Genomic DNA, 72089 nt, shown 5'->3' on the forward strand with positions numbered 1-72089 from the left:
TTTTGAATCGACCACATTTTAAAAAACGATTAATCGAAAAATCTATTTTTTTTTTACCCAGCCCTATTATTGATGATGTCATCAAGGCCACTTAAGTTTCGACCAATGAGAGATTTGTTTCATAAAGCTAGTAGCCCTTAACATTTGACTATGAAATGTAATTCTTGATGGATAAAATAAAGCCCCCCCCTTCCATTTTGTTTGACATCTTGTCACTTTGTGGAAATAATATGGATTATGAATTTTATTTCATGTTGACTTGAAGTGCATCTCTCTCTATCTCTCTCCTTCTCCTTCTTTCTATAGTTCGGAGCCTTCAAATACTCACCGGAAACTCCCTGCAGTCCCAAGAGAAAGCTTACACACTCACACACGCACCTTAACTATATTTGCTTTATTAAACTTTTAATTTAATCTATTATAAACCTTTAAACGCATAAAAAAGAGACTAATGGGGCATTTTCTTGCTTTTCTCTTCCTGTCTGGCACTAGTGCATTCTCTTTTTGTTTGATTGACAGGATCTTGGCTCAGTTGGGTGGTGATTCAGTCTGGACCCTTGAGGGGCCCCACAGCTGCAGAGGCTCATGGGAAGGGGTCTGATTGGCTGCCCATCAGGAACCCTTCTATGGCCTTTGTTTTCAGAACCAGTATAACCCAAGTTTTAAACCAGCCTCACATTTAGTGGCCAAATCCAGGTTTCTCAAACCGTTACAGAAATCATTTACTCACCCTTGTGTCACTTTAAACCAGAGAATCCCTTTCCTCTGTTGATGTTGGGCAGAATATCCAGGCTGCCCTTTTATTATCAATGTATTGGCCCAAAAATGACAGCCTTAGCCCTTATTGTTTTAAATGGAGTAGCAAAATATTTTATTTAGCATTCCAGTCATGCAGGTTTGTAACGACATGACGGTTAAGATAACCGATAACAGAGTTGTCATATTTTGTGAATTGTTCCTTTTAAAGCCATATGTGGCATTAACTTGGCTCAAACTTTCTGCTTTCAAAGCCCAAAATACCCGACTGCAGTGTGAGGGTTGAGGGTCCAGTCAAAATCCTTTCAACATGTTTCCAGGGTTAATCTATGAGTGTGTGTCCTCCACTTTAACTTTTTGCACTGTTTTTTATGAGTTTTCTGGTTTTATACTCTCCGTATCTCTTTCTAGCTCTGTTCTGTTTCTGCGGTGGCCTGTGTGTATTGTGTGAGAGTGACTCAGTCTTTGGCTGCTCATTTGTGGATCATTTCAGAAAGCGGCTCCCACCCATAGTGCAGCTGTGTGTGTTTAATGGTTGGAGTTCTGCTCAGCATTAATGCTAAATATGTTGGTCAGTCTTTGTGCAGTCCTTGGTACACGTGTTCACATTTTGGTTCGGCATACATGTCAGGGAAATAATGCCAGGACAGAGATAAGCTGCTGTTGAAAACTACATGATTTAAGTTGTCCTATACATGCGGTGTACTTTATATTAAGGGCTTCAAAGTAACTCATACGCACAAGTGGCTTGCCCTCCTGTCAGATGTGTTTGCTGCTTAATGCATTTGAACGTTTTTTTTTTAGTGCATATCTTGCATCTTATGTATCTATATCTCTACATGTTAGAAAGTCAAGCTAGTATTTCCGTTTTGCATAAAGGATCATCCTGACACTAAGTGAAGAACCAGACGCATACACTAATAACAGATGGTTTGCAATATTCTGAGTAAAATATACATTTTGTCTAAATATGGAAGCACTTGAGATCTCTTTTCTAATATACAACAGCAGAATTAAGAGTGTGTTGCAGCAGCATTGTTTTTACATTTATAGACCGAGACATAATCTGTTCAATAAATTGCTGTTAAAATATAAAAACAAGCAATTTGAAAATTTTCGAACATACCAAACATAAGCCTCAAAATTGAGGAACATACTGAATCACTAATTTGTGTGTATCGTTACACCCCTAGTTACACCATACTATGTTGTTCCTAAATGCTTTTGAGCAGTTTAGGTTGTTACTGACACTTACTAGTCCAAGTCTCTCTGTAAACCTCACTAATAAAGCTGTGCAGCAGGACAAACGCGGTATCTAACCAGCGATCAGTTCAGGACATTTTCCCAGCATTCGTTTCTGTCTGAATGCTTTTACTGTGCCGTTGGACCATTAAACTCTCAGTAGTTTCACAGATGAACCTTTCCATTCGGCCTGTCCTGTCCGTGTTGGGCTGTGCTAGTCTCAACAACACACGCTGCTAGTGAGAGATCTCTCTACCCTACATCATCTTCATGAGCAAACACTGTGACCCTGCGTTCAGCCGCCCGAGTCTCTGCAGAAACTCATGTTCTCTGGTTTATTTTGTTGCTTTTAAAATAAAAAAAAATGGTAGAAATGTAGCGGTTTCTTGTCTCCTAAATAGTGGCCTCAGGAGGACCGTAGATCCCCGACAATCCACTGCAAACTCTCATTCAGATCTGACTTCATTCTAGTATGGAAAAGCATAGGTGGATCCGATCAGTTACCACTGAACAAAATTCCAGTGATTCAACTTTTTCTTTTCTCATTGAATATTCAGTTTCACTCACAGAATTAAAATTTGATTGTGAATGCTGTTTATTTTAAGTGTCTGTCTTCAACTGTCTTTCTGTTTCTGCCTTTTTTAGGAATCGATTTTAAGATCAAACAGTTGAATTGCAAGGAAAGAAGATAAAGCTACAGATATGGTAAGTGCTGGATGTGTGTTTGCGTGAGTTCATATTTATAAAATGCATTATACAAAATGGTGCTTTGCGATTTATAACCATGTTTTTGTGTAAAATCAGTTTAGGTTTAAATATAAGTTATATAAAAATTTAATTATATTTGAATGAATATATTAAAAACGGAAAATGATATAACAAACATATAACATATACGTGTACTTTCAAGGAAAAACAACACTATAACTTAAAAAAAAAAGGAGTTTACTGTAGTATTACATAAGTCACAAATCTGACAATATAATTTTAACTTCAATGTAAACGGTTTAAATACCACAAATTCTTTGCACAACCCAAACATTACCCATGAGTTACTCCCCCTCAAGCCATCCTAGGTGTATATGACTTTCTTCTTTCAGACAAAAACAATCACAGTTCTATTTAAAAATGTCCTGGCTTTTCCAAGCTTTATAATGGCACTGAATGGTGGTCAAGATTTTGAAGCAAAATAAAGTGCATATTGTTATTTGTACATTTGTGATATTTCGATAATTTCTATATGCTATATAGCCCTCGTTTATATGCAGGATACAAAATTACCACTTGTCACACGCCAAAAGCCTGTAAATGGCTGTAGTTAGAAAATAAAACAAGGTATTGACAGGTAACCTGGAAAGTAACACCTCATGTAATGACAGTGTTGTTCCTCATAGTTTCATTTGTTTAGCTTGTGGCCAGGAGTGTGTTACCATTCCGGAGTAATGAAAATAAAAAAAAGACGTTTTTTTGGCTTTGTCTCAGTGATACATTTATTTTTTTAAGACACAGTTTACTGCAAATATTAAACAGAAAATCGACCAGATAGTTACACTCTCATTGGGAGAAAAATGTCTTCAATGAAATTACATTTGCATGTAGGAAATTGTGGCATTTGGCTCCATTTTTTATTTGAATCCATCTGAATGAATTATGTTTTACAGGTTTGGTGGATTTTCATGGAATTATGGATCAAGTTATTCATGTTTATCACCCCAAAACAGTTTTTTTTTTTTTTTTTTCCATTTTGGATACTTTCTGTGAAATTGGCTTGTAGCCTATTGAAACGCAATTGATTGTCCAACAGTAAAGCAGAAGGCAACAGTCAGCTGTGGTCACCAGCTATTGCCAATCGAAGTGAAATTGGATCCATTGGGTCCCTGAGCGTCTGGGCTGCTGTAGTGTCTGATTGTGGTTGTTGATGTGTTTGTGCAGGGATACAGCGGGACAGGAACGGTTTCACACCATCACTACCTCTTACTACAGAGGGGCCATGGGAATCATGCTCGTATATGACATCACCAACGCCAAGAGCTTCGAAAACATCAGCAAATGGCTCAGAAATATTGATGAGGTCAGTCTCCACACAACCGTACTGTAACCCTCAGACAACAGCCATTCAGGAAGGGATAGTTGCCTGCAAAAATGAAAATTCTGCCATGTACTCAACAAGATTTTCCAAACCTTTGTTTGTTCTTTTGTTGAACGTTACAGAAGATATTTTGAAGAATGTGTGTAACGAAACTATTGCTGGTTCCCATTGACTTCCAAAAATATGGAAAATAAATAAATAAATACTGTAGAAGTCAATGGGAACCAAAAACTGTTTGTTTACCACCATTCTTCAAAATATCATCTTTTGTGTTCAACAGAAGAAAGAAAGTCATACAAGTTTGGAACAACACGAGGGCAAGGAAATGATGACACAATTTAAATTTTTGGGTGACCTATCCCTTTAATAGGATTGTGCAAGTCTGAACAGAAAATGTTGTGATTGTAGATCAGTTAAACTGGAAAAGTAGTTTTGCCCTAAGACCCGGATTTTACACTTGACATTCACAATAGTTAACAAAGGTGTGCTGAAAATTAAACTTCAAAATGTATATCACTATGAAAATGCAGTGTTATTTTATTATCATTGATAATACTGTTAAGATTTAGATTCAATTTTTTATACATTCGGTTCTCATTTTAATTTATTTTGTGTGTAAGCAAAAGTTGAAATGTTGCCTTGGCTACCGTGTGGAATATTAAAAAGACATAATTTATTTAAAATCTCTCATTTTAAAATATTTGCATGACTTGAAATGAATATTTAATTGAAAAAAAATATAAAAAACCTTGTAAACATGTAAAATGATTGTGACATGGGCTGAATAGGGAATGTTGGCCAGTAATTGACTGCCCAGAACACATTCTGCTCTAGTGAAACCAAATTGCATGAAGTTTTTTTTATGCATAGTTTTTTTTCATGGTTTTTGAGACACATTAATTTCTACCTAAATACAGAGTTTCTTTGAACAAGCATCTTTTGACGTCAATGAAGAAACAATATGGGAAGTGTTTTCTCTTCCCTTTTAAAAAAATATTAAGCCCATTTATTTTAGTTGCCGTACTATGCATGATCATATGGTTCGTTTTTTTTTTTTTTTTTTTTTTATTATTGTTGTTATAAATAGAACAGACATTTTTGAGTTAAGAACCGCTGGTGTCTGACTTTTGAAGTTCCAGTCCTGCAAAAACACCAACTTACAGACACATAGTCATGGAGTGAAACTGCTGACTGTTAGATTTTCAGTCTGATGAGTTATACAGGATTTCCCAACAATCAGCAATTTCAAGAGAACTTGTATAACATGAGAATCCAGGAGGGATGTGGTTGTGTGTTTGGTGGCATGACTGATGCAAACTCAGTTCTTCAGTACTGTTTCTTCTGTGACCTCTGGAGCCACTTTAAGCGAACTATCAGTCTGGACATCAGGATTTAGTGAGAATGCATCATCTCAAAAGTGTGTATGTTTGTTGCAGCACGCTAACGAGGATGTGGAGAGGATGCTGCTAGGCAACAAGTGTGACATGGAGGACAAACGTATCGTACCAAAAGCCAAGGGGGAACAGGTGAGAGACTGGATGAGTTAAAATTCAGGCTGGGTTGAAAATATGCATTTTATTTACAGATGTAATGATGCATTGTGAGCCGGTAACCAAGAAAACGTGGTATCACTGCTGTTCCATAAGCGCCACCTGCTGTCAGGGAGTGAATTTGCATCTCATTCTGCCCATCTGCTGCTTTTGTTTCATGCAGTTATGTTTTATGTAGTATAGTTTCACAAAACTGAAAGTCTCAGAGCGTTATATTTTTGGTATAAAATTTCTAATTATATTTCATTTCTAATTTATATCTAATTTAGATAAAAGAAAACTGCTCATGCTGTGTATGCGCAGCGTCTTTGTTTATATTGTGATTCAGATGAAGTGGTTGCCTCTAATTTTAAATGGAAAAAGCTCAAGCAAATCTGTTTATATGAAGAGATTTCTTTTTATTTGTATTTATTTGATTTGAGATCTGTTTAAAAATTTCAGTTTAGTTTTGTTGTTTAACACATTTAAATATCACAAAAAATGTGCAGCATTTTATACAAGTAATAATAAAAAGATCCCTTTTCATTTATAATTTGTCTTAAATCTAATTTTGTTTAAAAAAAAAACATGACAAAAATTGTATTGTGAAATCAGTATCGTGAATCGTATCACATTGATTGAAAACTGCGCTATCTGCAATTTAAATGTTTGTTTTTTTAAAATTACATTAATGTACCCACTGACATGATTTATTGTAGTTTACAGCATTAGTTGAGACATTTTCTCCTTGGGGAAAAAAAATAACATACTACCCCTGATTGCATACATATCTAAATTAATCGATACTGAATCGAGATCAAGATTGAATCAAATCACAAGCTTGTGAATCAAAATTGAATCGAATCATGACATTTATCTTAATACCCAGGCCTAGTCAGGATGGGCATTTTGTCCACTAGTTAAGACTTTGGTTGACTATTTTTTTTTTTCAGTATACTATGAGTCAATTCATTTGTTGAATATTTGTCAGATGCCCAATTGAATCACCTTGCTTAGTGTTAATTTAGCTCTAAGAATTTGTGTAATCATATCCCCAAATCCCAAATGTGTTCATACATATTAGTTCAGGCTTGTAAACAATGAATGAAAACTGTTCTTGTGCCAATCCTCAGATTGCGAGAGAACACGGGATTCGCTTCTTCGAGACAAGTGCAAAAGCCAACATCAACATCGAGAAGGCGTTCCTCACGTTAGCAGAAGACATTCTCAAAAAGGTGAGGTCGGGAATGACTGAAGCAAAAATATCACGATGCAAAAGAGCATCAATTTTGTGCCATTTGACTCATAAATACAGTCACAGCAGCTGATCTCTCTTGTATATTCAGTGCTAGGTTCGTTGCTTTTGGTGTTTACTTTTCTGTATAATATTAATCCTTTTCTAATAGTGGCACAGAGCAGAAATTAGTCTGTATAGCTTTTTTTTCTGATTCATAATGAAACAAAACAAGTCAAGTCTAAGTCTAGAGGTGTGTGATACTGACAAAATATTATGTCTCGATACGGGATTTTAATTCATTCAAACAATTTGTTCAAAACGGCTGATTCATTTAGAAATTAATCAAGTGAATCTTTTCATAAGGGATATGTTGTGCGCACAAGAGGCTCCGGCACGATCACAGCAAGAGAAATAAATTATTTTGGTCATAAGAAAACAAACAGGATGTACTTTCGGCCATCTTGGTTTTCTAAAACTTGTGTGGTGTGGCCATAAAACGTTTTGTTTTGGTAATTTTGTTAATTATATAACTGAAACGCATTTCATGTTTCATGGCATTTTAGTATGACATTTAGATTTATTTAAATCTAATTTAACATTCTAATTTTGTCGGCTAGGAAATGAACATCGTAATGTTTAGGAATCAGCACAGTCAGTGGAGCAGGGTCTCCATGGGTCCTTAAAGTTTTACATTTAGTTATTCAATTTTAGGCCATAAAAAGTCTTAAATGGTACAGGAAAGTATTAATTATGAATTCAAGCAGTCTTAAATGTGATGATTAAACTTAAAAAGGCTATTAATTTAATTAAATGAAGCTGCTTTGTGAACTGCAATTATCGAAGAACAGCTATATTTCTGCCGTTCTGAAAGCTGGCAAAGAATGAATGTACATTTTCAGTAAGCCCTTCTGCTGGTTTTGTTCAGACCAATGCAAAGATTTACCCATATATTAGATACATTTATGTTATTAAATTAATGTAATATATTTGATTGATACTTATTGTTTAAATTAATGGAATCATTGATACTGTTTACGCACCCCTTTTCTTAAAAATGGTTTACTTTTTTTCATTTTTTTTTTTTATAGTTTTGTGAAAACCTGTATCTGATCTGTAAATCATGCTTCTTACAGTCATTTTCTGGTTTAATAAGATACCATAGATAAAGCCCTACTCTGCTTATATTGTATTAATTTCATTTGTGCAGGTCTTAAAAAGTCTACCTCTGGAAGTGGTTGAAAGTGGACAAACTCAAAACGTTTTAGACTCCTCTAAGACCTTACTTAGCGTTGTCCACTTGTGATCAGATCGATGAAAACACATCTTAATAATGCCAGGTGTAAACAGGGCCTAAGCGTTCCCAACTAAGCTAGCCAAAGGCCACAGTGGCAAGGAACCAAAACTCTATCAGTGACAGAAATGGCAAAAATAAAAAAAATAAACTTGGAAGTAAGCAGACTCAGTCCCGGAGGCCGGTTCTCCTCTGGCCAGACGAAACATGGTGACTCAACCAGTGGTGAGAGTTTGGGCCCGGAAACCAACCAAACCAAAGCAGGCTATCAAAACAATCTTAGCTTCACGCCAAATACTCAAAGTTTGATGTTTGCAAAAGCAAAATCTTTTATTAAATCTTTTTTTTTTTTTTTTTTTTTTTTTTTACACAGACGCCCGTAAAAGAGCCCAACAGTGAAAACGTGGACATCAGCACTGGAGGCGGAGTCACAGGATGGAAGACCAAGTGCTGCAGTTGAACATACACACACAGTTACTCACACACTTTACACAAACACACACACATCGTCTGTTCTTCTATACCCCCCCCCTCTCTCTCTCTTTCTTTCTCATTCACTCATCCCTCGTTTCTGTCTAACACTCTTCCATTTTCTCCTCACAGGTTTCTTTGTAAAACACGTCTCTAATGTTTCTTAAAATCACGGCTGCTTGCTGACATCATTTTTATTTCTGAAAAAAAAAATATAATAATACAAATGTAAAAAGGAAGTCATTTCATGTTTCTTCTTATTTTAAAATTAAAGAAAGAAAGACATGAATTAAAGAAAAAGTGCGTTCACCACTACATAAAGACCATCAGTGGACCTGGAGACGCTGTCGGAGCGTTCAGTACGACATCCTAAACAAGACTTTTGTCCAGTGTTTTGGGTTAGTGTTGTGTGTTAGTGTGAGAAATCTTCTCTAACTGGGTTTTTTGTTCTTTAATTTGATTTCTTTCATCCGGTGCCTTAATGTAGAGCCTTAGAGCCCATCCCATCCAAACAACATTTAAACATCACTTTTCTGTAACAGTTACACAAACACACACACGCACACACACACTGGTCCTCTCCTCTCTGCTTGACCCACTAACTCAACCCAGCACATCTGAGTGGAACCATCCGGTCTCAACCTGTTTGCTCAGAAGAGAATGGCATCATATGTATTTTTGTTTAGTTTTTTTTATTATTATTTTTAAATGTAGTCGTTTTTTTATTTTTCCGAATGTTTTATGAATCTCCTCTGTATGTTTTGTTTTGTTTTCCCTCACTCAGTTACTCATTCTCTCCTGCATGCTGGTTTCTTTGGGGGTTTTGGGGTCTTTTGTAAGTTTTGCCATGTTTGTAATTGACAGGAAGTATCTCTTCTGGTCCAGATACGTGTCAGGGAGGGGAGTGTTCTCTTTGGAAATTCAAACGATTTTGCAGATCCATTAAAAATAAGCTTGTTTAAGTTACATGTTGGTCCCGTTTATTCAAGCATGGAGAGTTTGCAATGTTGAGTTTTCAGGGTTTCTGTGAGTTATAAAAAACATCTTAATTCACTCTTCCTCAAATAAAGGTCTTAAATAGGACCAAACATTGATTAAATTCATAGTGATGGTATTAAATGTTGCATGCATTTCAAGAAAGCAATATTTTCCTCAGCCAGTTGCCCCCCCCCCCCCCATTCAAATATCTAAAGATCCTTAAATCGATATACATTAACTTGAGATGCAAAATGAATAAGCCTTGTTTTCTGAGAAACTGAACAAAATAAAGTGAGTTTATGCTTACAGCAAAACTCAAAAAACAAAACTTACTATTTAATGTAATTTTGCTTCTCAAATAAATCTATCTTGATTTAAAACTTGGTCTTAAAAAGTTTTAAATATACTTTTACATAACCTGCAGAAATCCTGTTTTTTTTTTATTTTTATTTGATCGATACCTTTTGAGAAGTATTTCAAAATATTTTCATTTAAATGTATTCCCTCCAGTCTGATAATCTTCAATTGTGATGGTGCACACAGTTTTTGGAATCGAAATCTTTCAGAATGAAATGTTTTCGTAATGTGATGAAGAAAAAAAAAAAGCATTTATTGCTGTTTAAGTTCTGATCATAAGATTTCTGAAACTTGGGGTTTTAAATTAGACTGGATTACTCGTAGTTGATCAAAATTCTGTCGTGAATATTATGATTACTGTAGTGTGAATCTGTACAGTGTATTCCTGTCTCCTCCTGGTGGCAGAATCACACGTCTCCAAAACTGTAATATTTGAAAAAATAGTTATTTTTCCCCGAGGTCCATGACTCTAAAAAACATCGACAGATCAATCACTATTAATCTATTACTTTACTTAAAATTATACTTTTATATTTTATATAAAAACTTAAGGTACGTGTGTAAACAGCAGTTAATAGCTGTTTAAAATACATGGCCTATAATATATAAAAGTAACACATGCAGTTGTAATTAAGATGACTGACAGGTAATGGAAGTTTTTTCCCCCTTCAATTATGCTTAACTACAATAGTTTTAATTTCTAAATTATCTTTGCCACTGATTTCTTTCTTAGATTAAAAAAAAGTCCAGTTACAAACGAAAGGACAAGTTATTATCCAAACAAGTTGATCCAAAGGTGCGCGAAACCCATTGAAAATAGGAGTTTTCTTAATTTGATTTATTTTCAAACATGTATAAAACAACTTTTAAAAGATAAACTCTTTCCTGTAGGCTGTTTTACATTGCACTTATTTGCATTCTCCTTCATTTCTGTATCATATTTCCGGTTCCGGTCGCATGTGTTGAGGTGCGCGCGGATTGTGCAATGTCAATTTAAATAAATTATTGGTTAACTCATGCAGAAAATGAATAAATCCCACTGCGAAAGACAAAATTATATGCATTATACATATTTACGTTCATACAATATATTAAGTATTTGAATGCACATGAAAGCAACGAAATATGAATAGCATAATTACTTGTGGTATATCAATTAACTGTAGCCTATACATTTCAGCTTGTAATGGACCACACGATGGCAGCACAGAAAAGAAGATCGTCATGTTTATCCAGATTTTGGGAACTGAAGATGGGAGCTGCTTCGGATCTGAAATGGAGCAGAAAGTGGGTTTCTATTCAGATGTGTAGAGTGAGTAGAGCTGACAGCAGCCTTCAGCATCAGCTAGAATTCAATTTACATTGAGTAACAACGCTGGATTTATGACAGCTGAAATATTCAGATGATACTGAGCAAAGTCAAGCTTCATAAATAGTTTCATGAAAGCTTTGAGAGGAGAGACAGGGCAATAATAAAACATTGAAAGAAACTAAATCCCTTTATTGTCTGGAATAAAGATATCATCATAAATGAAGATGTTATCTTCTGAAACGGAATATATGACATATGAAGATACATTTAGAGGCCATAAAAACATTCGATAGAGTTGGCATATAAAGTAACATTAGCTCAGCAATTTTTAATTGAATTACTGAAAATAAATGTAGCTAATTATTTCAAAACAATTAAAGCGTTCGAAAAAATTACGTTACAAATAAAAATTAATATTTCGTTTAAAACGTGTATGTATTGTAACATGCCTCAGTAGCTACGTCATAATTGGAACCTTTGCCGCAAAATTCAAACAGTAAAACAATTATGACGAACAGAGCCATTCAAACCTAAAAAAAAGTCAACGGTAACGTACAGGAATTCTAAAAATAAGGAATTCTGATTTTTTAATCAATAAATTGTATACATAGAAAAGCCGACATAAATGTGACAATTTTCGCCAACATGACATTTATGAAAAATACTCTTGTCCTGAGAATGCAGTTAAACATTTTAATTAAAACCCGACCCATTGAATAGGTGTAGTTTTGTGTTCACAAAACAAAAATACATAAATAATACAATTAAATAATAAATAAAACAATATGACTGCATTGGAATTTTAGAGGGCAAAATTCACAAAAATGAGTACAGTGTAAAAGGTCACAGTAGTAGACTATACAAACATACAAATAGCCTAATAATAATAATAATGTTAATATAGGTTATAAAATGATGGGTGAAGTCAGCTAAAATGGGCTTTCAGGTCAAATGGGCAAAATAAGGTTGTAGCATAATATCTCTTTAAATATTTATAGTCAGTCACAATAACTGATCTTAATTGCATTGTTGCTTGTTGACATGTTACAATAATTTTGATTAGCCTGAGTTTCTTAAGGCGGGCTTGTCAGAGAAATTGTGAAGTAAATGAGCCTGACATGAATTTCATTCATCACCAATAAGGGTACTAAAGCAATCATACATTACCAACAAGGCAAAGGTTTATGAACAATGTTTTGGCATGCTCTTTCATATAGAACAGTTTAATTTTAAAAAGTGTGGCTGGTTATGCTAAAATGGGCTGTATACACACATACACATTTGAACACAGAAATTGAGAGTGGTTTATTGTCCAAGATATGCATTTAAAATCTAGTCTTAAAAAAATACAAACACAAAAATTATCAGTCAAAAAATTTTGAACAGGGAGATTTTAATTTTTTTAAATATTGAAATATTTTTGCTATTTCAAATAACTGTTTTCTATTTAAATATAATTTAAAATGTATTTTATTTCCTATGATCAAAGCTACATTTCTAATATTCTGATTTGCTAAATAAACTTTTTTTATTTAGTTGAGTTTTTTTTTTTTCAGGATTCTTTGATGAATGGAAAGATCCAAAAATCAGTATTTATATTAAAAAAGCTTTTGTAACATTATAGACTCCACCATCCATTTTAAATAGTTAACATATTTAAATAATTTCACTGTTTGGCCATGGCACAATAAAGACAATAGTGTCAATTTACTGTTAAAAAATAAAATGACCTCTGTTGTTCTTTTTTATGTTGGCCCATTTTACCTGAATTTTGTTTTATAGCTCAAGAAGGTGCACTGATACTCTAACTCTCATATTTTGAAAACATTATCTAAAAATATATAAATATTTAAGAAACAAAATATCAGCCACAATACAGCAGAACATTGACTGTCAAGAGAGCAAAAAATATATTTCTGAATATATTTCTGTATCCTCGAATTTAGATCTAGTTTAGATTTTTTAACACAATACAACATTCATATTGGTTGGCTTTTACGAAATGTTTAATAAAAACGATTAAAACTTCTGTAATTAATTATGTATAATTAACAGCATGTAGCCTATTTTTGCATTTCAAAACTGCTGCAATACGTGATTATAACCAGAAGATGGAGCAATACGTTTTCCTCCACATTTCCATCCTGCAAATGCAATAATGACTGCCGTTATATATTCACTTAAATTACTGTGAACTCTAAAGAAACTGTTTTGAGTATATATTTTCACATATGACACATTACAAAAAAAAGTTACAAATCAAAAACATCTGTGATAAATATTTAAGTGAAACAAGCCTATTAAACACACAGTAGCCTATATTATATGGATCAAGAACGCTACTGGAGTAAATCTAGCAATAAATACTATTTGTTTTATTTCTGAAACAACCGTAAAGTTTCATGTGAAATCTGCGCATGGCAACTAGCAGCCGTGGCGTGCTCTCTATGGAGGATGCGGCGAGCTGAGATGCTCAACGGAACCGTGAGGACTCCGCCGTCACGCGCCGCCGGCGCACACTTCAGCCTGCGGATATCAACACAGCTGCGAAATAAACACACACACACGCCCCGGTAATGGCGGATGAACGGTAAGATTGCGCATGTCGGCATGTGATGAAACTGCAAGACTCTAACATCAGTATCAGATCCGATGCCTTTACATTCACATTCACAAACAATCAAATTTAATTCTTATTTTCTGAATCTTGAATTTATAGTAGAGTGTTAGGCTACTGAAACTCTAAGTGATCGTATCAGGCCAGAAGAGAACCCCATGGAAGGCCTAACGGCCACTTTCAGAATTATTATTATTATTTTTTTTTTTTATATATAAATAAATATAAAAACCAATGTAGTGTCAAAGCACTGGCTTCTTTCTACCAATGCCACCTTCACATTTACAAACTTTAATTTTGAACTTCCCATTTGACCATGTCGTTTACCTACCCTTCGTTTTAGTATGCAAAATTATACAAGCCCTAATTCTGCTTTTGAAGGCGTATCAATTATACGTCAGCATCTCAATTATACGTCAGCATCATCACCTGTAGATGAAGCCCATCGGCTTCCTGCTGCAGAACCACGTCACACACTGACGTCATTGCGCTGTTTGAACGCCAGAGGGCGCTGCTGGACGGAGAGTCTGAGCACTGTAACCTTGACAAAGCAGACCGAACCACAATATGATATGTTTTTATTTGGCCTTACAAGATGAAGATACGCCAGCTAGTCATTTTGATTTAATTAGGCTACACTTAAAATAAACATTTCCAACGACCTTTAATTTGTTATGTTCCTTGTGGGGATTTTTTCTTGAATTTAAGGCATGTTCACACAAAATGGCTGCCAATCGGAGCCCGCCGTTCAATCATGTGTATTAGAATATAAATATTATTAAAAATCTTCACTGAAAAAGCACACGCGAAGCATTAATGGTGGTTTATTTGAATAATACATAGGCCTACATGCCGGTTATTTGACTTGACCAGTTTAAACAAATCGAACTATTTAACTCTTAATGTTCTAATTATTTCATTTGTTTACAAGTAACATTGAATGATGCATTGACGTAGACATTCATTTTTGCTTTTCTGTAAACGTTTACAGAAAAGTTAGCCACTTTTAAAATCCTGTAGCTACTATTAAAAGATGACCACACTCTCCTTTCCTTTTAATCCCCCCAACAGGTAGCCTAGCTATTTGACGGGATATTTTGACGTTGATGAACTTCTTACAAAGATTGTCAGATGTTTTCTAAAAAGTTTCGTTTTTATTATCCACATCAGTCTGGATTTGAAACTATATCTTCACATCATATAACAGGTATAGAAGTTCATCTATTTTTTTCCCTTTCTTTTTTTCTAGCCAACTGTTGAACTGCTGAAAAGCATCACTTTATTAAAACACCCGTAAATAATAATTAGCCTATTTAAATATTTCCCTCAGTGTGTCTAAAATCAAAGCGCGTGCTTGCGCGCTCGTTCCCGCGTTCATTATTCGAGGTTTGGATTAAAGGAGACATTTAAACTCTTCTTACATTTCACTGGCGTTATGAAATATTTATAGCCTACTGGAAAATTCTTCCATTCTGCACAAATGAACGCACCACGAGCAGCACAAACAAAACTAAAACAAACGAGTCTGAAACCTACCAAATAGGCTACGTTTTTTTTTTTTTTTTTTTGTCAAGATGTTCTTCAAAAATATCCTAATCATATTTTGACTCCTTCACAGGCTCATACACGGAGCAAATAGCTACTCCATGGCATGCACTCCATCTCGGGTGAGTCTGAATTGTGAATTATGAATTGTGTCTGAAATAAATATATGAACATAAAAGCTAACAATAATATCCTCTCGAAACCGTCACAGTAACATGATCATAGCTGGAATATGAGTTAAACGGGCGAAAATACGTCGTCAGGTCCTTTTTACAGGAAAGAAAGACGGAGAGGAAAATAATCTTGAATGCTTCTTCATACTTCCGTCTGACGTCATGGTTTAATTGTGACGTAATAAAGGAGCGTTCATGCGGAATCAGCCGCAGACATGATTAACCCACATCTTACTATTTTATAAGGAATGTGTTGCAAGCTGTTAAAATGTTAAGAGTGCTTATAAAATATTTGTAATGTATTCATTGTTACCTGTTGAGTATTAGCTCTTTTGCAGTGAAAATAACATGAAGACAATTCAGCATCTCATTCATCTATGTTTTTTTATCATAATTAATACACATTTATTAATAAATACAAGCTTTCAGCTTAGTTCAAGCGGTCATTTTAATGTACAGAAATTGAGCAAACAAAATATTAACTTTTAGCTTAAGAAAATGAAAAGCGTAAAAAACACTGTGGCTGATAATAACCTGAAATCTAATAAAGTTTTTAATAAAAACGAAAAATATATGTACAACATATCCAGTGTAAAGACTGGCTAAAGAAACAACTGTTCATCTCGCTGTCTCAAAACTTTTTGTTTGACAAAATGCGCCAAAATCACGACAAAGACTTATATTTAGACTATGCTTGAGATGTGATAATTAAGAAACTTAATTGGAATCATTTCTCCTCTATTCTCTATTTTAACTTTTCAGATCATCATTAGTAAGCTGCACATAAAAGTGATTTCAAAAGTATGTGACTGGGTCAAAACTTTTTATTATTATTATTATTATTTTTTTTTATTATAATTCGATTATCGTGTCTGTTTAGAATAGAATAAGTCCTTACCTTATAATGAAAGCATAAATGTAATGGTCTTTATCAGAAAGATTGATGCATCAGCAGCCTTCACATGAAAAACTGAGAAGGATGCATTTAAAAAAAAAACTCCTCCCGCATACTTGGATATTTACTTCGGATTAATTTTGAATAAAAAAAAACCGATCGGGTTTGTGTTGGCTTCGGATGATAATTTCGGAGAAATGGAGGAAACGACGGAATGCAGCATTAAACCAGAAGAAATGAGAAGAGCTGAAGAAACTCTATTGTTAAACTCTATTGACAACCATGCGTTTCCTCGGGGGTCGGCTGGTGGGGGTGGGTGAGGTGAAGGTATGCTCAATACATCCAAACAGACCCTCCAATCTGTTGGTTTTGTAAGCACAAAGCATCTCTGTAAGCCTTCTGCTGTAAAATCACTTTATTGATGAATTAAACTGGGGTCTTGCCTCCTAGCAACGTTGAGAAATTGATTTCTATTGGATTAGTTTAATTTAAGATTAAACGAATATTTTCCTATTCACTTTGGAGGGAAAGTCTAAATCATTGGCCAATCTCAACAGCCAAGGGAGTGTTTTCAGTCTGTGTTTTAAAGTGAAATGCACTTAAATGAACATGTTAATTGGTGAACTGTTTTGCATTTCAATTGCACCTACTTGCATTGTCCTGATTTAAAAGATCATTTCACTTGTGGAAAACATTTCTCTGGTGTTGGATTATGAGTTTGGGTTTGAAGAATTATTGTCTAAACTTTCTTTGACAGTTTGGATTTTCTTTAAAAAGAATTCAGGAGATCATTCAAACGTTACATGTTGAAAGTTTAACTCTTGCTTAGTGGTTTATGAACATTTCAGGATTTAAACAGCTGAACTGAACACGTGCAATTTAAATGCAGACCAATATTTACTGTTTAATCTCCTTTAATCATAAATTTACATATAATTTTTATTACAGAAATCAAGGACTTAATCAAATTAAGCAAACGCGTTCATGACTGTTATAGGTAGCCTATTTGATATGTCTATGTGGATTTTATATGAAAGTTTTTTGTGTTATTCAATCCAGCATTAAAGTCAACAGGTCAAAATCAATTAGCTAACAGTTTTATGTAATGTCCATCAGAAATAAAAATGTCAAGTTTTAATAACCTGCTGATGATTCAAGCTTCGCTTTTTCTTCTGTTTTATTTTCTAAACTCAACAGTCACAAGCGAATTTTTCCCCCATTAATCATTATTCTTCAGTAGCCTATTGTTGATTTAAATAATTTTTCTAAAGTTATTAGGATAATTTTTGCGTTTCCGGTAGACATAAAACACAGAGTAACTTCTTTATTTACATGTCTGTCCTGGAACGTCCTTGCTTGCGAACTTTAACGGGATCATACGGGGACATTTAGGGTGTGTCCGTGTCCTCGTGGGACGTGTTTCTCGGAGCTCGCGGGGCCGTTTTATGAATGGTGGATGTGAAACCTTCGTGCAGGAAATGAGAAACTCCATAACATCTGACACCGGTGACCAGATCCGTGACCTGCGCCGTAATGGCACGACCACCATCCATCTCTTCCACACACCAGCAAACACACACAGCATCTCCGACAGCAGAACTGGTGCAGGGGGGTGGGGGGATTGGGGGCAGGGGTGAATTCCGGAGGGTGGTCTGCGGATGGGTGGGTGGGGGTGGGTTAAAAAATGGGCGGAGCATATAAGCAATGGGGGTAGTTTTCGATTCATTCCTCCAATGTGTTTTTCCTCTGGCTCAAAGACAGAAAAACATCCTCTTGCCAAGGCGTCAGGTTTGATCACGAGGTTTTCAGAAACGTTTACTGAACGAATTTCTTGTAGAAACGAAAACATTACGTTGTTATTACAGGATACAATTATTTCAGATGTCAGTTGCAGCTTATTTCCCTCTTCTTTTTTTTTCATTTCAACTTTTTGGTTTAATGCACATTTGAATACATTTTTTTGTGAACAGATCACTCAGATACAATTCAAAAGAATACAATAAGCACTGAAACAGAACGAGTTTGTGGAAGTAAGACTGAATTTCATCCGTTCCATTTTTACATTTTCAGAACATTCCATTACATGTTGGGTTCAAAGCAATGCTTGTTTGTTTACCATGTTTTATCACTTTATATAAGCTACTGAAAAAAGTGGGGTTATTTGCTAATTGAATCAACAGATCATGTAGTTTGAAGGCAAAATATATTTATACTGTTATAATACACTTATCTGATGTTTGTTCTGTCTAGACGTGCACTGATGTAAATATCCTCATCTATATATTTTCAAGTGCGCGAAGCTCATGTAACCCAGAAAATTCTCATTGACGTTTGTGCAGCAAACAACACATGCAACAATTTTTTTTCATGAATTTTAAAAAGATACCAAATGGATGCAGAATAAACATTTACCTCTTTTTGGTTAAAGACATAAAGATATAACTTTAAAACAAATTAATATAATAAAAAGGCAAACGATTTTTAGTCTACAGTTTAATGGAACAGATACACTTATAGAAAAACCAATACCCTCTGTATAAAGAAATCAATTCTGGAAAACTTTTGTGTTGGATTTCGCTACAACAAGCGAGAACATTAAAAATGAAGTTTTGTAGACAATGAAGTATAATGACTTTGGTCAACAGCGGTTGTAATTTGGTTACATAACGCATCATTAAATTGTTACACCTATAGCCTAGTAAATGAAAAAAAAAACTAAAATACTGGACTTTTAATTGCCCCTCGAATGACTTCCAGAACACTCACAAAACATGTTAACGCGTTAAAAAACTGAACCTGTTCAAACGGAGATGCTTTTACGTGACGCAGCAGTAGAGCTCGAAGTCCAGCCCGGTTCTGAGTCCGTACCCTCTCCCGGGCTCACGGAGGAGTCACGTGTGCAGTGCTGAGAGCGAGCGAATGAGAAACGGAGAGCGAGAGAGAGAGAGAAAGAGCGAATGTGCGAGGGAGGGAAAGAGAGAGGGGATAGATGTTAAAACAGACATGAGAAAATATCCAAAAAGGAGACGCACGCCGTACCATGCGCGCTAAATTTGTGCCCGTTGGAAATCGGGATGTCGGATCGACGGTGACGCGCATCACCCCATTTCACGGAGGAAACGATTTCGCTGGAACTTTGGAACGGAGGGTCCGCGGGGAAACATGGCCGAAGGTTACAATGCTTTTTTATTTTTTTTATTTTAACATCACATTCAGATGGAAACTCGTGTTGTCCGCCGTGCTTTGTTTACGTTGTCTGTACGTGTGATGAAGAGCCGTTTGAACCAGCGGTAGTGTGGGGGGGGTGGGAGGGTAACGTGTGCACACCTGCCCCACGCCAGGCCGTATACATAGCCTACGGTAAACGAGATGTAGTCTATTACGATTACAAGAAGTTACATAGTAGGCCTACCTATAGCTACTAACTACCCCTTAGTTGAGCAATCGCAATGCACTGCGCCTTCCCGTAGCTCTACTTCTCATTGAGTTTCTCCAGTTTTCCAGAAAGGTGGGGGGTAGACAAGGATGTAAGTGTATATATACAAGGTTAAGGGACCAAAATTTAAAAGTCTAAGAGTCTATCATTGGAAACCCATATAGCTACTGATTGATTATAAAGAAAAGGGGAGTCTAGTGGTGGTTAAGGCCCTGATTGTAGACACATTGTTGCATTGAACGCATGTTGTTGAGTAGTAATGGGAGATTTCCATCAGAAACGTTGCCCACGCAGACCCACGGTCATTTGTGTCACCGAGATCAAAGTATAAGGTACATCTCATGAACGAGCACAACACATCATGGGCTTTTCTCCCTTGACCGCACAGGGCCGCGCAGAGGTGGCGGGTCGGACCCCGTCAGGACTCCGCCGCAGATTCTGTCAGGCTCCGGTTACTGCAAGTGGTTTAATGTCCGCATGGGGTTTGGATTTATATCGATGACCAGCAGCGAGGGGAAGCCAGTGGACCCTCCACTAGACGTGTTCGTCCACCAAGTAAGTCCAACAATGCATGTGCTGGGTTTCAGCCGTTCAGCTCCTCTGAATCTTTTCCACGTTATCTGTCGCATCTCATTGACATCAGCAGATGTGTTCAGAGGTTAACATGCGCTTGTGTTTTCATCCCAACACTTTAAGAACGCCAAAAACATATCTTTACTCTCCATTGATATCATCTCATGAACGCAGTATTAGTATTAAACACGGATGCAGTTCTTACAAGAACACGAAAAGACTTCATTAGGAAGAGGAAAGCTAGATTAGCCTATGACATTGGCGTTTATTCGCCCTATGCTCACAGGAACATGTCTGATAAACCTGCCAAAATGTCGGAAAATGTGTCAGACGGAGCACGCGATGCCCAGATCGCGTTCACAACCAGACTTTTGAAGAACGGCGAGCGATTTCGGTGTGAACCGTTGTACTGAACATCATGTGCTCTCGTGTTTACATGGGTGTAGTTCAGCCCCCCTTTCACAAGATTTCGTCTTCTCTTGGACATTCAGAGCTTAATCAATGCAGACACATGTTCTAAACCGGAAATTATCTCCTTTCATCATTCTCCAGGCTTTGCACAGCAACTTAAAACATCATACGCAGATTTTCAGAACAAAAGCAGAGGTTTCTTCTGAATTCTGTTAGCACTCGAGCTCACCTCACTGTTGTTTGCTGTCGTTTCGCTGCTTTGTTACATTGTGTTCTTGTTATCTGTTGGTGAATGATATTGTCAAGCAGTGTTGTCTACTGCTGCATGTTAATGAGATGTTAAAATGATTCCTGACTTAACATTTCCATTGTTACAAAACACATCTGCATAATCATTTAATTCAGTATAACGCAACAGCTGTAGTTTGCAAAGGATACACATGGTGATTATTTTTATCTATCTATCTATCTATCTATCTATCTATCTATCTATCTATCTATCTATCTATCTATCTATCTATCTATCTATCTGTCATATCTTTTAAATAATTTGATACGTAAATGTCTTACGTTACTGATCATAGTGCATTACTTTTTTTGAATTCAACAATGCTTTAATCTTTTATTGTGTTTAACTGAATAACAATTGCTCAACAGTTTTCAAGTAAAAAAATATGTATTCATCTTGTGATTGGTGTTTTAAAGGATATATTAGACATGGCTTTTGTTTAAAAGATAGAATTTTGTTGCATTATAGTTTCAGATTTTTGAATTAGCACAGTTAAGGAATTTGATAAGCAAAATAAAAATATGCATTCTAAATGTATACAGAATTATTTAAAAATGATTTGAAACATGAAGTTTTACATTGTTATCTGCAAGATTTTCATATTTCATTTAAATTTCAGAATGTGGTTGTTGGTGGGTTTTTTCTTTTTTTGTGCATGAGCTTAAACATGAACCTCTTGTGCTAGTATCCCCTAAACCTGAGTGCATTCTGGGAAATGCAGTTCTCAAAAAAGACAAACAGCAGCCAGAGATACAGTCAGAATGCCACGGAGTTAAATGGTGTATTTATAGCAATTGTAAAATATATATAAAATAATGAATGCAAAAGGTTAGAATTGAGCAGGTTGAAATAGTTGCATATTCAGGTTAAACATTCTGTCTTTATGTTAAATATTGATATGAAATCTGTGTATATAAGTTAAGCATGGAACATTTCCTACCATGCATTGGAGTAGTTACTGAAAGAACGTCTTGTACTACTGATAAAACAGTTCTTCTGATAAGCATGAAGTAAACAATTGCATGCATTTGGAAAACGAAGCCTGCTTTTTCCTCATAGCTCAAGCATGGGAAAGTGCATTGATTAGAGTCATGTTTGTCATCTGAATGATCTGTTTGGTTTATTTTTGTATGCAGTCAATCCTGTGTTTCCTTTTACTGTATATGAAAACCCTGAAACCAGAAAACACACTCCGGCTCCTGACACATATATCAATATCTGGATGATATTTAAATTTGCTCTGTTTTTTACTTGTACATTTACTTTTGTAGATTATCTTGTCAGTACAGTGTTGCATGAGCAAAATATCATATTTTTTACTCATCTAAGCAAGCAAATTATTAGCTAATAATATCAAAATGCTTATGATATGTTTGTCTGTCCGGAGTTAGCCAGAGTATTCACTTATGGCAGCATTAATTTGCTTAATTATTTGCATGTTTTGAACCCTGGAGTTAATTTTAGCATTATGCAGAAGCAGATCATGATGTTGAGGCTGGCTTGTGTGTGTCTGTGTGTGTTAGACAGACTAATGACACCAGCAGCTGTAATGTCTCTAATAAAGATTTGCGTTTGGTTGCTATGCAAAGGTTTATTTGGGTTCTTTGTGTCAGAATGCTGCACGTACATGTGCCTTCATGCTACATTTAAAATGAAAAAGCTTTTATGCTGCGAAGGGTGTGTGTTTGTGTTGTTTAGGATGTGCAGCCGTTGTGCAGTGTGTGTGTGATAAGCAGAGTGTGTACAGCTGATTATTCTGTCTGTGTGTGTGTCTAAACCTGATATTATGTATAGAAACAGAATGTTTCATTTGGCAGTTGGTCAAAAAGCGCCACATTTTTTACAAAAAAGAATGAACTGTGTGGTTTAGCACAATACATGTATGCATTTGTCAGACGCTTTTATCCAGATTGTTATTGTTTTTTTTACCAGCTCATACAACCATGGAAATTGAACCTATGACCTTGGTGTAGCTATGCTTTGCTGTTTGCGTAACGTCTGCCTAAAAAAAAATTGCTGTCTTGATGAGAAATTTTCAGCCAAAATGGTTCTTCATATAGGCTATATATATAGTGAAAGAGAGTTTATTTTTTTACTTTTTTTTATAACTTTTGAATGTAACTTTTCATACTTTATATATATATCATTGATCTGTCGGCAAAATTTAACTAAGTAAAAATAAATTTTATAGCTATGATATTGTAATTGTAAAATTAGTTATGAAATAAAAAATCGTATAAATGAATCCGCATTACCTATGTAATCAGCATTATTTTATTAGTATTCATTTAAAAATCTCTTGTTGACTTAAAAGCTGATTGAAATATTTTATTTAATCAGATGTCTTATTTGGAAATAATTATAACTGTTTCTATATTGAATTTAGTTTTTTTTTTCATGACAGCCAAAACTATTAGTATCATATCAAGGAAGTAATATGAGATAACATAGGTTATTATTGTTTTTCAACTGGCACCAGTTCCAACTCTACAATGTTAAATTTAATCTTTAAAGTTTGTTATATATTAAATTTGATGATTCCGTCATCATTAAAATGCAAATAATAGTTGCATATTCCTTGTTGCATCTGAAATTGGGTGTTATACTCTCTAAAGGTGTAACAATGAATAGTATTATAACTGTGGTTAGAGTTATCACAAAATGCATTATAAGGTGCTTTGCAATGTATAATTATTGCATTAAAATACTTTTATAATGCATTAAATATAAAGGCTTTAAGTGTCACCGTTGTTACATTACCCTCCTTAATACAACCAGTACATCAATACAGTATCCTGTAGAAGCAGTACCAGTGTTTCTGACAAATCCATGAGCCTTTTGTGTCAATCCAGGACAGGAAAGTGTGTGAATAAGAAGAAAAGAGAATGCATTTGTGTGTGTTTTTGTTTGTATGTGTAAAGAGGTTTTTAGTGCATGTGTGTGTGTGTGTGTGTGTGGTGGGGGGTTGGGGTCCTCTAACATTCTTTAAAAGAGGAATTTCTTTAAAGACAAAAAAGGGAAAGGAGGCGTGGCTTCGGCCGGCCCTCACACTCCGAATCAACGCACTGCAGTGTGTGTTTCATTAGGAGCTTTGTGTTTGATTTTCCCGAATGCTGCACCTCCTGCAGTGTGTGTGTGTGTGTGTGAGTCTAACTGCACGAATGCATGTTGTTTATGTATAATGCGTGTCGCTGTGTCTCGATCATTTATGGTGTTTATGCACTATTAAAAATGATGGTTCAATAAAGAACCTTAAACATCCATGAAACCTTTCCATTGCACAAAAATATTCTTTAAAAATAAATAAACGGGTTTAAAATAAATGTTAGATAAAAATGATTAAATTTAAAAACCTGCTGAAAGGTTCTTTGGAGTTTTTTTAAATTTGAATTAGGTGTAATTTTTTTAACAGTGTTTTTGTATTGCTGTTTGTGGAAGCTTTATTTATCAATCTCCAGAAGTGAGCTAAATCTGATAAAGCTTCTGCTGTCATTTCCCTCAACGAGAAATATTTAACAAATACTGTTTTTGAGATATAACTTGTTTTAATTGTATTATATTGATTTTGAAATAAAATAACTTGATTACACTGGGCTGCAATACAAACTTGTATTATACCTCAAGAGGTTCTGATTGTAAAAGTAGCAAGACTCTTAAAAAAGTAAAGCTTCCAATTAGGGGTTTTCACAGCAATGCATAGAATAACCATTTTGGTTTCCCAAAAGAGCCTTTCAGTGAACAGTTCTTAAAAGAACCATTTTGTCTTAGTGTGAAAAACATTTTTCCACTTTAAAGAACCTTTGGAGTGAAGGAAAGGTTCCATGGATGTTCAAGGTTCTTCATGGAGCCAGTATAAAACCTTTATTTTGGAGACTGTATGACTTAAAATGATATGAATTAACTGACAGGTTGAAGTTTTTAAATATGTAATTCAAACTTCTTTAAATCAAGCAAGCTGACATGAATTTCACATGTATATTATATATCTGCATGTAAAATCTTTGATCTAAGACTTATTATAATTTAGGTTTACAATCACAGATTTATCAGACCTGATGGATGCATACATTTATAAACATTTGTGCTCTGTAACATAAAAAGTGAGTACGGATGTGTTGTCATTTAAGGAAGTGTTATCCTTCTTCATTTACACAATAACAACAGTTACAGATCGTGTACATGAGTGTGTCAGTTGAAGTTAATTTTGTAAGTATCGTTTATATTCTTGTTAGTATCATACTGTAATTTCATCAGTGTAGACAAAATGTTTAGTGTGATACAAACCACCTAGTCAAATCCCTACTTAATACTTTTTTCATTTTGCTGGTTTTGTAAGTTAAAGGGATTTTACAAAAGCCTAACATGAAATTTTGTTTTAAATATTTTGATTAGAGAGGAAAAAAAATGTAGGAGCACTTGGTAATTTAGGTTTTTGTTGCAATGTTTTTCATTTTTATTATTTTAGAAGTGCATAACGCACCACAAAAATATCTGCTCAAACTAAGGTTTATTTAAAAATCAGTGTACTCACAATTTCATCTAATAATATTGCATTTGTATGCATTTGTTTTTATTTTCTATTTCCTGTTGTGATAGTAATTGTGACAAAACAGAAACATTATTTTATCTTTAAAATGAGGTTATACTGTGTTTAATATATTATCTAGTATATTATTAATTAATTTTCCATTTATTTTGAAATTAATTCATTAATTTTCAGTTTTCTCTTTCATTGTCTTTAATATTTTTCTCGCTCTCTTTACCTTGTTTTGTACACTTTCATTGTTCAGTTGATTTCTCATCTCAACCGCAAGCTGCAGGTCACATGACTTCCTCCTTCTGCTCTGCCCATATTTGGAGTGTGTGTGTGGGCGGAGCCAGCTGTGTATCTGACACAAACAAACGCTCACTTTCCAAGAGTTCACTCATAGTTTTTTGTAGTACTGACATCTAATGACTGTAATAATTGGTTTGTTTAAGTTTTATATAGATTTTATTTCTTATTGTTAACACTTCAGAATAGGGAACATGTATAAGAGTTTTCCTCAAATAAACTCCTAATCTGCTGCTTATTAATAGTTTGTAAGGTAGTTGTTAGATTTAGGTTAAGGGATCTAGAACATGGTCATTCAGAAAAAGGCATTAGTATGTGCCTATAAGAACAAAACAAAAACAGCCAATGTGCTAGTAATAGTTAATAGTGAGAATTTTACCTTATTTTGTATTTTTTATTTAATACAATTTTTAATAATCTAATTTTGAGACTTTTATTAATACTGGGCTCTCACTGGTTGAATTGGTTCTTGAATGCAATAAAAAAAGGGTTCTGTATTGGGTACTGTCTTATTTCGTTAGTTTAATTTTAGAACTTGATTTCTATTTGCTTCTATTTCTATATTTTTTTTAATACGCAAACTTTCAGTGAAAATAGTTAAGCTATATTGTTGTGTTTTATTATAATGAATAAACACAAAAAGTAACAAATCCTGACAAACAAACAGACGTAAACTGTAGTTCTGATTCCGTTTTTATTTATTTCCTGTGCATATGTTTTATTTTTAGATTCATCATAATCCAAACAGACACAAACATAAATATCTAAATTGTCTTTTTGAAATTAAATTGTTTCTATTATTTTCCCTATAGATTTTCATTCTGTAGATTCACACGCCTTTTTAAACAATAAAATCATCCTCAAAGGCATTTTTAAAATGTGAAAATAAATATAGTTCTATTAGATGAAACTCGACCATGTGCACTTTATATACACACACACACACACACACACACACACACACACTCAGAGCTCATATCCGGCTGCTATCAAGAGTGTGTGTGGAGTGATGTAGTGTGTGTCAGCAGATCAAATACTGCTTGTGCGTCTTGTAGTCAGTGCAGAAGTGTGTTGTTAATTTAACGCAGGGAAACGGGATGCCTGTGTGTGTTTGAAGGGGGTTGGGCAGAGGTCAGAGGTCACTGTGAAGGATGGAAACATGTGGAGGAGGGGTGATGTGCGATACGTCCGGCCCTTTGGTGGCGCTCTCCTTATTTCTTGCTCCTGCTTTCTGTCTTCCGTCTCTTGTGTTTCTGCTTTTTTTTCTGCAATGAGCAGAACAATGTGACACACATCTTCTCCTGTGCTCATGCATTAGATTTCTTAATTGTGCTTTATTGGATGAATTCAGACATCAGAAACGTGTATGCTGCTGCCTCATCTTCCTGTTTGCAGTGCTTCTCTCTGAACTTTGACCTGCAAATATAAGCACACACTAGAAATCAAAAAGAGATTTGCACTCAGAAATTACTAGTAAATCTCACAATTAATTACGAACAACCAAGAAACACATTGAATTACACATGCAGTTATAAAGTAGAAAGACTAAAGACTGTTTTCTAATCAATTCATTAATTCTAAATGTTATTTGATATTTATTATTTTAAACGTCAAATGCATTGAATATCCTAAAATCTTTATTTATCAATTTCAGTTTAATCACATTTCAGAACAGAGCACTGGTTAGCCTTTATTAAAGAAAAATTTTAAAACATTTATTTACTATTTACTCAAATATTTATGAATGGAAAGTGTATACAGTTTTTTTTACAGATCCTGATAGAAATAGAGTAAAAATATAGATAGAAAGAAAAAAGTTAGAAAGAAAGAAAAGGGATAGAAAAAATGAATGAACGAAAGAAAGAAAAAAGATAGGAGAAATAAAGAAAAGATGAACAATCACTAGCACTGGATTAAAACCTGACAAATTTTTATTCTATGATTTGATAATGTTAATATTTAATTGCATTAATAGGCAAAATAATATATAACTGTATTAATAGGCAATTAATACAAAACAAAATATTAAAGGTAATTTATATTAATATTAATGACTGATTCACATATTTTTGCTTCATTTCTACTAACAGGTAGAAATATTTGTTTATCCAAAATAATAATCCAAATAAATTAAATTAATTATTTTCTTTAATTTATTTGTGTGTGTGTGTGTTTACCAACATCTAATTCCATTAACAGTTTTTTGCTGTTTAGATTGATATTTCAATAGAAAATATCTAATATATGTGCGTGGGAAGGTTTTCGCATAAATGTACTTCTCTCTTATGCTGTGGATTTTTTTATTTCTCCACATCGTAAATGTTAAATCAGAATGATTTGTGCCTTTATGTTAATTAAGAGCAATTGAATGCATTAATTTTCCACACGGCTGAACTGAACAGGACAAAAACGAATCGGTGAGAGCTGATTTACAGAAACAAATGTAGACCTGAAGACACTGTGTGTTTACTGGAAGGTCACTCATCAGTCCAGATGTGAATTCAGTGCTGAAATCTAGACATTCATCTTTTCAAAAAGTCAAATTTAACCGAGATGTGAACTTGAGCTTGTCCGTTTTCTGTCTGATGTGGTGGTGTTGATCTATTGACTTTCCATAAACGTTAAAGTAAATGATGAGAATGCACGTCAGCTGCGCTTTACCTCTTGCATTTGATTCGTGCATTATCTTACTGCTGTTTTAATTACTTGAATAATTGAAATGTAAATCAGATGATCATCTAGTTGACAATACCATATAGAGAGTTTTCTGTAGCTGCAAGAATAAGCAACTTTTTATTAGTATCCATCGGAAAGCTCACAGTGTAAAATTGATTTATAAAATCACAAGTAAATATAACAGATACATATTCAGTATTTGCTGTGTTTTTTGGCGTAATCGTATTCCAGATCTTATCTGTGATCTGTGTGTTTTGTTGTAGTATATGTGAACAATAAATTAATCACAGTAAATCAGCTCTAATGTGTGATGAAACCATTAGAAAAAATGCTCAATTTCAAATGAACAGATTTGTGGTTATTTAATACAATTTCAGACTTCATTGCTTTTGTAATTTCTGATCTTTTGTCAAGAGTCAGTGCTTTGCAATCTTCTGAATTGAAGGATGGATTTAAATCGAGTACTAAACACACTGGTCACATTATGTTAACTGTGAATAATAGATTGGATGAATTGCTTCTGATGGTCTTTATTCTGCAGAATGATTCAATAGAAATGAACAGCGGTGGATTAAAGTCTTTTCTGGCGTTGTGCTTTGTGTAGAGGATTTTTGAATTCATTTTCACTGATTAAAAACCATGATTCACACTATGATTTACTGTAAAAGACTACTTATTTTAGTCATTATTTTTATGTATTTGCACAGAGCATCTTTGTATGACAGATGATTATGATATTAATCATGTAGAAACTGTAACAAATATCAGTCATCATGTGCTTATTTCGATTTTGAATTGTCTTTTATTAAAGTATCTACATTTGCACTATTAACTTTTACATGTAATAAAATCGAATTCAATGTTAAACTAGAAGATGAATTAGATTTTGTCATGGGGCAGATATTGAATGGTGTTATTTGGTTTATTCTTTGCTATTTTTAGGATTTTCACATTCTTCTTTAAATAGAAGAAATAGTTTTTAAAATTGTGCATTTTATGCAAGAAACTTGATTAAATGTGCTTTCAAATATTACTTTATTAATGCAAATGTGTGGAGATCAGTAGTTCAAATCAAACTTTGTATAGCTTTTCTTTTATAGTACTTAAATCCTTCTCTTGAACCATATAAATATCTTGCTCTCTGTTATGGATTATTATATGACATGAAAATAAAATAATTTAATTTTTTATATTAAAATTGTTGGCTCCTAACTAGGAATCAAATTTATTAAATTCTGGCAGGTGGCAGTTTTTCTTCAAATATTCAAATAAATAAAAAATCAGGCATCAAAATGAGTTTTTGATTTCATTTCATTTTCAATTGTACATTTTATGCCGGATCAAATGTGTTTTTTAACAATGCTTTTGGGGTGAAATTGACAGAATACAAATTGTTGTTATTTCTAGTAAATCTTTCTCTTAAACATCTATGATATCTTTCTCTTCCTGATCAACAGGAAATGTTCAAGATTTGATGGATATTTCTGTAGATATGATCAATCTGTTTGATATATATATAAATATTTTAGAATTATTCGAATGTTTTTGTTTTTTGCTGTCAGGCAGCAGTTATAAACTAATATTTGTTCAGATTAAACAAAATAATTAAACAAAAATAAATTTACTTTATTTGCTTTTTGCTTATTCCTTAATATTCTGAGATTGGTTTAGTGCCTCAATCATCCGCTTTACTACAAATATTTAAATAAGCAAAATCAGTTTTCTCAAAATCAGTTTTTTAAGTTCAGTAATGATGTTCATAAAACTGTGCATTTAATGTAAGAAAAGTGATTGAATGTGTTTTTAAACCTTGCTTTTGTAATGCACATTTAATGTGATTTTGACAGATTGCTAGCTCTTGTTTTTTCTAGTAGAAAATCTCTCTTTTTAACATCTTTTATATCATTCTCTCCCTGATTTTATAATATGCCATGAAATGTTCAATAGTCTGTGTTGATGTGACTGGTGTGTTTGATATTTATAAATATTTAGATGTTTATAGATGATATAAGTGCATGTGTATCTGTATTAAAGAGTGTGTGTGTGTGTGTGTGTTCAGAGTAAGCTGGTGATGGAGGGCTTCAGGAGTTTACGGGAGGGCGAGCAGGTTGAATTCACCTTCAAGAGGTCGAGTAAAGGTCTGGAGTCTCTCAGGGTCACGGGGCCCGGCGGGGGCTCATGCTCGGGCAGTGACCGACGCCCCAAAGGGAAGGCCCCGCCCCTCAAACGCAAACCAAAGGGAGACCGGTGAGTGTGCTGAGCATGATGGGATATGTAGTTTAACATGTTTAGTTGCCATTTGTGTCATGAAACTGGGTTTATTCTGCATTCATGTAATAATAATAAACTGTAGATTAACTATAAATGGTATCTTCTCGGATGAATGTTTTTAGGTTTTATTGTTTATTATTCATAGATTGTCTTTAGCAACTGCTGCCGTTTTTTTAACATCTTTAGTAGGTTAAAAATACTTTTCAGAAGTCAAAATAAAAGTCTACTTTTATTATTTATAATAATATCTGTATTGCTAAACTACTAGTGTTGTTTAGTAGCAGTGATTAATAATTAAAATAATTAATTAGTAAAAGATGATTTAAAGTCTTGATTACCATAATCAAAACCTACATTTTTCTTGTTTTCGATTTGTAAATGTATAAACATTTTAAGAGAAGAGATCTATGATATAGAAAAGACTTACGGTAAACAAATTACTGTCTGTTAAGGTTTCATTTCTTAACCACATTACATGAACTTTAATAATGTTAAAACATTTTATGATCTAACGTTTAAACGCTTTTAAACTTGCACCGTGTGAACTAACTTGAAAATTTTTATCAACTAATATTAACTAAGGTTAATAAAAAGCTGTAAAACATATTTCTAATTATGAATTGATGTCAGAGAATGCATTAACTAATAATGTCTTAACAAAAAGTCTTAACAAAATTAATTGATACTCTATTTTATATATTTTAAACGTTTTCTAATTCAAAATATACCTAAATTGCATGATAATAATAATAAATTGATATATGCATTAGAGCAAGGGAATTATATAACTACATACTGCATTTACTTTAAAATATATTTCTTTATATAAAATAATTGATTTATTTATGATTAATTTGATAGTGCACAATTTTTAAGCAGACTGGATTATTTATCTTAAATCTTGTATTTCTGTCTTACACAAGCATTTTCGCCAAATGCTTTCTGTTCATGACTCGCATTGATTGTGAGTCTGTCTTCTGCTTCCTGTTGCCATGGTGATCAGAGCAAAAAGAAAAAAAGCTTCCAAACTGAATAAGTCTTTTCAGTCTGTTGTGTTATTGCTATTTATAAGTATGTATATGTGTGTGGGTGAGCCGTTTATCATATAGTCTGTCACTATAGATGAGCTTACAAAAAACTAGACATCAGATGATGGAAGTTTTATTGAAGACGACTGTCAAAACTGAACTGATGATTAAAAATGCATTAAAGAAGATTTCTTTAAACTAATTAATCTGGTGCATTAGGACATGGTTCATGAAATTGGCTCAGAACGGGACCCTGCTAAATGCATTGCATCAATTTATTAATACTAATTGACTAAATGATTTTAAACATGGTAACTAATCAATGACAGTGTACATTTAACTAAAAAAAACTAATAGTTTTACGTCATTTTATCAGTTATTTTTACCTGTATTTTGAGTGAATACTGATGATTTGTAGCTAGGAATTCAAGATCATGTAATAATCATCTTAAATAGATGATCTTAATTAATCTTTTGTTTAGATTAATAGTTCATTATATTGAATAATTAAGTTTAACATTACTCTTTTTTTTTGTATGGAGCCTAGATGCCATAAGAAAAATAATGCTGTCATTACGTGGTGTAAATTTAACTAAAAAGGCTTTCAGCTGATTTTATGTCATTGTTTTCATTTGAAGTACATCTTGCCTGTTTTTCAGATTTAAAGTTGGACATTCAAGATCATGTAATAATCATCCTAAAAACAATCATTACTTTAATCTCTAGTTTAGATTTATAATTTGGTTTTTATGAAATTCATGTAGTAATATTGAAATAATGCAATACTACAAAAATTCAAATAAAATCTTTTATTTTTAAGATTGCAACATTATATTTTCCTTGAATATTAGCTATTTATGTTTTTAGATGTGAATGTATGATGAGATTAAATTGGTAAATCAACATAATGATACAATATTTTTGTCAGTCACAAACTCTCGGGGTTTGTTTACTTCTTGTCTGCAGTTCAGCTGATGTCAGCTCAGTTTTGTGAAGTTTGTCAGTCTAGTATCAGCTCATAGAGTACAGCTGTGATGCTGTAGTTGATCCACGCCGCCACCTACAGGCGGAAAACAGCCAGTGCACACACAGACGAACACAAGTCCGCTTTAAACTAATATTTGTTTTTAGTTTTTTTTGTGTGGTTATTGTATGTTGGTTTCAAGCACCTGTTTAAAACCCTTCTAAATTAAAAGCTAACACTTTATTTTAAGATGACTTAGTTACACTTTACATGTACTATAGTAATAACAGTAGATTATGCATTAAAATTACAATCAATTATACACTTTAGTATATGTAATTAAAATTACTCAGTACTTATTTAATTACACTGTAAAAACATCACCTTCAAGCAGACTGTAACCTATTAAAATAATTAAAACCCTTGTAATTCTTTAATAATTGCACTTTCCATGGAGCAGACCTGACTCACATTTCACTGCTGGTTATATATTCTCTATATAATCATGTATGTGACAAATAAAAATCTTCAATCTCTTGAAATGCAAATTGTCCCGTGACTTACCTGTAATGAATATTTACTCACATATATTTTAATACAGTTATGTTGTGATGATTTACTTAAGATAAACCTTCCAGTAACTATTTTTTCCCCCAAAATTAATATTCAAAGAATATTAAAAGAACTCTCATATAAGAGGCATGTAACAGCTTTGTAAGAAATAATTTCCCTGTCAGCATTCAGATGTAATTTGCTATTATTATTATTATTATACAAAAATAGTGTATATGACGGCAGAATCCATCTTTCAGAATCAAGTATTCCTGAGAACAGTGTAATAATATACCCCCCCCCCCCTCTCACACACACACTCACTCACTCACACACACACACACACACACACACACACACACACACACATTAGTGGCTCTGAGAGATCTGATTCTCTATATTTAGAGCTGTAATGTTATTTCCTATTCTCTCGTTTCCATGCACCGGAATATCCTTGGCAACCGAAGGCTCCATGGTAACAAACATGGTTCCTGATAACAACTAGACAATTCCTCATGATCACAGCCACTCAGTTTCCTCAGATCTAACACAAGAGCTGGAAACCATCTGCTTGCATCTCATTTGTTTTTGTTGTGGCTATGAATGTGTTTTCGTTACATTTTAATGTAGGAATTACTGGGCCTATTAATGACTCCCATATGATTATTAAGACTATGCTTATTAAATATTGTAGCTATGACAACAAATAAAATGGTAATTGTTGAATGTTTGTATGAGGGATGTTTGTTATTGGAGGAAGTCTTGTCCTGTACTGCCTCTAGTGAACGACACTGGGTTTGAGTCTCAGAGAAACACGTCCAGAACACATCTCATCCAAAAATGGAGAGAGACAGAGAGAAAATAAATAAATAAATAAATAAATAAATCTATATATATATAAGCATTTTAGGAACAATATGGTTTTCTTTGCATATTATTTTCATAACAATTAAACATATTTTCCTCCATAAATTAGCATAATAAAAAGCATTATTAAAAGTACAAACATGATGCAAATATACTTTATTTTTTAAATGCATATATTATTAATTTATTTGCATTCTGAATCTGGCAAATCGTATGTATCTTAAGGGTCTTAAAAATAGGTTCCATTTTCTTTGTGCAAAATATAATGTCTGGTCTCAATCTCCTATAACATCATACTCAATCCATGCTTAAAAATAACTTTGGTCGAAAGTTGGGAATAAATAATGTATCTTTAAATGTTTTTGAAGCCTCTTATGCTCACAAAAAATTTAAAGAACATTTTTAATGTTACAAAAGATTTCAATTTCAGATGAATGCACAAATGACTTCAGCATAGATAATAATCATAAATGATTCTTGAGCAGTAATTCATCATAATTGAATGATTTCTGAAGATCATGTGACACTGACTGAAGACTGGAGTAATGATGATGAAAATACAGCTGCACATCACATAAATAAATTAAATTTTAAAATATATTCAAATAGAAATCAGCTATTTTAAATTGTAATACTATTTCACAATTTGGATGTTTCTGCTGTATTTTGATCAAATAAATACAGCCTTCGTGAGCAGAAGAGATTTCTTTCATTATTCCAAAGTTTTGAATAGTAGTGTGAGTGATCAAACTGATCAGCTGCACCAGAAGACAAGCAAGATAAGTCCTGTTTTATTTGATTTGTACAGTTTAGGAGTATCATTTCTATAATGCTTTGATATAACCAAGCATTTTCATGCTTCTGTAGGTGTTATAACTGTGGAGGTCTGGACCACCACGCTAAAGAGTGTGGCCTTCCACCCCAGCCAAAGAAGTGTCACTACTGTCAGAGTGTCACACACATGGTGGCCCAGTGTCCCCACAAGAGGGCGCTGTCCCCCTCCACGTCTCAGGACCCCCAGCGCCCCTCCACCTCCGCTCAGTCCCAGGAAGAGGGGAGCCGGTCGGCCTCGTCCTCCTCTCCGGAGGAAGCATCTCAACAGGGGAGTCACTCCCAGCGCTGGAGGAAAAGCCGGGACTGAAAGCGACCGAAAGATTCCTCATCCAGACGACGCTCAGACCCGAAATCATCTACCTCACAGAGGAGACCCTCCCTCCCTCCCTCTCTCCCTTCCTGTGCAGCTATGGTATCAGCCGATGGGGTCGTGTATGTACATGCGTGTTCTCACGGAGCAATCACAACAAACTCTGCGACTGGCGTGTGTGTGTGTGTGTGTGTCTGTCAATGAGCGAGTGTGTTAGAAGAACTAAAAATCACAAGGCAAAATAGATTACATATAGAAGAAAAACACTCACGAGTGTTTTAGATACTCGAGCATGAAGTCAACAGAGGTTGCAGTTTTCAAACCATTTTACTTCCTTGATAGTCAAATGGGCTATTCCTTGAGTAAAAATGTTTGCCGTGTGCTGCATAAGTGACGCCAGTGAACTCGCTTCAGAGGAAAAGCAACTTCACATGATACATGTGTGATGAGAATTCACCCGAAAATGAAACCTTGCTGATAAAAATTTACTCCAAGATTTTAGATGAGTTTTCTCTTCATCGGAACAGATTTGGAGAGATGTAGCATTACATTAGTTTCTCAGCAATGGATGCTCTGTAGTGAATGGGTGCCGTCAGAATGAGAGTCCAAACAGCTGATAAAAACTTTACATTACAATTTCTCCAAATCCGTTCAGATGAAGAACCAAACTCGACTTCATCTTGGAGAGCCTGAGGGTTAGTAAAATGTAAGATTTCTTTCTTCTTACTTTAAGATCGGAAACATGCATTAGGAAGTAAATATGATCAATTTTGATTTCATGTTGACTTTAAACCAGATTCAGACATAATGACAAAGAAAATAGCTCTGAATCAAGGCCCTCGGGGCATGGGACAGATGTATTTTGGCTGGGGGGGGTTATAGTCACGCTCACTACATCCTAACAATAACATCATTATGGGGTACTGAGGATATTTGAATCCGTTTCGGTGTGTGTAAGTGTTTTTCTGATCAGGTGCTGTTAGCCAGAGTTTGAGATTAGACTGTAACAAGTGAAGACTAAAAAGTACATTAACTTCAGCCAGAGAGGACTAACTAACTGATTTAAATGTGTTGCCATTGTTTAGCTATACTGTAAAGCTGTTTTTGCTTTATCACAGACTGTTCCACAGCTCGCAGTGATAATTTAAGGCATTAATATATGGTGAAATATTCTAAGTGTTAGTGTAATTTATATAGAGCACATAGGCAGATGAAGTTGATTGTTTCTTGCTCTTGCATCTCATCCAGCTTCACTGAAAGCGATCAGCTTGTGAAGGACATGGTGCTGCGTTCAACATGGTCGGAATTACAGTAATCATAAAGCTTATTTTCACTACAGAATGAAAAAAAAAAACTTTTAATCTCATCAGTTCTGTCTTATTTTCTAAGAAATGTGGAAAAGGACAGAACTATGAGATAAATAGTTGCTAACACTTTCATTTTGCTATTCCGTGGCAGAAATAAGCTTTCATAATGATGAGATTCTGCCTACAGAAAAGTTGTTCAAGTGTGTCATACTCTGAATTACAAAAGATTCATAAAAGCCTTATTTTCTCTCACTTCCCCTTGTGACATCATGTAATAAGACCAGTGGCCTTAAAGGGATACTCCAACCCTAAATGTAAATGTTGTCATTAATCACTTCCCTCATGTCGTTCCAAACCCATACAACCTTTGTTCGTCTACAGAACACAATTTAAGATATTTTGGATGAAAACCGGGAGGCTTATGACTCCCATTGACTGCCAAGTAAATTACACTGTCAAGGTCCAGAAAAGTATGAAAGTCATCGTCAGAATAGTACTTCTTCCATCAGTGGTTCAAAAATAACGTTATGAAGCGACGACAACACTTTTTTTGTATTCAAAGAAAACAAAAATAACTCTTCTCCTCTGTCTCTCCACATCGTCATTGCACCATTTTGGAGAATATCTGCTGAATGCAAGCAAATCTAAAGTGTAAATGCACATAGAAAACGTATAATTGTGTCGCGGCTGACACAAAAGAGCGTAAGCAGCTTGCGTTCAGCAGATATCTCCAAAATGCTGCAACGGTGAAGCGGATACAGTTACATTTTTGAGTATGAAGAGATTTTTATTGCTCTTTATTACGCATTTATTGACTAGTAGGATTTCCCTCTTGTCACTTTGGCATTACTGTAATTCTGATATAATGGCAAGATTTAGCCATTGATTGATAGGAAGATTCGATCGAAAAGCTGTTTATCCCTTGGTCTGAGTAATATTCTGTTTGTCAATGATGGTTGTTGGGCGTTGAAGAATATTTACTAAAATGGTTTATCCTGTTCTTGTCTTTCTGAAGCTGACCATTTAAACCTCATCCGAGTTTTGTGGCCATGCTAATTAACTCCTAAACTAGGTTCTGTACTAAATTTTTGTGTCACAGGGTCCATTAAAAAAATCACATTGCTTGCTTTTTTTATTCATTCAGCTAATGAATGTAGATGAACTGAAGCCTTAGAGAGATCTGATCATGTAAAGCTGCTGGCGGAGATCTGCTACAATCATCCACTGAACAGTGAAAAACTGAACTAAAGTGCACTTGTAAGCAGTGTTTACCCAGAATGCCATGCTGTGGAGGTTTGCTGTTTAATGTCTCAATGTTGTTGAAAGCTCTAGTGAAGTGACTGCCAGCAATAATGTCAGACCCTTTTCAATCCAAGAAGAGATCTTCAGTAACACAGAAGGGTTTATGGAGCATTTCATCTCGTTGTCGTCTCTAATTTCGTCCTGATCTGGAGGAAATGGGAGGGTGAATCTCATGAAATATGCTAGAGTCATATTTTATCTTAAAAGAAAGAAATTATGATTAAAAAAAATGTTTTTATCCTAGCCCATTTTATCATTTTAAGACATTATTTTCTTTGTAATTAAGCCCTTCCCCTCACTTTAATGTAAAAAAAAAAAAAAAAAAAAAATCTAATTCTCATTACTGTAATATGATTAAATTTAATTGTTAAATAATACTGCTCAATAATAAATACCATTAAATATGAAATATTTAATTTCTAAAGTTTTAATACTTCATGGTAGTGTAACTGATTTAAAAAAAAACATTTTTTTGCAGTATTTTTATATTTTGCAGTAAAATATAACTACAGCCATGAGAATATTGACTATTATTATTATTAGTATTATTTAATCAGAGAAGTGACCATTTTTGGAGTGAAAATATGCTTTTTTCTTTCTTTCGTCTCTATAGGATAAAATATGTCATGTGTATGTTTCTGTGAGATTCATTTCATTCTGTAGATTTGAATCTTTGAATAGTCTTAATTTTCTGTATCTCCATAACATGAGCAGATCAGTGTGTGTGTGTGTGTGTGTGTGTGTGTGCGCGCTCTCAGGCAGAGGTTTCAGAAAAGAGATGGGAGTGCTGTCTCACATCATGACTTGAACCAGCGCTCATCCTCCACTCGAGGTCTCTAAAGACAAGACGACTTCTGTCTAACCGTAGTGAATGTGTAAAAGATTCGAAGCGAGCTTACACGACTGCTCTGACGATCGTGCGATGGTTTTTCTATCCTGTGTGTTGACAAATCAAGCGGCGTGTCACGCATGTGCTGTGGTTTTATTGGAGGACGTGAACTAATCGTATGTTTTGGTATAGACCTTTATACCAAAGACTGGCTGTGTCTGAAGGCATTAGACGTGCGGCGGCGTAATGCATGAATGTGTGAGTGTGTGTGCATCATATTTAATCAAGTGCACAGAAAAACAAGAAACTGACCAAATGACAGGCACCGATAGCACAGACTCCGATCCCAAACCTCGTACAGATTTATACAGTGTATTTTTGTACATTTCTACCCACAATTCTTCTCAGGATGAACTTCTCTCAGGGAACGAACCAAATAAGCATATTTGATGTTATTCTGTAGGGAAGTGTTGACCATTAACTGAATCTATCGACTGTTGCTCATCAAACCCACCGACTCTTGTTCTGGCACATTAGATCTACCTCCTTCAGTTTCACACAGTCATGCTTTTCCGTTCAAGACTGATGTTTTTAACCGAGCATCAGTTTGTTTTATTAGTCTGAGAAAGTAATCATTTGCTTTGTGTTTACACAGAAGTCTACCTCATTTTCTCTCTCTTCATCTCCAGTTCAACTGGTCTGGGGTCAGTCTGAGCTGCATCTTAACACTTCTGCTGAAAATAGGACACCTCGTGTTATAGTTTATGCTCCTTTCTCTCTCTTCTTTAGAGTAACTCAACTAGTTTTTGAATGTGTAACGGTTCAGCATAAATCTAACACCGACTCGCCCAGCACAACCAACTCAAAATGTTCTCCGTGACAGCTCAGTGCAAAGATTGTTTAGCATCGTGTGCCTTTATTTTTATTGTTATGGCTAGACTTTTAATGGGGCATTAGTTGCTATAATATCATTCCGGGTGTTACTTCAGTACTACAGAAGAACTTTAATACATTGGCAGCAGTATTAAATATATATATGATGTTATAACTACTGATTTAATGCTGTTTGATTGAGAGATTTGCAGTCGCAAATGCATCAAGAATGATATGCTTCTGCCATAAAGATTGAAGTGATTTATTGTTTGAAATCAGATCAGTATGCGGTTTATTTTGCATGACTTTTAGCACTGAATGTATGAAACTGACCAAAGCCCGGGACTAATGAACATAACAACTGTTGCAAAGTCTTGATTGTTATTGTAATGCCTAATGAATCACTGCAGTCTTAATAATCAATCAAATCTGTTTTTCTTTTGACACATACCTCTGTTGCCATGCGGCTGCTGAACTTTGAAGAGGTTTGTTTCTGGGAGTTGAAGAGCTGGTGTGTTTTATGCCCTGTGTATTTAAACGTTGACATGCTGTAAATCAGAGGACGGCTCGTGGCGTCTTTGGTATATTAATCTCATTTTAACAGTCTGTCGAGATGTATTCAGAGCGGCGGTCATTTCTGTTTTTAACTTCATTAAAGCACTGATTGCCTCTTATGATATTATTTGAAGAGCATATCATTCATTGTAACCACATTTATATGCATTTTGCCTTTTTTTTGTCTGTGAATTTAGGACTTTTGAGTATGTTTAATTGTCTTACTTGATTGATATTAAACCTGTTATATCAACATTAAATATGTTGCATAAAAGTTCTCAAATGATGTTGTCATTTCAGAGGAAAAGTGTGGGGAAATTGTTGGGTTGGTTGGTATTTTTATTTTGTGTGTGTGGTTTACAATATTGGGCCACAACTCTTACAAAATAAAAAATGTTGTCAACTAATTTGAACATAAAAAACAGTTTACCAGGCTTGCAAGGTCGAGTTAAATTGAATATGAGCTTGACTAAACCGTGTAAAATTCAAGATTTGTGTGATATTTCTAACGCTATTTTCTGGCAATAAACATGTTGGAAAGTTCAAGTTTAAGAAGGCAGAAAGGGGTAAATAAATGAAGCTGTCTCTCTGCAGATTATATGTTTGCAACGAGTAAAGCCTATAAAATTATTTATTTCAATTTTGTGCTTAAAAATACATATTTATATTGCTAAAGCATTTAAAGCATAGCTTCTTACAATGTTAAATTGTGCAAAATAAGTCAAATAAAGTCAATAACATTCTTATAATTTTAAATAACCATTTCTATTTGAATATATTTTAAACCGTAATTTATTCCTGTGATGCAAAGCTGATTTTCAACAGCCATTTGCTCAAGTCTTCAGAAACACTTGATGCATTTATCTTTGCAAGATTCCTTCATGAACAGAAAATTCTTATTGATACAGAAATATTTTGCAACATATTAAATGTCTTTACCATCACTTTTGTTCACTTTAGTGCATCCATATTGAATAAAAGTACACATTTTTTTGAAAAAAATCTCACTGACCGCAAACCTTTGAACAGTAGTCTGTTTATATTTTTAATTAATTTTAAATAATGCATGCTTCTTTTTACAACAAAATGTTTAATGGGATATTAAATTATTAATAGAGATTTTTAGGTGCACATTTTAGAGTCATTTTTATATTCAGTTGATTATGGACTTACTTTAATCTTTCAGAAGAGGACGCTGTGCAGTCAGCCCACCTCCAAACTCACAGTCAACTTCTGCAGTGGGTTTTACTGGACTAAAGAAGAACGAGGGGATAAACTAAGTATATTAAGATCTTCTGAGACCTAGAGAAAAACCATTACTAACATACACTATAAACACAAGCAACACATTCGACACCAGACTTACAATGATGATCAGTCATGTCCGCAGCTCACACAGAAACTTCCCATTTGACCACAATGATCTCACTTTAACCACACACACACACACACACAGACAGAGAGCGAGCAAATTAATGGAAACTGATAGGACTGCACAAGTTAAAAACGACCCCAAGTAAACAAACAACTGCAGCAGAAGAAACAGAATTATCCAGAGAAAGACCGAGCGAGAGAGAGAGAGAGAGAGAGATGGATGGCTAACTGAAGGGGCCAGCAGCAAACACGCAAAAAATGATTAATACGGGCAGAAATAATTGCATTTCATTAAGATTGATGAGACACCATTTAACCTCTTCTCTCTCTCTCTCTCTCTCGGTGTCTCTCTCTCCCTCCAGCGTTCATCCTCCACCACTCTGAGCTCCTCTCTATAGCGACGACAGACAGTGATGGAGCGGCTGTTATCCTAACAGCCAATCAGAAGCTCTGTCACACACACATTACTAGGATTATTTCTCTTGGCCAATGAGCTGTCAGAATTCAATCACCGCTGAATGACAGAGAGCTGGACAATTATAATAATCAACAGTGGGGAAGATATTTATTTGATCCCCTGCTGATTTTGCCCACTTAAAAAGAAATGAAGGGTCTGTAATTTTTACGGTGGGTTTATTTTAATGGATAGAAACAGAATACCAGCCAAAAAAAAAATCCAGAAAAAAACATTATATAAAGGTTAATATAAAGTGAAATAAGTATTTGACTGTCAAGGCCACTCCATGATCTTAATGTGCTTCTTCTTGAGCCACTCCTCTGTTGTCCTGGGGGTATATTTCGGGTCATTGTCCTGCTGGAAGACCCATCCACGATCCTTCTTAGTGTTCTGGCTGAGGGAAGGAGGTTCTCAGTCCATTTGCCTCTAAATGCAGAGAAGTCGTCCTGTACCCTTAGCAGAAAAACAGTCCTAAAGCACAATGTTTCCACCTTAGTGCTTGACGGTAGGGATGGTGTTCTTGGGGTTATTAAGATCATTAACAAGCTCCTCCCGTGTAGGTCTGGGCTGATCTCTCACCTTTCTCATCATCATCTTTACCCCATGAGGTGAGATCTTGCACAGAGCTCCTGACTGAGGCCGGTTCATGGCTGTTTTGTGTTTTGTATCACAGTTGTCTCCTCCTCACCAAGCTTCTTGCTGACGGTCTTGTTGCTCATTCAAGCCTCGTCTCTGAATCCTTAGACAGATCTTTGGTCTCGTCTGTGGTGGTGGGAGAGGTTGGAATGGAAGATACAGATTGTGTGCACAGGTGTCTTATACACCTAACAAACTGACATAAGGAGGAACTTCTTAAAGTGACAGGACTAATCTGTGTTCATGGACACGTAACCAGTCTGTGGCAGCCAGAATTCTTGCTGGTTTGGTAGGGGATCAAATACTTATTTTACTGAAATGCAAATCAATTTCTAAACTTTATATAATTTGTTTCTTTTCCATGATTTTTTGGCTGGTATTCTCTCTTTATCCATTAAAACAAACAAATCAATTTAACTACCATAAAAATTACAGTCAAACTTACCAAATCAGCAGTGGATCAAATCAATATTTTCATACATGATGCATGTTATCACGATTCACAGTTGAAATAACCCTCAGGAAGTTAATACTTCAATGATTTAACAAGACATTCGCATGTTCACAGTTCTTTGATGATGGTTCATGGTCACATAGAGATGCAGGTAAACAAATGAAATTTTCACATTTTAAGTGCTTTATTTAGATTTTTTTATGATTGAATTAGTTATTAGCTTTTTATCAACTCAATTAAACCCATTTTTTTTCATTAACCCCAGTTTGGGAAACCCTGGTGTAAAGCAATGTTAATGTATTTAATAAAGTGTTGATATAAAAGAATGAAATATATTTTCTTTTATATCATTATTGTACATTTAATGGTTAGCTTACCTACCAAGTTAGGTAAAAAGTAATCTAAAATGTAGTCAGAATACATTACCTAAAATGAGTAACATAGATGATGATACAAACTATTTTCATCATCTAATCTGTAATCAGTAACAGACTTCAAATGATAAGAAATCTACCCAGCAATGGTTGCATGCGACTTAAAACTTCTAGTTTAAATAAAGATTTATCACATTTCAATACTCACTTACAGGGGTCAGATAGTTGTTTTTTTTTTTTAAGGATGCATTAAATGTATCAAAAATGACAGTAAAGACATTTATAATTTTACAAAGATTTCTGTTTCAATGAAATGATGTTTTTTTAGACTGTATTCATCATCTGACACTGAAGACTGGAGTAATGTTGCTGAAAATTCAGCTTTGATACACAGAAATAAATTGAATTTCAAAACATTTTCAAATAGATTTTTTTTTTAAACTGGAATAATATTTCACAATATTACATTTCTGTATTTTTGATAAATATAGCCTAGGTAAGCAGAAGTGACATTACAACATTAAAAATCGTACTGACCCCAAACACACACACACACACACACACACACACACAGACACACACACACACACACACACACTTACACACACACATATATGTGTGTGTGTAATGGAGGCCAGCGAGTATTGCTGTGCAGGTAAACCTCACTTCCCGATGTGTATGGGATGTTTCCACTTTTCACAAAAACAATCGTGTGTGTGTGTGTGTGTATAAGAACCAGAGAGATAGAAATCAGAGATATCTGAGTAAATTTGTTCACCTTCACTACTCCTGTGGAAATCAAACACACACACACACACACACACACACACACACTCACAAAGACTTTATAGCAGATTAAAAAGGAAGAGCTGTGTGGAAACACAACATGGCCAAGGTTATTAAAAAAGGATGTAGCAAAGCAAGATGGCGAGAGCATGGCCCGGGGCATTATGGGAGATAAATGGTTGACCCGGGCGGTGTCAGGCCTGGATTGATGCTACTATCAGCAGTGTGTTCTCCCAACGATTTCACTCTCGCTGATAGAGTGTGTTATCTAGTTACTAGCATGAGGGCTTCGGCCTGCGGGCAAACACAAGGTCAATCTCCGAGGACAATCTTTGTTGAACTAAATGAGAAAAAGAGCAGATCCCAAAAAAAGAGAAAAGAGGAGAAGGAGGGAGAGGAATCAAAAGGCAGCTGTGAGGTCTACGTGATAAGATAAGCCAAATTACTCTCTTTAGCAGGACGCGCCGCGGGCGGCAGAGCGACACAACTGCAGGGAGAGTTAAGCAGAGCACAGCTCACCTGAGAAACACTCTTCACCTGGAAACACACACACACACACACACACTGATGTTTATTCACACAGACCATTAATGTACGTTCTCCTGAAATGCACATGAAAGATGTCTGCATGAAGGAAAATCATTCACACTGATAGTCATCCTAATAAAATGGAGAAGTTGTCAGAAAAAAAAATGTAATACTTTATTATGGCCATATACAACATGGATCCTGATTTACTTCTAGTATATGGAGGAGGCAGCTTGAATATTTCACTTAAAAAAAAAACTTCATACAGGTTTGGATTGATGTGAGGGAGTAAATGATGACGGAATTACATTTTTGGAAGAAATATTCCTTAAATCTAAATCTAAATGTCTAAAATGCATTTATTCATAATTTTTTTTTACATATATATAAGCAGTGTTATCTAACATTGATATACTATTACAGGTTTTGTTAATATTATGAATTCAATTTTTTTTCAACAAGTTTTTCACAAGTGCTTTTTTACATTTTATTTATTTATTTTTAAATATGTCCATATAGTTTTTATTTGTTTTAGTTTATTTAGTCCTAGATATTTTAGTATATCAAGTTACACTTCATGATAAAAAGTTTAAAAAAGTTTAAATAAAAGTCTATATAAATATAAATATAAATACAATATATGTATGTGATATATATAGAGAGAGAGAGATAGAAAGAGAGAGAGAGTAACAATATAAATAAATATAAACATAAATAATGGTTTAAGTATCAACCCTATAACCCTATAATAACAAGTATTTAGTATTTAGTGTGGCTCTTTTGCATGAATGACAGCAACTCTGGAGCTACAAACAAAACTTGATGATCATGTTCTCCAGCAAGATTTCAGACGTCTGTTTTAAAAAGAGTCACATGATCACATTTGATCAGTCACATAGAAATGTGAATGATTTCTTCTTAATGTTTTTTTTCAAAGGCCCAAAACATTCAGTCTATTTCCAGGCGTATTATATTCTATCCTGTGCATGTCCTCCCAGCGCGCGCTACTCTCCTCCGCCACTAGATGACAGTGCTGACTACAGAGCAAACACTGAAACACAACCGAGTCCAGGCAGAAAACGACTTAGTCACTTATAAATAATAAATAAATAATCCTAAATAAAATTGGTTTTATTGCATTATTAATTTGTGAATTGGAAAATACCATTTAAAGAAGCCTGGATTATATGCTTTTTCCTGTGGATCTTCATGCATGCCGCTGTTTGGACTAATATTTCCCACAATCCCTTGAGCTACACAAGATTTAGTTTGTGAGTACTCACTTTGAACTTTTTAAGGTATATTAATATGCTGAGACACTGCAAACATCAGTGTTCAGATGCATGGACCGTGATGCATTTTATGGTTTTATTGTGTTCATATAGATTTTCACAGATTTAATTGACTATTTTCACACAAAATGCACAGTTTGAGCAAACTGCAGATAAAAGAGTGAAATATCAACTGCGTAAATGCTAGATTTGTAATGTTTACATTTAAAAAGTTGTCAGTGAAATCAAGATGAACTTTTATGTTGCATTACATCCCAACTTCATCATACTGTCTGAATGCACACGTATGTACTTTTTTAAGTAGTGTATAGATGTATGTGATTTGAAATGCAGCTTGTTTTATAAAAACTCAGTGGTTCTCATACGATATTGAAATCTTTCTATCAGTACGGTCCTGTTTATCTTTCCTGTTTAATATTACAGTTGATTTGACTTCCTATGATCCCATGATCCATCGTGACCATCTGAAACAAAGTTTTTAGTTCCCCATAAGACAGGAGCCGTTCCAATTTAAAAAGCTCAACCAGGCCTCGCTGAGAAAAAGTGACACAATTTCCTGTGCTTTTGCCTTTAGAGATTTATGGCTGTTTTACTAGCATAACATTTCCAGCATTCAAAACTGGTTATCAATAAACGGTTAGACGAGCTAGGTTATTAAACTTTAGTCCAGAGATATTTTGAATGACACAACATTTACAGCTTTGCCTTCGACACTGACTCGAGATTTCATAAATCAGTGATGTTTTCCTCTTCCTGTCTGTGCTTGTAAATATTAGCCAGAGGAGATCCAGAGAGATTTTCCATTTTTACTCCAGCAGGACTGGATTATTCACCGACTACTGATGGATTATTAATGTGACAGTCACGTTATGATGAGTTATTAATTCTTGTTGTCAGTTATTGTTAAAATAAATGATGTCAAAGTGGCGTCTTTGAGTATTAGTTTGTGTGTGTGTGTGTGTGTGTGTGAGAGAGAGAGAGTCCTTAACAGTTCTTCAGAAACAAAACTGTCATGAAAAATGAGCTATATGTGATAAAACCGTCCTTTGGGATTATTCTCAAAGATGACACACACACACACACACACACACACACACACACACACACACACACACACACACACACACACACACACACACACACACACACTATATTAATTAATTTATTAATAATCTTTATCAATCCTTGCCATCACCCTTAGATCAACCTTCTCTCTCTCTCTCTCTCTATATATATATATAATTTTTGTATGAATAAAAGTATGTCCGATCATATGTCTCACCAAGGCTGAATTTATTGCAGTAAAATAGGTAATATTGTAAAATATTATTACAATAAAAAAATAGCTATTTTATGTTGTAATATATTTAATACATTTCTGATTATTATCAATGTTGAAAACAGTTGTGCTGCTTCAAATTTTTTTGTGAAAAATGCAATACATTTCTTTTTTTTCAGGATTGTATGAAAGTACAAAAGAGCAGCATTTATTTGAAATAGAAATCTTTTGTAACATTATAAACGTCTGTATTGTCATCTTTTGATCGATTTAATGAGTCCTTGCCAAATAAAAGTATTAATTTCTTTAAAATAAAATGTACTGACTATAAATGTTTGAAAGTTAATGGATATATGTTTATTTTATAATGCAAAATGTTTTCTTTAAAAGGTAAAGTTCTTGAGAGGTATAAACTCTTAGCTGACTGACACATGATTTTTCTATCACTTTTATGTCGTACTGGACATATAAAAGCTGACCTTTTTTTGACTGTGTGTGTGTTGATGGAGTTACAGTGCAGTCTGACAACTGTCAACAACTCTCTCTCACGCACACACACACGCACACACACACACTGTCTGTCCTGTCAAAACTTCGGTAAAGTCTTGCTTTCTAATAAAGTCTCATTCCAGCATCCATCCATCTGGTGTGTCAGGGGTCAGACGGTGTGAACTCTACGTGTGTGTGTGTGTGTGTGTGTGTGTCCTGCAGTCTGGACATTGATAAATTCCCTCTGCCGAACAATCGATAAACGTCTGTTATGGGCCTGTGATAGCCTGCAGCGAGCTTCATAATTATACTGTCACACAACACTGACACACACACACACACACACACACACAGACACACACTCACACTGACGTCTGATTGACAGGTGGACAGTTGTCACCGAGGGCAATGAGCCCAGAACCAGCACCCGTGCCCAGATACGCCATCCCGCAATATCAGACATGAAAATAAACAATCGGTGTAATTATTAACCCCACACATTTGTGAAGTTTTGACCTCCTCGTTCTCACACGCTTTAGATGTGATGTTTGCAAAGCGATGCTCAGTGCTGGTGACGGCAGATGAATAATTCTGAATCGTAAACTTTGCATCTGGGTGGTTGATTGCTGAAGCTCTTATCTGACATCTCTCTGCACAAACACCAGCTGATTGCATGAGTGACACTGTGAATCCTTCCCGCTTGTGTTCCTGTAGCACAAGTGGTTACGCATTGCGTTAGCAAGCACAAGGTTGTGGGTTCGAATCCCAGAGAACACATTTTAGGAGAAAATTGTTAGACTGAATGCAATGTTGCTTTGGATAAAAGCGTCTGCTAAATGCATAAACTTGTAGTTGCCAAAGATACTTTCCAGTGAGTGAGCTTGATGTGGATTTATTTATATTTAAAGGTGACATTTGATGTTAAAATATTTTTAAAGTATTTTTCTCATATTCAATCTTACAACTTCAGTTTTAAAACATTTAATCTTTTTTATTTACATTTTAATTAATTTATTTTTGTGCATTTTGTGCAAGTTAGGCTCAGTGGTGAGAGACTGGATCTGTTCGTATGGGAAACATGTGTGGAAACAGTCATTACTATTGCTGTTATGTTTGAAGATAATTCAGAAACTACACACTTCAGCTTTTAATATTGAGAAACTCATTCAGAGATTTGTCATTCTGATATTAAGAAAGGTAGAAAGTTGTGGCCAGATTACCATTGAAAAGTTTAGGTTTGGTAAAAATTCAGAAATACGAGAAAAAATACAGAAGACTGTAATATAGCTAAATATGATTGTGATTTAAAATAACTGTTTTCTTTTAAAATTTATTAAAATATTTTATCCCTGTGATACAAATAAACTCAAAATAACAAAATGTTTTAAAATTCTTTAAGCTTATATACATATTTGGGTCAAAATAATATTTTCACTGCCCCGACAATATATTTAAATATAACTGAGTTGTTAGGCTCTGTTCCATGTTTTTGTGTGTGTTTTGCTCTGTGACCCAGTTTCTGTCATTGATTCAATCCCAGTTGTTTCCATTGATCCCAGGTGTGTCTTCCCATCACTTTGTCCTGTATAAAGTTTTCAAAGTGTTCAGTCTAGCATCTGGTGAATGTTCATGTGCTATGTGAGTCCATGTTTTCTTCATCTCCCTCCATTACTGCATCCTTGCTTAATAAAAGTTGACATTTCTTTAAAAAATAAAATAAAATAAAAGATTCTTACTGACCAGAAATTTGGGTTTTCTTACCAGTCCAAATGAAAATACTCCACTCTCAAATCTCTGTGATATTCTGATTTCTAGGTATGGCACATCTGGCCTCTCTGTCATGTTACAAAACACTTTCTCTGATTCACAGCTGCCCACCACAAATACCTGCGTTTGACCTGCTGACCAATATCTACAGATGACCTTTGCCCCAGCCTGACCTTTGACCCTCAGGGCTCATACTGACCAGAGGAGAAGTGATGTGTGTCCATTGAGTGTGACTGATAGTATGTTTTCAGCAGCACAGATTTAGTTGCATTAATTCAGTGTGCTTTAGGACAGTGTTTCTCAACCTGTTTTGTCCCCCACAGTAAGACTCCAGTGCCTCTTCATCAGCAGCAGCCAGACTAGTGTTCCTTTTGACACCAATTGTAATGGATATCATTTAGTATTATTAAAATGCTCCTTATAACAATGATAAAATAAATCAACACAATCAATATTGTAGGGGCCGATCAGCCTTAACAGAGAGCTTATAGAAAGGTTTTATTTTACCTAAGTGTATTTGGTTTGGTTGGCTGAAATGTGATGGAATGTAAATAGGAAATGAGGTAACTTGAATCAAAAAAAAAAATATTTTTACAGCCATAACAATATAAAGCAAAATATATTTCATATGAATATAATATGAATGTATTATAATTTTACAGCTCACCACTTTCAGTTCCTGAAAAAGTCTGAGTCTTCCAAATTTTGTGCATTTAATTAAATATATAATTGAAATTAGATGCACTGATATAATTATTATTTTCCACTCAAAAATCTGATTATCATTCAGTGCATATCATGCATAAAGTGCATCAAAATGTTGGAGAAAGTCTTTTATATTCTGCTACATGTACTATCAAACTAATTTAGAAAACTTTATACACAGTTAAACATTATTTTGTTTTATTTTCTTAAGTCACTGAAAGCGTTAAGCTGTTAAATGGTATGAAATGCATGTGATGTTTATATTACATTAAATATTGAAATTTATATTGTTAGGGCAGGAAATATCTATTCTTTTGAAATATAATTTTTATTTAATTGCCTTATATGTACTTTCTATTTATGAATTTAATTTAATACCAATATTTTATTAAATTTACTTTGTTTTATTTTAATTGCATCACATTACATTATTTTATGACGTTTAGCATACATGTACTCTTACTGGAAACCCATGCTTCTGGACGCCACACACATTCATATGTATCTATGAGAAAACGAGCAGCATTTATTGCTGATTATTGATTATTGATTAGCTTTAACTTCATTTCACTTTTAGGCCCTGCAGCCAGGCACATATAAACACACACACACACACACACACACACACACACACACAGACTGACGGGCAGCTGGTTGGACACCCTGCAGGGCCTTTGCGAAGTGTGCGTCTGTATGTGTTAGCGAGCGAGCAGAGACATGGGCAGCTGCCGCCACTCAGCTCTTTTGTCAGAGAGCACTTCCCAGCATGCACCACACAGCCGCCCCATTGTATTCTGGGAGAAGAAGATTTCACGCTCGGGCCCGTCTGAGTCCAGCTGCATCAGGACAGACGAGCGCGAGTCTGTGTGAGAGTGTGTGCATGTGTACATATGTACATGATAGATTGTGTGGATTGTCATTATTAGCGTGTTGTGTTGGCGCCTGACAGGCAAAAGAGCCATGCATGGACAAACATTAGTGTAATGCCTCACGCTAACACACAGAGATAATAACTTTACTATCTCTAATTGAATAACATCTTCAGACTCGATCCTGCTGGGACACGAGCATTTAGGAAAATGATCAGCGTCATCTGTCATTGACTGCCAACTCACTCAGACAGACCTAAAGATCTGATCCACCGTCCCGCTGCGCGTCTTGGGCTCATTTAGCTGCGGTTTGAGGATAAAATGGCCCCGGAAGTGAGTTAAATTGAACAAAACCTCATCAAAGGTAAAATGATTCCTAACTAAAGCAGATGATGTTTTACAGAGTTTTCTTTAATAGCCATTATAATTAGCTTTCTAGTATTTAAGACTCTCTTCTGAATACTTTTCCAAAAAAGTTACACCAGTTACTTTGTTTTCCCATTTATTGACTGACAAATATTCTGTCCCCATATTGGAAGAAATTAGATAAAATCAGAAGTACAAAGGTGTTGTGTGTGCTTTGTTAGCATAATGTAGTTCTAAACTACATGTGAATGTGCATTAATTCATCCCACTCACAAAAAAATGTAGTATTCATACAAAATGAATTAAAACAGTGAAACACAAACCTGCAATAATTAGTAGTTAAATAATACAAATGTATCTAATCCCATTTTATTAACTAATGTCTTTGCTGCTGACCTTTGATGATCCAGTCCAACCATATGCAAAAATGACTTTAGATAAATTAACAATTGTGCTTCATTGTTTTGCTATAAATAGAACTTCTTATATTAATAAAAATCAAGCACTGCTCATATTTAAAAGTAAAGCAGAAGTAATGTAACGCATTACTTTCCATAAAAAGTAACTAAGCAATATAAGTAATACTGGTGAATTGCTAGGTTGACTGTTTTCTTCATTGTAATTTAAGCTTTACATTTTTTTATAGTCTATGTATTATATGTCATATGTATTTATTTTCACAGCATATGTATTATAAATGCTATACTTTGTTTTAAAGTACATGTAAATAATGATAATATTTTTTATTAAATTAATTATTAGTAATATTATCAGTACATATATATTATTATTAATACTAATATATATTTAGTAATTTAGTAATATAGTATTGTACAAGCAAATGTTTTTATATTAAATTAATTATTAATACTAATATTTAGTATATGTCTGTGTATGTCTGTGTATATATATATATACACACAAATGGGGAAAATTAATAAAGAAATAAAATAAACATTAAAACAAAATGAATAAACATTGGCCGGCCACACATCATGTTGTTTATGACTTTCAGAGCTGTTGAAACCAGAGATTCACACTAAATTATAATGAATAATCCATAAGCAAGACAAAAAGCAATGCTATGTTAACTAAAACGCCTCTGATTGGCTATTGCTTTAAAAAAAATCAACAGACATATGTCTGTGATTGGCTACATTGCTCAACGCTGCAAAAAACATGATGTAAATAGAAACCTTACGCTCTCCAGAGCTCAAACACAAATATGCACTGGATAGTTTGTGAAATCTGTTTCAACAGTATAATAGTGACACACACACACAAACACAAAAACATCCCATAGGCATAATGGTTTTTATACTGTACAAACTGTATATTCTATGGCCCTACACCGACCCTACCCCTAACCCTAACCCTCACAGGAAACTGTGCATTTTTACTTTCTCAAAAAAACTCATTCTGTGTGATTTATAAGCGTTTGGGTGTAATAGGTTATGTCCTCATAAGTCAACCTCTCCTTGTAATACCTGTGTCATACCCATGTCATCATACAGAGTTGTGTCCTGATATGTCACAAAAACAAGAGCACACACACACACACACACAAACACACAGGTATGGAGGTCATTGGCTCATTAGTAGTGGAGGAAAAGGAACAAACTGTTTCAACTTCACAGCCTTTTTAACATCTGAATTATTCACACACGCACACACACACACACACACACACACACACACACACACACACAGAGTGAGAGATTGTCTTTTAATGTGGTAGTTCTGTTATTCTTTGTGTTACAATTCTGTTCTTCTTTTGGTGAATAATTTAGAATTGTGTGTGTGTGTGTGTGTGTGTGTGTAGGGATGGTAGAAAAGTAATTTCTGTCATGTTCTATATCTCACTTAATCACTCGTAGAGTCTTCAGCAATTCATAGATGAGAATCACAGCTTTGTGATGTTTAGAATAATGATGCTTTAAATAACTTTAACCTGTCTCTCTCTCTCTCTCTCTCTCTCTCTCACACACACACACACACACACGCTGAACGGCCCTCGGCGGTCACCCTGAGGCAGTGTGTGCTGGTTTGCCAGGGGCAATGGCTCTGATACTCTAACTGCACTCTGTCAGGAAACATTACAGTCTGTATGAGCTACTTAGAGTCCGATTACACACACACACACACACACACACACATATATCTCGTACATTCACACACACTGAGAAGAGGGACACTTATGAGTGTAGGTTTGGGAGGCATGTCACAGCGGGAGACTGAAATAAATAGTTCTGTCCAATTTGATTCATTTACACAAGGCCTGAAACACAACATAAACAGAGAACTACACATCTGGGAGTGTCCCGAGACCACAGGACTCCATATTTTGACATGATTCATAAGAATTATCAAAGCTTTGGTATGCACCAGTGAATCAGTTATGAATTTACCTGAGAGAGATCTGATCAGAGCTGTGCTTAAAGCAATGTGGATAAAATTCAGACAAGAAAAACAAGTAATTTATTCATGATTCATGTAAAACTGTTTTCCTTACAAGAAAATACATTTGTTGTAATGTACTACAGGTTTAAACCAGCTTTGTAAATGATGATAACTGGATGCTGTATGTAGACAGTTTTATATTTCTGCTCGGGATTTTAGATCCCCTACTGCCCCCCTGAAACAAGGAGTACCCCAGGGTTCTGTTCATGGGCCTCTGCTGTTTATTATTTGCATTTTACCATCGAGTCAGATAAAACAAGGTCATGGCTTTAGCTATCACTTTTATGCTGATGACATTCAAATTTACATGTCACACAGGCCTGCCCCATTCACCCAAATTGATAAAATGTCTTATATAAAAATATGGCTTAACTGTAATTTTCTGATCATTATTGCTACCCCATCACTTACCACCAGGGGCGGAGCTGGCACCCCGATCGTAATTACGATCTATTATAAATAATAATAATAGTTTCTTAGATTTTTATCAGAATGACCTCGATCGATCATGGCAAAATGATAAAATTCGGACTGCGAAACTATGGTGACAGTTGAATCACTTCCAGGCAAATGCGCTATCGCGAGAGTTTCCGTGGTGTGCGCTTCTTTCCAGCATTTGTAAAAAGTTGAGAACTGAGAGAGACGAGGAGTTAAGCTTTGCTTTTGAATTTGTGCCTGGTTCAACTCGCGTTTGAGCACACAAACACATCTTTTCAGGTGAGTTATTAAAGTATAATGCAGTGAAAGAACGCACTCAAAATGCACACGCGCACTAGTATGACTTCATCATGTAACTTTACATTAGCCTAGATGCGTGCACTTCTTAGGCATGATTTGTTTAGTTTTTGAATATACTTGATATTACAAAAAAAATAAAACGAGTTCACATATCACACCTAAATGCGTGGAAAACGTAATTAGAACTAGCTACTAAATTAGTTAAAAATGCCTATCCATATACAGCTATGATTCGCGAACCCCAAACTGACTCAAATGATTCGCGAACCCGCTACGAACTCCCGAACTGATTCATATGATTCGCGATCCCGCTCCGAACTCCCGAACTGACTCAAATGATTCGCGAACCCGCCTTGAACTCCCGAACTGACTCAAATGATTCGCGATCCCGTTTTGTTTAATTTTTTAATAAACTTGATACTGTTAAAAGGCACATCATTAAAACAAAAAATACGAGTTCACATATCACACCTAAACATGCGTGGAAAACGTAATTAGAACTAACTACTAAATTAGTTAAAAATGCCTATCCATATAGCCTACAGCTATGATTCGCGAACCCCAAACTGACTCAAATGATTCGCAAACCTGCTCCAAACGATTCGCGATCCCGCTCCGAACTCCCAAACTGACTCAAATGATTCGCGATCCCCAAATTGACTCAAATGATTCGCGATTCCGCTCCGAACTCCCGAACTGACTCAAATGATTCGCGATCCCCAAACTGACTCAAATGATTTGCGATCCCGCTATGAACTCCAGAACTGATTCAAATGATTCGCGACTCCGCTCCGAACTCCCGAAATGACTGATTCGCGAACCCACTTTGAACTCCCGAACTGACTCAAATGATTCGCGAACCTGCTACGAACTCCCGAACTGACTCAAATGATTCACGAACCCACTATGAACTCCCGAACGAATTCAAATGATTTGCGATCCCCAAACTTACTCAAATGATTCACGAACCCGCATCTTGCTTACTTTTAAAGGTTTGCAAGGTCTGGCTCCTAACTATCTTCACAGTCTGCTCCATCTCTATTCTCCACCTCATTCATTGTGGTCCTCTGATTCTTGCCGTCACTATTGCCTTTTATTAAAAAATATTATTTTGAATAAAACAAATTACCAGTTTATCATTCTAAATAATAATATATTAATAATTAATTATTCAATCTATTTATTGCTCAGTTGGTAAGTAGTCATATCTAATAAATGAGACTGAATTTGAACATGAACATTTGAATGAACATTTAGAAAGTATTATTATTAACAAATAAATTATTATTATTTAATGAATCTATTTTTAAGTAGTCCTATATAAGAGTGATAAGTAAAAATTTACATTTTTGATTCAAATGTAATTATTAATTTCAAAATCTTTAATTATAAGTAGTATATATAATAAGCAGGATAAGTAAAAAAAATAATCTTATTTTAAAGGTGCACTCAGACATTTTTTCTTTTCAGGTTCAAAACATTGTAAGTGCAACTTCATGATCTCACTGGCTCTCCCTCTCAAGGTTTTTCTGTCATGGAGTTGGAAATTTGGTTCCTTGCCACTGTCGGCTTTGGTTTCCTTAGGGACAAAATTTCTGGCAACGTTGTGGACTTGAATGCACAGACACTTTTGGAAAAGAACTGAATTGAGCTGGCAATTTTCCCTTGTCCTTTTGCATTATCAGCACACATTTTTCATGTTAAACACTGTAAAGCTGTTTTGACACAATCTATATTGTAGGTGACTTGACTTGACAAAGTTACTTGACATGGCAGTGACTGGGACACAGACTGTGCGTGTGTGTGTGTGTTTGATCATACTATAATAATCACTATCATCCTTCTAAACATCCTCCTCAGCAATGAGGAAATTCATGTGTCGTCCTTCTCTCACTTCCTGTCTGCTTTATTTTCTCTCTTCTCCCTCACACACACAATCACATGTATTTCCAGATGGAGACAGTGAGACTGTCTGTTTTAATAAAAGATCATAGAGACTTTAGTGGCTTTTCCTACAATATTTGCTGCATCAAAGCAATAAAGGGAGTCTTTTACTGCAAACGGATGGAGAGTTTCAGCTGCACACACACACACACACACACACACACACACACACAGAGCTGATATTAGGCTTTAATCAAAGCCACGCTCTGTATGTTTATTTTGTGTTGGGTTCAGGCCTGGCAGTGAGGAGTCGAGATTCTCTCTTTATTACAGTCTTCGTTCTTTTCATCTGCTTTATTTTTTGTTTCACTTTGCAGTCCTACTTTCACTGCTTTGTGAATGCACGTGTGTGTGTGTGTGTGTTAGTTTTGCCTAATTGTGGATTAGTTAAATCTAAAATACGCTGGTCTGTTATTGTGTTATAATTTTTTCATTGGAATTTTTTATTTTTTATTATGTTTAAAGGTTTTTCTGGTTTAGGGTCTGAGTTTGACTGTAGTAATTATAATAAGGTTTATTTACAAGCAATCTTCAAAAGTCTAATTTAGACAGCAACTAAATGTGTGTGTGTGTGAGTTTTGGAATTTAATACAAACACACACACACACACACACACACGCACACACACACGTGTATGTGTGTGTGTGTGTATGCTCTTGTTTTTGTGACATATCAGAACACAACTCTGTATCATGACACTTTTCACAAAAACAACCGTGTGTGTGTGTGTGTGTGCGTGCCGCATGGGGCCAGCAGTGGTCTGTGTGAAAGGAACTTAAACAGGAAATGGACACATATGGCTTTGATTTATTGTTTTGGCCTTTTCCCATTTTAATTTCATTACTAAAACACACACATACAGTCTCTCTTTTCTTCCTCTGTTTCTTTCAGTTCTGTCTCTTCAGTGTGTGTGTACACACACACAAACACACACACACACACGCACAATTGGATTTCATTGTTCTGGTTGAATTTCTGTTTCTGTTTATGCAGTAAATCGACCCAACCAGTGTAACAGAGATAGTGACAGACGAACAGATGGACATAGATCGATATATATAGAGAGAGAGAGACTGTCCTTTAGACATTCAGCAAATTTCACAACTTTTTTACCATGTGTGAGATGGCAGGGACAAACTTCTAAAAAATAAGGATGTTTGACTGATAACAACAAGAGTCTCAGTGCTGGCTGGGGCTCATCGAATACCAGACAATGATTTTCAAATCTAATGCATAAAAGGTGCTGAATATTAATATGAGCACTGCTGATTACCTGTACTTTCCCTACACATAAAAATGCCTATGTGTGAACGCACGTGTGTGTGTGTGTGTGTGTGTGTGTGTGTAATTGTAAAAACTGTGGCCGTGTTTAGTGTTAATGACTATCAACATAAATGAAGTTTCATTAAGTCATTAAAGGCACATTTCCATCCACTCATCAGTGCTAACCGCTAACCGCTAACCTGTGGGGCGTGACAGAGACGTCGGAAATGTTCCCGGGGGATGCTGGAGGAGGGGGGTGTCTCTTCCTCTCTCCGCTGCGGTGTGTCCCGGTCATCCCTCGTTACTCCAACTAGTTTGTACAATCGCTCTTACTGTTATCTAACACTGGGGAGTCATGGGAGTTGGGGAGAGTTAGCGTAGCATTAGCGCAGCGCCTCATTGCCAGGCTAATATTCACGCCTAAGCCCTTGGATGCTAACGCTAGGAGGGAGGACAAAACGCTATTTAATGTGCCTGGGTGTTCATTAGGGTTATTTTCAGTCAAACGGACTGTTAAATGATCACTTTCCCTAATCACCTCAGTTATGACTGTCAGAAGCGTCATGCACATTCACGAGCCCCCCAAGATTTCTACACCGACTGGATTATGAATGTAACTTCCTAAACATAAACTAAAATTATTTCTATCTTCGATCATTAAGTTGCACAATTATTCAAAGAAAAAAAGTATCTGGCTAAAACAGAAATCAACAATCGCTCAATTCAGGCAGTCCAACCTCATAGGCTTATTAAACATACATATATTTAATTATTAAATAAATAAATAATAATAGTAATAAAATTTTTCATTTGAATTCCATAGATTAGATATTAAAACTAGTTATGAGGATTATTATTTAGCTGTCAGTTTTCAATGCTACAAAAACTAAAATCTAGTCCCAATAACTAATCTGTTTAATTATGTATTACAATATTATGTATATATATATATATATATATATATATATATATATATATATATATATATATATATATATATATATATATTTGTTAATGATATTAATCAATTATAAAAAAAATGCTCATAAATATTTAGATTTTTATATCTTTATATGGTTATAAAATAAATAATATTTAAATAATAAAAAATGATATATGTATAATTGGGATGTTTTAAAAAATAAATATACATACAAATGTTAAATATAAATAGGTTATGTTGTGATCAAAGCTTATGCTATTGCTTGTGGTAGATCTAGAGAGTTCTCTTCAAAACTAATGTTAAAAAACATCCCAGTTTGAGCATTTGATGTTAACTGATCAACCATAGGACACTTGGAGCCCTAAGGGAGGTTAACACTGCGGGCGTTTGCCAGACAACTGCATAAAGCGACTGGAATATAATCATTTCAATAGTGATCAATGGGGCAGTGACACGGCAGGCGATCCACGAGCAACAATTGCAGTCGCTGTGCTAAACATCACTTGTGTGCTATTTCTGTGAGCTGATGGAAATTATGTCACGGCCTCTGATGTTGATGAATGTCCGTCATTAAAGCGCCACATTTAACGGGTCACATTTAGTGTTTAACTCATCTTATCGACTCAACTCTACTTTGTGTAATGATTTAATATGCTGAAATTAAAATGTAAGCAGAATGAGAAATGACTGAGCAGCTCAAATCCAAAATCAAAATCTTCAGTTTGTAACATCTGCTTGTTCTACATTTTCCTCCACTTATTGTTCTGCTAGGTTTCTATAGGGCACTTTTCATATAGTACAGTTTGGTGTGTGTATGTTTGTTTAAATATTAAAGCACAAATTTGATTTGTTTATGTTATGAAAATATTTCAATGTGTAAAATAGTTGTTCCATATTACATGAAAAATTCCATTATAATTCTTCCATATTCATGAAAAGTGGATAGTTTTTAATACACAAAATATCCACACACCATTCTTAAAATGGGGATGTTTACCTTCTAGAACTGTTTTCCTAGTCTTTTAGTCTTTAAATAGGTAAGTAAATTAAAGATAAAAATACATTTTGTTTTATAAATTAATATATTAATTACAATAAAATAATATCAATGTAAATGTATATATATATATATAGTGCTGTTAAACGATTAATCCTGATTATTTCCATCCAAAATAAAAGTTTTGGTTTACATAATATATATGTGTGTGCTATGTATATTTATTATGCATATATAAATACAAACACATGCACATGGTGTTTATACATTAAATATATTTATGTATAAAATACAATAATCTAAATATAGAAATGTATATGCACAGAAATATTTCCAAAATATATACTGTATGCATGTGTATTTATATATACATAATAAATATACACAGTACACACATACACATGTAAACAACTTTTTTTTGTTTTTGTGGATGCATTAAATCACCATGAATTGTTTGACAGCACTAATATATATATATATATATATATATATATATATATATATATATATATATATATATATATATATACTTTTGTTTAGATATACCATAACTGATATATCTGTAAAATATTTGTTTTGTTCACTGTATTAAAATTATATTTGTAATCATTAACTAATTTGGATTTTAAAAAACAATGTAAAATTTAACTATTTTGTAACACAGTTAACTTTTTGCAACCCTATAACTGCATTGTTTTTAATTTAATAAATTGTGTCTATTTTAATGCTGGTGTTTATTTAATGTTTCTTTCTATAAAATAACAAAATTATCAAAGAAATAAAAAATAAATAAATCCAAAAACCCTATTCTATTATCCTATTCATAAAATAGGATCATGTCTTCATCATCATGTCTTAACCGCCAAATCCAGAGACATTGACTGTTAAAAGTACATCAATTTTTTCTTTGAATTTAATGCTACACTGTACTTTTAGTAATAAAACTGGACAGGAAATTCCATATTTGTTTTTATAGTCTCCTGTGGTTGAAATCTGCATTATGAAGCCTTTCTATATCATATATACATCCAGTATCACATTTCTCAATAATGAATTACAATTAAGGAAGAAATGTCATATGTGTGTGTTTATCTTTGCGTTGAAAATGTGAGTTTGCCTAAGGCCAGCGCTGCATTAGAGTCTATAGTAAATGAAATAATGGGACACGATGAGAAATCCCACTGTTGAGCAATAAGGTGCTGATGGGATTGTTTAATATCCCAAAGCCGGTAACCATGTTTACACACACACACACACACACAGCAGAGTGTGTGTGATTTAATGGCTGTGTTTAATATCTCCTGTAACCAGGTTTGGGCATTTTGGACATCACCATTGGGGCCTCTTAAGTGTGTGTGTGTATGTGTGTGTCTTATTGGCCATGTTTAATATCCCCCGTAACCAGGTTTGTACATCACCACTGGGGCTGCCGTATCACTCCTCACGAACGGCCCGTCGGAGGAATCTAATATGGCAGCCGTACCCTCAATCTCTCTCTCTTTATTTCTCTCTCTCTTCCCCTTTCACACAAAGGCCCAATGCCAATCAATTATCATCTCGCCAATTCCACTACACTGTGATCTATCACTACGCCAACCGGCCGAGGCACTTGCACAACATCCCATAATTCACCAGCAATGATCTCCTGTCCCATGCCAGCGTTTGATTGGTTGAGCCAATGAAGAGAGAGGAAACAGCACATAGACAGGGCTTTTGACACACTTCATGAGCCAAACTGTCTAACTAGAACCAGATTAACTGTCGGGACGGTCACCCATAACTACAATAGATAGGAAATATGTATGTTTCTAGGACTATTATGATATATATATATATATATATATATATATTGTTTTGCCATTGCAACATAGTTTTTATTACAATTAAGCACAATTCTTTCAAAGTCTCATGTATTGTGTCATAAAGCATTTTTTGTGTATACTGTGTAGAGTATTAATAATGAAGTACTAGTCACTAATCAGATCTCCTGCGGTAATTCTTAACATTTGCTTCTTTTCTTCTTCTTTTTTTATAAATGAATATTTTTATTCTGCCAGGATGCATTAAATTGGTCAAAAGTGACAGTAACGACTCTATACTTACATTTAAGTTGCTTAAAAACTACGAAAATTAATTTAATATATAATTATATTTAACTTAAAGATATAAATGTACACTGCCATTCAAAAGTTTGTGGTAAGTAAAAATGTACTCTTTTATTGATAAAAGACATATTAAACTGGTCAAAAGTGACAATAAAGGCATTTATAAGGTTACAAAATATTTCTATTTCTAACAAATGCTGTCATCTATAACTTTCTATTCATCAAAGTATCCTGAAAAAATATGTATCATGATTTCCAAAAAAAAAAAAAAAAAAACTTTTAATACTTTTAAACATTTATTTATTTAGAGTAGTAATCAGCATATTAGACTGATTTCTGAAGATCATGTGACACTGAAGACTGGAGGAATGATGCTGAAAATACAGCTTTGATCACAGGAATAAATTACATATTAAAATATATTAAAAAAGAAAACAGGTATTTTACAGTAAATTGGAAAAATATTTCACAGTTTTACTGTTTTCACTGTATTTTTGCTCAAATAAATGCAACCTATAGTGAACAAAAGATGATCAAACCATAAGAAAATAAAAAGTTCATAAGAAGCATGAGAAATTATCGGAATTAATTACATTTGGGCAAACAGAAATTATGTTTCAAAGTACGTTGTATGTTTCTTCAAATTTCTTCAGTGTTTTTCTTTACATTCAATCACAGAGTGAGACTGCTGTCAAAAACCTGGTTCTAGCCATTCAAAAACTGTTGTTTATTCATATTAAATGCATTTTATTGAAAGTAAAATGTTTTTTCCTATAATATTAGATGCCTTATTCTTTTTGCAGGCTCTTAAAAGTGTAAAAGCTCCAGAGCAATTCTTTATTTTGCATTTGTGGCTCAGGCGATTGTCTCAAAAACACCGGTCCAGACTCCAGAACTGAGTGCCAGTGAGTGAATGTGGCAGATTTAAAACCACTTATTTCCAGCGCGTCCTGCAGCATTGAGATGAACGGTAATGCTAAAGGAAAGCTTTCTCCAAGCATTACAGACCTCCTTGGGTCTGACAGACCTTTCCTGTCTAAGTGGGTGGTTCTTGGCCAGAACAAGCAGGAAACTGGAGCAGACTTACTGCTGCAAGCCAAACGTCCGGCTACTGTACGGGTCCAACATTGAGACGGATCACGAGGGTCTGGAGAGAGTCACTGTAGACCCAACACACAGACCGGCTGAATCAAATACAGAACAATCAGAGACCCAGAGACTACTCTTATGAGAGACCAGTGCTGCTGCCACTGCATTAGAGACAGACAACATTTCACAAATACATTTTTCATTTTATAAAACTGTATGCACTAAAGGCAAAATGTCTAATTTGTTTTTATTAATAAAATGTTATTCTGTTTGTTTTTTCTATTCATGTTATTGTTTGTGACTAAAGGTGATTAACCTTTTTTTAATATCATATCATTTTTATTTTATTTTATAAAATTCAGTGTTCAAAGGGTATACTGTCAAATTTGTGTTATTAATAAAATTAAATAGAATTTTTCTATAGTTATAATACTAGTTCAATACAGTAATTAATTAAAAAACAAATAACACACACACACACACACACACACACATACACATATATATATATATTTACATATTTATATATATAAAATATAAAATTTCAAGCAGCCATACAAACCTTTGTGCCAATAAAACTATTCAAAATCTTGAAAGAAGATATAAATGTATGTGGCCATATAACATACAGTAATTTCCATATTGAAGGTTTTTGATCGTTTCGTTTTCTTCTGTATCAAACACGCATTTTGCATGCAGTCTAAAGCAGCAGTGTGTGTGTGTGTGTGTGTGACTGTACATGTGACTGGTCTGAAGAAGACGGCTGTGACGTTGATTTGATAGAAATTTGATAGAGTTGATTTTGTGAGGGAACGCGATGCATATAAGACTCACTCACTGATACAATCAAATAACACGATCTACATGAGTGAACCTGTAATGTTTAATTCTCTCTCTCTCTATCTCTCTCTCTCTCTCGACAAGCTGTTTTGCGAGTTAGATTTGATTTGTTGTGTGTGTGTGTGTGTTAGATTTGATTAAACCTTCTCCCAGTTCCTACATTCATATCACTGTCACTCACATTCCTCAGGCTAAAGAAAGTTATTACTCATCCATCCATCTGTCTCTCTCTCTCTCTCTCTCTCTGTAACAGCTGGTGAAAGAACAAACATTCATTTAAAGCACGTGATCGTTATCACATTATTCTAATTTTTTGTTTGCTATGGCATGCAAATTAAAATTGTCTCCAATGGTGGGGACTTTTATAATGATCTAGTGACATGAAATGACTTTTTTTTAAGAACTTAATTTAAACATTTTAAAAAACATGTATACTAATGTTTTAATTTATACTGGCCCCAAAATATATTTTGCAATTTAACTCTTAATACTTATTCTGTAGCTGTCTTATCTAAACTTACTTTTCTTCATCATTTTTGCTCAGTGTCTTTTTCAGGTCTCTTCAAGTTCACACATGATAATATATTATGACAAGACATTCCCATTGCAAATAAGTTTGCAGCATTGTTATGTCTTTATCATTTATTCATATCATTTCAACACACATAATCTCATTTTTAAGAATTAAACCCCACTGCTGCTTGAAATAGGCACAGATTTATCCTCCTTTAAGGACACAGCATGATTCATAATTAATCAATGATCCATATTTTATAGATGATTGAATTTATCTTAGTGAAGCTGCAGTGATAATTAGTTTAATGACCCTCTTGAAGCTACAAGGGCGTACTTTCACAAGAAAAGTTTGTTTATCTTATGTTGCAAAGGCAAGTTATGAGTAATACTATAATACTACTGTTACTACTAACTGTTTTCTATTGTGTTAAAATCTCATTTATTCCTGTATTTTCAGCATCATTACTCCAGTCTTAAGTGTCACATGATCTTTCGGAAATCATTATAATATGCTGATTTGATGTTCAACAAAAATGTATTGTTATTATCAATGTTGAAAACAGTTGTGTTGCTTCATAATTGGTGGAAACTGTGATACAATTTATTATTATCAGGATTCATTGATGAATAGAAAGTTCAAAAGAACTGCATTTATTTCAAATTTGATCTTTTGAACCATTATACATTTTACTGTCACTTTTGAAAATATATATTCTTTTGAAGTTATAATACTATTTCACAGTATTACTGATTTTACTGTATTTTTTATCAAATAAATGCAGATTTGGAGTGTATAAGAGACGTATTTCTATATATATATATACAGTATATAAATGATCGTATATAGAAATCCTGTAGAGTAAAATTCTTTCTCCGTCTTTTCTCGTATGCTGTGCATTTTCTCGTGTTGCTGTGATTCTTCTACCAAAAACATGAAGAAATGAGCCTGAGGTTGTTTTGAGAGTGAGCAACACGATGAAACTTTCACTACTCCAGTGCACGAGTACACTTTGCATCTAAAAATATATGTAAAAGGCCCCCAGCAGTCAGCACAAATCTGCCCCATTCCTGTGTGTGTGTGTTTGTGAAGAAAACAAGCGCTGTGTTTTGTGTTTACTGACGAGGAATCTTGAGCACAAATGCATCTTGGGAAATGTCCGTTCAGTCAGTGGCAGTTAATCAAATTACCCAGCATCTGTCTTCTATCAGATTCCCTCCACGCTGTTCTTTGGTTAAAAAAAGGGAGATTTAGAGGAAGTCAGACACTCTGAACTTGGACGTTCAGTCTTGAGGAACTTCCCAGAATCTCAGTAGATCTGACTGATGATGGACAAGTGTGTGTGTGTGTGTGTGTGTGTGTGTGTTATTCAGTAATCTCATTTCTTGAGGTAGCTTTAGGCTCAGAGGTGCAGATAGTAGCCTGTAAATCATCAGTGTAACTTCCACACACACACACACACACACACACACACACCATTCAGACAACAGAAGAGAATGACATGCCTATTAGCAGCTCTATGTAGCCCTGAGGCTCGCCCACGGCCATGAGAGAGAGAACAGATCTCATCACAGAAGAAAGAGAAAAGTGTGTGCTGTCGAGTGTGTGCATCTATATATTATTCGTCTGATCAATAATCCCTCCATTTTCAGTGGAATCAAGCATTTAGTGTCATCAAATACTGAACTGCTCTGTTCATTTATGCACCCACATGAACATGTTTTATTAAAAGCTAACATTTGTTTCATTCGGTTAACTTATACCCTGGAAAAAAGTGGCACAGAAACACTTTCACTCAGAAATCGATTAAATATCGCAATTAATTACAAAGAAATGGCAAGCAATGTTTTGAATTAAACGTAATTTTGAAAAGTAGAAAGGCTATTTTTCGTATAAAGCATATTCCAATAATCGTTTTATTTACAACTACCCAAGCACTCATACAGAACCACTACACTCTTAATTAATAACTTTACTACTCTCTTATGAGTAGAATTGAGAAATATGATTCATTTTAGTAAGCCAGTTTATTTCAGTTGTTTGTGTAAATGAACTGGAACAAATGAATCAGCAATCTCTGCACAGAAATCACTATGAGAAATATTAAGAATAGTGCTTGATTATGTTTTTTCAGTGACATATTCTGAAAGGTAATTTTATCTGCTTTTATTAGTTGGTTTAAAAGTGGCACTAACATATTGATATAGTAAATTAATTATGCAATATTCATTTTGTGTTTCCAGGCGTTTTAACTGTTGTATGTTCTTCAAAAACACACACACACACACACACACATATATTGTACATATTTTATATATAAATACAGTAGCTTTACTGTAGTTATTGTAGGCAAAAAATGTAAGTAGTCTAAAGATAAAATGTTGGATTGAAACTAAAAATAAACAAGATATTTTCTGAGAATGATTTTAGTAACATACAGAGTAAACAATGTATGAAGCAAAAAAGTGAGGCATTTTTGCATCTTGTTTTGCATTTAATGCTGCTTGCATTCATTAAAAAATGTTAAGTTAATTTTGTAAAGATAAAATCTGTGTGTGTGTGTGTGTGTGTGTGTGTTGGCTGCAGGGCAGTGGTTTAGTTTGAGAGAGTTAATTGGAGGAATGTTGATACTCACGGACAACACACACACACACACACACACACACACAGTATTTAGTTTGATCACTATATAGTGTATTGTGTATCTGCAGTGACTTCAGTAGAATTGACACAGAAAAAAAAAGAGTTGACGTTTTTACGTATGTCTGAGCACAGAGAGACAGTACAGTGTGTGTGTGTGTGTGTGTGTGTGTGTGTGTGCTGTGTATTGATAAATATGAGAAGGTTGAGTATAATCGCCTAAGGAAAGGGCAAATTAACAAACAGATATCATCCCCTCTTCTCATTTCTCATCTTTCTCTTACTCACACACACACACACACACACACACACAAATCAGTGTTGCGGTGACAGTATATAATTCAATATTTGGTTTGTGGCCTGTTCTGTTTAGCCCTGTGAAATAAACACATAAATGATCAAAGCATAAATGAACAGTGCCAGCTATTTTTCTCCATAATGCAATATAGTCTTTTGCTCAAGAGAAGTAAACACACATTATTATTATCCTATCTATGTGTGTGTGTGTGTGTGTGTGTACCTGCTGCATGTCTCTAGATAAAACACAATCTGCAGTTTTCTTCCATGTGTGTTGGATGCAATGAAAACATATATTCACAATAAATACTTTTAACAGAAAAAAGCAGAAATAGAGTAAAATGCATGAAATCTTTTTGGATTGTGTTTATTATTGCGTGTTATACTGCATATAACAGTGCTAAACTCCATGTGACCAGCATTAGAGGGGAAATAAAACCCACAATGGAAATATTAAATTGTAATTATTATCCAGTAGAACCCTTTACGCTCATATGTGGAAATTAATTAAATATTTCCTTTAGAAAAATATCTCTCCACTCGGCTCAAATTAATATCTTTGGAAATGAGAAAGAAATGCCTGGGGAGCTCTTTCAGTTTAAAGCCTTTTTAAATTGTAATTATTAGTCCTGCATCATGTGTCTAAGCCTGTTTTAAAGCCCATGTGACTGACAGAGAGAAGAAATCAGGAACTCTTTACCTGTCCCATTCAAATCAGGCCTTCTCTATATATATATTTGTCTCAGACTGATGTGAATTATAGTGAAATAATTTAACTTACAGTAGTTGCTCTATTAGACTTGCCATTGATTTCTAATAGAAACAGAATAATTATATCAAACTGATAACAATTCAGTCACTTTTTATGAAGTTTATATGTGATACATCATTCTTAATGCCTTGCAATACTTGTAACCATACATTAAAATACTTATATAATCATATTTATACATCTTAATAATATATTGCATTAACAGCTGGTTAATTACAACAAATGTCATGTTATATTGTTATTTAATCTATTATATCCTGTATGCAAGCATAAGCCAGTATTATAATGCAGTTTAACTGTGGTTACAAAAATAAAACTTTAGAAATATAAATGATAAAACTTACTATACAAAGATATGTTATCATAAGGAGTAGAGATGTCCAGTATATCTGTGCAATTTATATAATATTGTTCTCAGATATATGTGTGTCAGAATATGTCAATAAAATGAAATGAAATTTGATACACAGATTAGCAATGTAGTAAAAATGAGCTTCTTCCAACTTCGTCTGCTTAGTAAAGTTAAGCCTTTTCTTACAAGGCACGATTTGGAAAGAGCTTTACATGCCTTTATTAGTTCAAGGCTTGATTATTACAATGCTCTTTATGTCGGTCTGAGTCAAACATCTCTTTCCCGTCTGCAACTTGTACAAAATGCTGCTGCTCGCTTTTTAACCAGTACTCCTATACATTACTCCGGTTTTAGCTACTCTCCACTGGCTTCCAGTGCGTTTTAGGATTGATTTTAAGATTTTATTGTTTGTTTTTAAAGCTCTAAATGGGCTAGCCCCTGAGTACTTTTATCTGAGCTTTTAACTCTGGGTGGACAAAATCGGCGCTTGCGATCTTCTGATCAATGCACTTTACAGGTCCCTAAGTCGAAGCATAAACAGTGGGGTGATAGGGCCTTTGCTGTTGCTGGCCCTAAGCTTTGGAACAAGCTCCCCCCTGACATGCGCACTGAAACAGACATTGTACTTTTTAAAACCAAACTTAAAACTTATTTGTTTAAATTGGCATTTGATACGCAGTAGCGGTGTAACATTGTAACATTGTATTTTCTCTACTCTATTCGAATATTGTGTTCAAATGATGTGTTATTTGTATCTCATGTGAAGCACTTTGGACACTTTGTGGCTGCTGTAAAGGGCTATAGAAATAAAGTTTGATTGATTGAAAGTTTGAATAAAACACATATAGGGCGACCATTACATACATTATAATATCTATATCTACTGTATATAGTATTTAAAGTATAAAAAGCTTTACCACACATTCATTTTTGTGCATTTGGATAGAAACTGAAACCTATAATATCTTAGTATTGAAACCATTTTTATGCACAAGATCAGCCTGGTGATACTCAAGGTATTGTGAATATTTATACAGAAAATGCTGATCATGTGTTTGGATGTTAACTTTCCTTAAACTTTCTTTACTTTCCTTAACAGGAGTATTTTGGACTAAAATAGGAGAAAATTCTCTGGTCTGACTGGAGCTCAGGACTGTTTTGAATCTTGAAGTGTCGTTTAGGCAGAAACTCGTTTGGTGAACTGGACAGATGAAAGTAGCGTGAGTCCTATTAGCACGGCTAATTTCACTCAGAGTCGAAGCTCCTCTCATCTCTCCTCTCCTCAAAAGCCTTTTCTCCGTGGATATTTAAAACTCCCTCCGTTTAACCCGTTTCAAATGCCGCTGCCGTCTCACGCTGACCTGAAAGCTAACAATCGATCCATTTTTCTTTCTCCTTATCTTCTTTTCTCTCTGTTTTTTCTTCCTCAGTACCTGAGGCAAAGTCTTATGTAAAAACACATTTCGTTTTTTAATGAATTTTTTAGCTGGCCTATTAATACAGGCATTAATTATGTTACGGCGGGCATTGAGAGGAGGGAATGGTTTAATCCTGTCCTGGAGACATATGCTGCCAGCTCATCTAATGCTGCTAACACACACACACATACACACACGCACACACACACACACACACACACACACACACACACACACACACACACACATAAGAGAATAATTGCATATAATCACACATGGTTTGTAGGGGAATATAGCATAAAGTATAAATTGTACAATCACATACACACACATCAAATTGAAATAAACTGAACAAGTTTCAGTAGTTAACTTTTTTTTACAATGTATTCTTTGATATTAATTATTTGTGTAATAATTTCACTTACTGTACTACAGTTGCTTTATATTTGCCATTTATTACTAAAATAAATAAAATAATTAGATTGAATGGTGTAAATGTTAAGCATAAAGGACACATCAGAAATAAAATCTTAATGCAGTTTAAAATGAATGGATCAACACATACACACACCTGTGTTGTGTTTTAACCTGTCTGCACTAGTTTTCATACATAGATTCATAAACATAAACACACACACACACACCACACTAACACACAGAGAGAGAGAAAGAGAGAGAGAGAGAGAGCCCTGGGCTGGACACTTAAAAGGCACATGAATAGTGGAAGTTGTGGGATAATCCTGCCAGAGAAGAGAAGCACTCAGAAAGCTCGCCTGCAGGCGACACACACACACACACACACACACACACACACACACACACACACACACACCCAGGTCTGGCCTTGGCCATCTAATGCACCAGGGTGCTGGTGCACAGTGGCTTTGGGGTGTGTGTGTGTGTGTGTGTGTGTCTGTGTGTGTGTGTGTGTGTGTGTGGGTGTGTGTGTGTGGTGTGTGTGTGTGAATGTATTTTACTGACTAATGTGCCATTATGACAAGAAACCTACAAACTCTCTTTAAGATGGATAAGTAACACACACACACACACACACACACACACATGCATGCTCATACGTCATTAAGCTGAGCTTGGAGTTGTGCGTGGTAAAGGTGTTAATTACTGCTCGTTTGGAATGCTAATTAAATGTTTCAATTAATTATTGTGTTTGTTGCCAAACCCTGCTGTTAATTGGAGGTGGGTGGAAACAGAGAAAGAGCCATTTGACAGGCTTTCCCAGCAGATGTGTGTGTGTGTGTGTGTGTGTGTGTTTGAAATCAGCAGCGTGAAGGAACCGTGGAAAGGACATAGAGAAAGATGTGTGTGTGCCAGAAACATGAAAGACAAAAAGCACAAAAGATACATAGAAAAAGCTGCTTATGCAATGGTGTTTATTTGACAAAAACTAATTAAATACAGATTGTCACGATATATGAAGAAGCATAAAAGTGCTTTATATATATATATATATATATGGGGCTAAATAAGCATGTTTCCATACATTTTCTTTAAGAAAATACTAACTGAAATGTCTGTGTATGTTCAAGATCTGTTTATATGCTTCAAGATTTTACAGTATATATTTATTGCTTATTTTACGAGTATTCAGATGTTAAAACATCTTTAATTTCTTAATTTTGTCTTAATGTTTCTTATATTATTTCCGAGTTGGGTTCACCAATTTATATTATATAAATAATGTGCATATACTCGTACTGTTTGGTTACCACACCACTGCTAATTACACACAGCATGCATCACACACACACACACACACACACATAATATATTTGTGTGTGTGTCTATAATGGATTGGTTGTTTAATATATTATATATAATATATATATATACACATAATAAATGGTATTAAAATATGGTATTATGTAAATGTATGGAGTTAGTTCTGATCGATTTATGTGTTGTAATCATTTTTAGCAC

General features: G+C 34.6%; 2 protein-coding genes across 2 annotated transcripts; both read left to right on the top strand.

Moving 5' to 3' along the window:
* Positions 1–519: 519 nt before the first annotated feature.
* On the top strand, positions 520–9581 carry LOC113079467 (ras-related protein Rab-10-like; the record flags this gene model as incomplete). Its single annotated transcript, XM_026251731.1, has 6 exons — positions 520–648; positions 2658–2703; positions 3931–4069; positions 5524–5613; positions 6750–6851; positions 8518–9581. Coding segments are annotated over 6 exons (593 nt in total), but the record flags the coding sequence as incomplete, so codon positions are not given.
* A 9633-nt stretch (positions 9582–19214) lies between these two features.
* LOC113079466 (protein lin-28 homolog B) lies at positions 19215–40680 on the top strand. The gene is made up of 4 exons (XM_026251730.1): positions 19215–19664; positions 20317–20483; positions 30771–30958; positions 35261–40680. Exons 1-4 carry the CDS (start codon positions 19655–19657, stop codon positions 35532–35534), a joined length of 639 nt encoding a protein of 212 aa, XP_026107515.1. The 5' UTR covers positions 19215–19654; the 3' UTR covers positions 35535–40680.
* The last annotated feature ends 31409 nt before the right edge of the window (positions 40681–72089 follow it).

The sequence above is a fragment of the Carassius auratus genome, unplaced genomic scaffold (assembly GCF_003368295.1).
Source record: "Carassius auratus strain Wakin unplaced genomic scaffold, ASM336829v1 scaf_tig00028186, whole genome shotgun sequence".
Classification (NCBI taxonomy): Eukaryota; Metazoa; Chordata; class Actinopteri; order Cypriniformes; family Cyprinidae; genus Carassius; species Carassius auratus.

Excerpts from the sequence above, each read along its gene's own strand:
- LOC113079466 (XM_026251730.1), top strand. Across the intron at positions 20,484-30,770 it reads TAGACGTGTTCGTCCACCAA|AGTAAGCTGGTGATGGAGGG; the intron begins GTAAGTCCAACA and ends GTGTGTGTTCAG. Across the intron at positions 30,959-35,260 it reads CGCAAACCAAAGGGAGACCG|GTGTTATAACTGTGGAGGTC; the intron begins GTGAGTGTGCTG and ends ATGCTTCTGTAG.